General features: G+C 39.8%; 3 protein-coding genes and 2 long non-coding RNA genes across 5 annotated transcripts; 3 read left to right on the top strand and 2 right to left on the bottom strand.

The window, feature by feature from the left end:
- Positions 1–18,346: 18,346 nt before the first annotated feature.
- LOC131680566 (uncharacterized) lies at positions 18,347–33,998 on the bottom strand. The gene is made up of 3 exons (XM_058961281.1): positions 33,665–33,998; positions 31,719–33,529; positions 18,347–18,397 (listed from the first exon to the last, which is right to left on the bottom strand). Exons 1-3 carry the CDS (start codon positions 33,996–33,998, stop codon positions 18,347–18,349), a joined length of 2,196 nt encoding a protein of 731 aa, XP_058817264.1.
- A 177-nt stretch (positions 33,999–34,175) lies between these two features.
- LOC131680565 (uncharacterized) lies at positions 34,176–34,709 on the bottom strand. The gene has a single exon (XM_058961280.1). The coding sequence runs from the start codon at positions 34,707–34,709 to the stop codon at positions 34,176–34,178; it is 534 nt and encodes a 177-aa protein (XP_058817263.1).
- Positions 34,710–49,024: 14,315 nt separating this feature from the next.
- Positions 49,025–49,416, top strand: LOC131683749 (uncharacterized). The gene is made up of 3 exons (XR_009304558.1): positions 49,025–49,108; positions 49,169–49,241; positions 49,302–49,416. It is a non-coding gene; the product is annotated as an uncharacterized LOC131683749 (long non-coding RNA).
- Positions 49,417–53,759: 4,343 nt separating this feature from the next.
- LOC131680564 (uncharacterized) lies at positions 53,760–56,138 on the top strand. Its single transcript, XM_058961279.1, has 2 exons — positions 53,760–54,131; positions 55,059–56,138. Exons 1-2 carry the CDS (start codon positions 53,760–53,762, stop codon positions 56,136–56,138), a joined length of 1,452 nt encoding a protein of 483 aa, XP_058817262.1.
- Positions 56,139–56,322: 184 nt separating this feature from the next.
- On the top strand, positions 56,323–56,845 carry LOC131683748 (uncharacterized). The gene is made up of 3 exons (XR_009304557.1): positions 56,323–56,537; positions 56,598–56,670; positions 56,731–56,845. It is a non-coding gene; the product is annotated as an uncharacterized LOC131683748 (long non-coding RNA).
- Positions 56,846–72,089: the final 15,244 nt, after the last annotated feature.

Raw genomic sequence — 72,089 nt, 5'->3', positions numbered from 1 at the left:
TTGGTTTTAAAAAGTCGCAATCTAATATTTGAAATATCGTGATTTTAATTTTAAATGGTCAGACCAGACTAAATGACAAAATATTAATTTTGAGATAAACGAGTTTAAAAAAATCGCAGCATCCTTTACATTATCATTGGAAATTAATTTTTGCCATAATTCTTGTTTATTGCTACATATTTCAAATCTGGCAAAAATCGAATGTAGCTGACGAAATTCTTTATCCAGTGCTATCATTATCTCATTTTTTTATGTTTTGCGACTTAGTCCGGTCTGACTTATTGCCTGTTTCGTTTATAGATAGACTTTCGTGCGCATTTTGAAAGCAGAAAAATAAATATTCGCGCGTTAAACTGCACGGAGAATACCAAATAAACAAACCGATTATCTTTTGCACAATCCTACAGAGGGCGTTAAACATTGTTTTTGTTAGCCACTGCAAGGACCAAACTATGGTAGATACGGTGTGAGCATATTTTCATGTGACAAAATTATTTTGCTGTGAGTCTATTCGGGGGTAAAATTCGCAATAACACCTACCAAATTAGACTCTCAGATACATTTTAGCAATGAAAATGTTTTACTCGACTCGACGGGACTGGGGCTAGGAGTAAAACAAAAATTTGAAATTCGATCCGAATCACGAAAATGCGGCATAGTTTTGAACAACTGTAGAGCCAATTATTGCTGAATTTCGTACGAATCTACACTGAATTCTACTGGAAATCACTCTACGGACTAATGGAACGTTACATTATAAACTCGCAGGTGTTTTTTGCTGGAATCTTCGGGTGTAAGTGCAGGGCACGTGGCTGAATGTGTTCATTGCTCAGAACTGTGAACGTATCAAGGACAGAACCGTACGTATCAATTCTTTAATCAGGTGACACGCCACATAAGGAATTGCGATTGTACCAGACGAGGATTTACCAAAATTTCAACTTTGGGTATAGAAGATTTGAGATGGGTACTTGAGGCCTCTTTTGTTCCCTGAGTCCCAGTGTGTTCACCGAGTCCCAGGGCGTCGAAGAGGCGTAGATGATTTCGGACATGTATATTGCTAAGCTACACTTAGTACGAAAAAACACCTTCAAGTTTTATTGATTGAATATTATGGTAGCTATATGGTGGCAGTGTAGATCAGCAGCGTCGGCGATGGAGATGGTGAATGTGAAGCAATTTAGGGAAGCAACTCACTTAAAATCTTTTTATACAATAAATAATGTTTGTTCTTTTGCAACCTCTCCCTGCCAGTAAGAACGTTAGTTTTTCTACAAAAGTATTTTCCAGAATAAGCTTACAACGATAAGATATACTGATAATTACTAAAGGGTGTACGGAATCAAATTGCATCACATTCAAATTGCTGTAACTTTTTTTCCATTAGGGATCATTTGGGAACAGCGGATATCTCACGCCGTACCATTAGCAAGAAGCCGGGCATGGTATAAATCTACGGTAAGTCGTACATGGAAACGGTATACCGAATGTTTCACCACGGAAAAAATAGTCTAAATTGATCTCCATACAGCGAGAAGGATATCAAGTGAGCTTTCAAGAGGAATCAGAATAGTCCAGTGCGGTTGTGATGCAAAAACTGCATTTATCTAAATCGGTGGTGCAAGATGCAAAAAAACAACACACCAGAGTGTTCCAAAATGACATCATTTTAAAAAAGTCATCGAGCTCACTTTTTAAATGAAAGGTTAGGGTATCAGTACAACTTCCTTCTTCGGAGTTTGCTCAAACGATCCCCAGGCGAATTTTGATTTTTTTTTAAATGGGCCGATTTTGGGTAAAATTTCAAATTAATACCTGCTGCAATGTTCTTGAACTGTCTTAGGTTTTTTTCCAGAATTTTTTTAATTTTCTGGAGATCTAAATGGAAAAGTTTGGTGAGTTGGTTTGTACAAATTTTTGATTATAAGAGCGGCAGAGTAATTAAAACTTAAACTTAAAAACGTATAATTTTTTATGTTTTTTATTAGTTTTTATTAAAAACTGGGTATCTACAAAATTTTAAAAGTATAGGAAAAACTTCAAATAGTTTAGCCGAATACAGAGGCGTAATTTTGTCAAACAAAGTGTATAGCTACGGTCAATGGGGTATGAGTTATTTATGTTTTTGTTAGATAACCTATGACATTTTTAGCAATTCATCAAAAGTAACACTTTTCCAAAAAATAAAACAATTCAAATATGCTTAGACCACATACAATTTTTTGGAAAATAGAAGGAAAATAATGAAGAATTGCGATTTCCGTTTGTCTTTTGTACGTCAGGATCGAGTTTAATAAGCATTTGATGATTTTTTGTTCTATCAATTATAAAAATAATGGTATCTTTACTAATGTCGCCAAGTCTCCAATTATTTTTTGAAGAGTTAATTCTCCATAATTACATCTAGGAGGCTTATTTACCAAAATTATTGTATCAGAAGATGCACTGTTTTCTGTTACAAAACTTTTTCGGAAATACAAAGCCTTCAAAATTGACTATTTTGGAATTGCATGATCTACACCGTAAAGATCAGTTTTTCAACATTCACCTCACTCTTTTGCATTTTGCATCACTCTAAGATACCTAATATGGAAATGAGACCTTATATGCAAAATCTGAATACACCAATCAATTCAGCATTAAAATTTGCGCAATAACTTGCCACTAACTCGGCGTATTTGTTTAATTTTCGTAATTTGCAACCCCACTAGGTGGTTATTATTAATATGAATAATTTTAAAACAATCGTCAAATGCTCAATAAAACCGATTCTAATCTACTAGACACAAACGGAAAACGCCATTTCCATTATTTTCCTTCTATTTTTCCAAAGCAAAAAGTGGACTAAGCACACTTAAGTTGTATTATTTTGTAGAACAATATAATTTTAAGCATTAAATGTCAATAGGTAAACAAACAAAAACTCAAATAACTCATACCAAATCAGCCGTAGCTACGCACTTTCTTTAGCGAAATGCTCCTCCGTATTCGGCTGAACTATTTGAAGTGTTTTCTATACTTTTAAAATTTTGAATACACCCAACTTTGAAGAAAAACTAATGAAAAATACCAAAAATTACAAAATTTGTACAAACCAACTCAACAAACTTCTCCATTTGAATCTACAGAAAAATAAAAAAATATTGAGAAAAATCTAAGACAGTTTGCAGACATGAATTTGAAATTTTACTCAGCCCATTTTTCAAAAAATCAAAATACGCCACCGGGTGGGCGTAGCGTAGTTGGTAAATCGATTGCCTTGTACGCAGCACACCTGGGTTCGAATCCCGACCCCGCACATAGGGTTAGAAATTTTTCATAAGAGATTTGAAGTATCCTTTACGAAAATAACTTTTTGGTGGTGACAGCATCGGGTGTTTGAAATTTTTGATGTTGCAGAATTACTCTGGAAGCTGATAGAACTCGATCAACATTTTATTCTATTACAAATACCTCAAAAAAGCTTAACTCAAATAAAGGATGTAGAACGAATGCACATCGAATGAACGAATAAACAAATTGCACATCTTTAAAACAGACTAATACTCTTGTTTAAAATCGGTCTATTTTGTATTAAGGTTTGAATAGCGCACATCAACTCCTTCATGCCTTTTTGTACACAACATTTTTAAATTGCTAAAACTTTTGATTTAGGCAGAATTTACTCAAAAAACAAGTAAGACCAGTAACTGGTACTGTTAGAACTTAGAACTGAAGTTATTTCTATTAGTCTGATATAACTCTGCTGGAGCAGTACTACCGGAGATATTTACAGTTAGCGTTGATAAATAAAATTTTGATATATTGTTGCGGGTTCCCCGCAGCGGGTAGAGCAGAACTACCAAAAGCGAATCCGAATGCAAACACTAAGGACAAAATGCACCAACTCAAATCAAAACAAAAATTGCTTAGTAACTTACATAACCATGTATTGCTCCCTTCATTTCCTTCTCCTTATTTCTACGTTCTTCTTACTAAGTCTTGCTCTTCCGCTTCTCATATCTTCATCTCCTCCCTATCGTAGATTCTTAAATCCTGCTAGCCACGCTTCCTTTATTTCCTATCGTACATTCTTAAGTCTTACTACTCACTGTTCCTTCACTGTAGTTCCATACCGCAGCCACCTGTGCTCAAATCAAACTCCGCTGTTCTCCGTACCGTGCTAATTAACAACCGGGAAGTGTCATTGTACCTGCTCCGTAAGCTTGTCGACCGTGAGTCGAATTTATACCACCGGCCTTCGCCTAGGTCCCAGACGATCTCCACAGATTCATCTCCGTCGTTTCGGTTCGGTGATCCGGCCTGATCAGTGGAACGTATGATGCTGCAAAAATAGGCCAAGATAAAAGACCCTATTGGGCACCTGACATTGGTCTCCCGCGGTCTCATATGACTGGCAACCAACTCACCCTCCGGAAAAGGTCTTTGTTCTTGCTGCGGGTGGAATGCAAGACGCTCTGCCTGGGACGGAATCTCACAGGTTGCTTCTATCCGGTCGTCGCTTGAGTACTGGAAGAAAAGCATGTTAGACGTGCTTCACTGTTGGCTGATATTATCCCTACCGATAGTAGCACTTTGTGGTTGTTCGAGGACAATGATACAGGTTGTCGGTGCCCTTCTTCGATCGGCTGTCGCAGGAAGTCTAAAAGTGGGCGACGTTAACCGAAATCCACAATGTGACGTACTTGCTTACCGCTTCGATATCGGCGAAACCGTCCGACGGCTGCTATTGACTGTGGGCTGCAATGTCGAATGCCGTCGTCCTGAGAATCTTCACGAGTCCTTCCACTCTGACGTCGTCTCAGTGCTAGAAATGCAAATGCAGCATTAGATGGACTTTACTGTCGCTTGCCCTTTTCTTACCTCTTCGATGTCGAATACTAGCCGCCTTCCGGATCTTTGCAGGCTCTTGCTATTTGGCATCATTTCAGCGCTTCGATGTTGCCTTCTGTGACCTCTTTGCGGGAACTAATTCACTTTCGGCTGATCTGAGTGCAGCAAATTTTCCTACGGCTGCTAATGGCCGTGAACTTTTCGAGATCGAGCCTAAAAAATCACTAGCCGAGCTTTTCTTCGGTCGAGCAACGTGCCCAGCAACCTACTTCTGCGGCGTCGGTTTAACTTTTGGCGTTAATTGTCAATGCCGAGGCAGTTTCTAGCAGGCCGTTTCTAGCACTACCGTTGTGTTTGGTTGTGTTGTGAGAGTGCGTTTCGATCACACAGTGATGTGTCTTTGCGTTCATTCCAAGCGTCGCTTTGCGAAAGGCCTTTCGCCTTCGGTGTAAGGTGTTTGATTTGACGGTTTTTTGGCAAACATTACAATTGCTATTTTTAGCTTTTTCTCTATTTTGCGTGACTTATAACTAGTTAGGGTACATACTGCATGACATTTTATTCTTAACGTAACAATATCTTCATTATTTTCCATTATTATTGAAAACTGATAAAACGCATCAATTTGAACCGTCTTCGACTATCTTTTCCTAGCATATAGAATATTGAAAATTTTCTAGGAAAATCGTGTTGAGCACCGGAAGGTAAATATTGTGCAGCTTTCAGCACTGCAAAAGAAGCATCTTTCAAAGCGGGTTTTTCGTGTTTCTTGAACTCTATGAACACTACAAAAAGTTGAGCATGTAGGGGTTAACTTAGATTAGTTTTTCATGCATGCAAGATGACATTGCCCACGAAGAAAAAATATAAACTTAAAGAACAGCTCATGAAAGAAAGAATGATGCATTTTATTATTCATTCAACGAATATACGAATATTGCTGGTTCTATATTGATTGTCTCCCATATTCTTAAGCACAATGATTGTATTCTCGAGGCCGTTACAAATAGAACTACGGAATCTCTTTGATATAAGAGAAAGTTTAATCATGTACAGTGACGAGTTACCGAAACGAAAAAGGTATCGTCACAAACGTAGAATCCGTAGCCTAATGTTGATCCTGTACATGACACTGCCAGTTTCCATAGGATCCAAAACTTAATGTCTGTTCATTAATTTTTTTTTATTTTGGATGCAACTGTATTAGTAATAAATCTAAGAGGTTTGAAATGTGCTTGTACCAAAACTTTTCACTTAAATGAAGGGATATTTTCTTCATCTCGTCAACAGAAAAAATAGTAAAAATAACTACACTTGCAAAGGATAAGTATCTCGCATGGTATTTTTCATTTTGGAGTCTCTCGCTAAAGTTATGCGAAGGTATGGTATATCAAAGCGTCCTTTTTTTTCTAATTTGAAAAAAATCTCTATAAAAACGAAAGCCTTGCGATTATTTTTTTATTTTTGTGAATTATGCCTATCGTCCATTATGCCTAACGTACATTGTGCCAATTGTTCATTATGCCTAACGCCCATTATGTCTTACGTACTTATGCCTAACGTACTTATGAGGAATTCCACGAAGATCCGTCCGAAAATCTTTAAAATCGTGACCGACCATCTCAGATTCCAATGAAACTTTACACGTTTCACCGTCATGCAAGACTAAATATTTTCCACAGGTAATAAGATTATTTTGACTCAAGAGCAACTTTTCAAAAGGGCGTAAACGTTTCTACGTGTATGAATTTCAAATTTTTTTGTTCGATTACTGTATTTTATACAGCAAAACTATCTGAAAACGAGTTACAGGGAATGAATACTTCTGTTTGAAAAAATATACACTTAAAAAAATGTTGTGTCATTTTTCAAAAAAACAAAAATTTATGATAAAAATTTAAATTGCAAAAAACTCATTTTTTTAAATTTTTTATATTTTGTTACCAAAAACCTAAACAGAAAAGAAACATTTTGAATGTGATTGCATGATGGAGATAAAATCGTTAAAAAAGTTTTCCTAACAATAACTTCGTACATGTTTTTAAATTTCATACTAATAGACATACAAAATTGTAATTCTATTACAGAATATAATTCTAAGCACCATTCAAAATCAAAATGCATTTAACAAAAATATTCCAAAATGCGATAGTTTTCGAGATATTTGAAATTTTGCTCCATCAAAAACAATTAATTCGTGTAATTATGCTCTTTTTAAAAGTTATTCGCGTAACCCCATCAAAAAATCTCAAAAATTTAATGTTTATCGTTTTAAAGACGTAAAAGCAACTTTTTAGTGTATTTGGATCCTGGAGAAGCTTTCAATAAAAAAGTTTTGACATTTTTTTATACTTCTTACTATTTGCAGTCAAAAATACAATTTTCTTTTTGAATATGATTCTAAACGCCATTTTAAATCGAAATGCTCTTAACAAAAAATTTCTAAAATGTAGTAGTTCTCGAGATATTTCAACTTTTGTTTTAACAACACGATTATTGTTTTATTACGACCTTTTCATAAGTTAGTCGCGTTTCTATGTCAACAATAATAAGTTTTTCAAAAGGCCCGTAAACTTTCCTGCAACTTTCTCTTTGACATCAAGGCGATATTGTGAAACATTTTAAAGTTACATGAAAACAACCAACATATGATTCAGCTACATAGTTTAATCAACAGACCCTGGTTGAAATATATTTTGGTTGCCCTCATGTAACTTTCAAATGGTTTACAATATCGCCTTGATGTCAAAGAGAAAGTTGCACGAAAGTTTACGGGCCTTTTGAAAAACCTATTATTGTTGATGAAGAAACACGACTAACTTATGAAAAGGTCGTAATAAAACAAAATAATCGTGTTGTTAAAACAAAAGTTAAAATATCTCGAGAACTACTATATTTAAAAAAAATTTGTTAAGGGAATTTCGATTTAAAATGGCGTTTAGAATCATATTCAAAAAGAAAATTGTATTTTTGACTGCAAATAGTAAGAATTATAAAAATGTCAAAACTTGTTGTTAGGAAAACGTTTTTATTGAAAGCTTCTTCATGATCCAAATACAATAAAAAGGTTACTTTTACGTCTTTAAAACGATAAACATTAAATTTTTGACATTTTTTGATGGCGTAACGCGAATAACTTTTAAAAAGAGCATAATTACACGAATTGTTTTTGAAGTAGCAAAATTTCAAATATCTCGAAAACTATTGCATTTTGGATGATTTTTGTTAAATGCATTTTGATTTTAAATGGTGGTTAGAATTATATTCTGTAATAAAATTACAATTTTGTATGTCAATTAGTATGAAATTTAAAAACATGTACGAAGTTATTGTTAGAAAAACTTTTTTACCGATTTTTTCTCCATCATGCAATCACATTCAAAATATTTCTTATCTCTTTAGGTTTTTGTTAACAAAATATAAAAAATTAAAAAAAATGGGTTTTTTCGAAATTTAAATTTTTATCATAAATTTTAGTTTTTTTGAAAAATGACACAACATTTTTTTCAGTGTATATTTTTTTCGGACAGAAGTATTCATTCCCTGTAACTTGTTCTCAGGTAGTTTTGCTGTATAAAATACATTAATCGAACAAAAAATTTTGAAATTCATACACGTAGAAACGTTTACGCCCTTTTGAAAAATTACTCTTGTATCAAAATATTCCAATTGCCAGAGAATATCATGGAGATTCATACAGCGAACACACCTGCAAAGTTTCGTTCGAATCGACGATGGTCATATTTTGCGGTCGGCCGGTTTCTCATGGAATCCCTCGCCTAACGTATTTATGCCAAACGTCGCGCACCCGAATGACCTTAAGGTTAAAACTTTTATAATTGAAATAAAATAATGCGTCACCTGTAGGGAGCGTTTTAGTGTTCACTCCGAAGAAGAAAGTGGTCCTAATACCCTACCCTTTCATTTAAAAGGTGAGCCCGATGACTTTTTTAACATCATATCAATTTGTGACAGTCTACTACACACGTACAATAATCAAAAGGCGCCAAATCGCGATAAGCGACAGAATATTGTGGGGAAATCAAATGCGCGGAAGCTCTATACTCAACTGCTTGTGGAATTGTATCATCTCGTCATGGATGACGAGAGTTATGTAAAAGCAGATTTCTGGCAACTTCCTTTTCTTTACAGCTCGTCACAAGTGCGACATTTCTGAAGAAGCTAGAAAGCAGAAGATATTTAGGATTGCTAAAGAACGCATGATGGGGCAGGTAACTTGTTCGTGTGGAAAGCGGAGCACATCGTTCGCCATAACTGGAGCAGTCGATGGGCAGGTATCCTTGAAAAATACCTCCAAAAGCGTCTACTTCCACTTTTAAGATTTAACGACAGCTCTACGCTTTTCTGGTCTTATTTAACCTCGTGCCATTGCTCGAAAGGTGTACTGAAGTGGTACAAAGCTAAGGAAGTCAATTTCATACTAAAAGAATCCCAAACAGGAATTGCTGGAAATGGAAAAATGGATTTTCACACAATAACAAGTTAGCCCAAACGTTGTACCTTATAAGTAGTGTTAAGAGGAAAGCACGTGCATTTGGATATTGTTATGAAATTAAATTAAACAAGCACGGAAAACATCAGTAATATGCTTTATTTTATTCCCTGAAAGATTGAAAACGATGATCAATTTTATCGAACGTTTTCTTGTGATGCCATTTGATTCCATACACCCTTTAATACGAACTTTGAAATTCTCTGTGTATGAAGTTTTCATTTGCACAAACACAATGGTTTTAAGCGGTTGTTTTGTAAACTTACGAAAAGGAGGCAAATCTCTAGTAATATACCCCCACTCTATGCTTATCTCACTACCCACTTGGGCTAAAAGTGTAACGCCGGCCCTGGCGATCTCTTATGCTATGCTAATATGATTATCCTATAAGGCCGAATATGTGACCACGGCAAGTGTTGGCAACTACGTCGTTGACTGCATCGTGACACAGAATAGTTATCCTCGTGATTGGCAAAAGACTCTCGACGGATTTTTAATGGCCAAACCGATGACATTTTCTGCTCTTCATTATCGGTAGCGGCGTACAGAAGTTGCACATCCTGGCCATCGAATGCTCTGTTTATTGGATTGAAAAGCAATAGAGATATGGCAGCAATTGGAATTTGAGTGCCATACCATACGTCGAATGCTTTTCGCTTGAAGGCTTTTTGTAGATCTATAAACAATATTGCCAAGGGAAGTGATTCTTATGGTAACAATGCTGTGGGAATGCACTGCCATTCTCTTGGTTTTTTACAACTACTCGGAGTCAATTGGGCGAATCAAGAACAACGTAGTTTCTGACCAATGATACTAATAGAATTTGCATAGTTTTTTTCCACGAATGATAACGTGCTTAGGGTTCATTGGTGCAGTAGAGAGGCAAATTCCAATCCTTAGTGACTATTTTATTCTACATTTCCTATGGGAAATTGATAGGCACGTATTACCTCAGCCTTTACTGTTGTGTTTTTAGCTTTTCCCACAGTGTGCTATTTATGTTTGATCAGGGGTCACACTACGGACGTTTCGAGATGCAGTCACCCTACTATACGAATTCAACTACCCAAAGCGATTCTGAGCGTTTGATTACCGGCTTCATGTTCTTCTATTTGCCTTTGCTTAACTAACGGATCATTAAAAGGACGAGCGAAATCGCATTACCAAACCTGACAATCAAAGGTCGGTTCTGGGTGCATCGAATGATGATAGATAAAATTAGGAACATGTTATAAGAAGGAATAAATTTAAAGTAAGAATGAAAAAACTCGATACTAAACAGTATCGATTGCTGGTTGTGCTACGGTTTAATTGTTGAGCTTATGACGAATCTTAAATGTGCCAAATAACCGAAATAGTTATTGTAATATGATTACCTAAAGAACTAAATAAAAAAAGTTTTCAACTAGATCACGATGAAAGAAAATAATACATATACTGTGACACCAGTGTTTTTACTTGATTTATCGTCCAATGACATTTCATATTAATTTATTTGGATACTAATTCATAAAAGTAAAATGTGAAGTATTCCCACTGGGTTAAAAATTGCATCAAATGTTTGTCCCACGCAGGAATTGCCTATAAAATGTCTCGAAACGTATGTTTCACTAGACTTACCATAACTGCATATTAAATCGTAATGGCACCCGAGCGCTAAGCCCCGTTTCCGGTATGCATCTCATTCACTTCTCATCGCACAAATCTTAAAACAAGGACCACTGCGGTTCTCATGCTAAAAACAGAAAAGATCCCAGAACCCGTTACAGCCTGGCGTAACCTAGTTTCTCTATTCAACGATGAAAATCCATTTCCTCCGATTGCACTCTCGTTTCGTTTGCCTTCTTCCGAAGACAAGAACTAACTGAATGGGAGAGCGTGGAGAAGGGGGGGAAACTGTGCTGTGCAAGCAAATATCATCATTCATTTCTTGTTCACTTTGAAATTGAAATATTAAGTGTTCAGAGCGCAGTCAACTCCTGGCTGGTTGCTGTGGGCTTCAAGTATGCATGAGCGGTAGCTGGCCCAGCAGGGAATTCACCCCGTCTTGTGGGAAACGAAAATGTGTGCTGCAGACCCATCGCCCGCCTGCCTGGGGGAGGTGTCGGGGGGCAAAAGTAATGCATGCAGCTGGCAGGAAGGAACGCTAGAATGCAAGCAATTATAAATTCAACGTGGGGTTAGAACAGCAGACTGCATCATCCATTTTGTCGGGACGTTTGTGTGCCTTCCCTGTGCGGAATACCGTTTCAGGAGTGGGTCAGTTGTACCGGTGTGCTGTGGATTAGATTGCTCGATCTCCGATGTAGCATAAACACTGAAGCATATCTGCATTGAGACTGTTTTTTTTGCAGACTATGTGTAAACCAAACACGTTCACTTCAAGGAGCTACTTGGAGAGTGGTTGGATGTGGGTTCTACAGGTATTCGATACGTATGATATTCGTGCCGACGTAAACGCTGATTGTGCTAAACATTCACATTTTATGTATAGTTAAGTGATCAAATAAAATCTGTGATCAATGCATGTAATACGAGTTGACAATGAAGCTACATAGTTTAAAGAAAAATGTTCACAAATACTCTGAGCAGCAAAAAATATACTAAAACCAACAACTCAGAGAACGGGTTTGGTCAGCCACCCGACTTGCTAAAACAACTACTCTAGCATGGAACCTGATTCCTCCCCGGCACTAACTTGCAACATTACCTTGGGGGAGAGGTTTTTACGTGCATAGCACACACTTTAAACCAACTACTTAGTAGTTAGTTCCTTCAGTAGGGTTTCAGTACCCCTGTTCGACGAACAATCAATTTTTGACCATCCACACAACGTGGCAACTTGTATATGACAATAAGGAAGTTATCTGTGGTTGAAGAAATAGTGCTCTTCCTCTACGAGACGAATCTGGGTGGAAAACGCGAAATTTGTCTAATTTACTGAGCCTTTCGGCTCTCTCGTGCCATTCAGCACCTGGCCTGTAATGTATCAGCACTGTATCGGCATCACGATTCACTTTCGTGCCTAACCACTAAAAAAACTCCATATTCCTTTTACGCCCTTCTTCCCCACGGAACTACATCAAGATATTAATTCATGGGGATGGCATGTTGTGATTTCTTTGAATCTCTTTTTTGCACACGAATTTTTCGCAGTTATCCATGAAATCGCTCAACATTTGAGCCCTTCTGCTCTCGACTCTTCTCTTGTTTTTCGTCTCCATCCATTATGTCGCCATTTGGATCTCGTCTCAGTGAACCGATTAGCTGCTGTTTTCTTTAGCCATTTAGCTTCTGTTACCATGAGTAATTCAGCTCTTAGCTTTATTACTATCTACTGTGATAGTCCCGGTGAACTCGCCCTACTCTGACTGAGAGCTTCGCGACAGAGGAATTTCTCCCGACACCAATATTCGCTGTCTTGAGCCATTTAGCTCCCATCTTTATCGTGATCTACTCGGATATTATCCGATGGAAAAATTACCCTACTTAGACAAAGAATTCCCCGGTGCTGGATTGATCCCAAAACCGATGCTTGTTTTCCTGAGCCATTTAGCTCCCCGCTTAGTCCCGATCCACTCAACCTAGTCCCCGGCGATGGATGTTGCCAACCCACGAGCTACCCGGTAAGATGCAGAAGTCGGTCCAGCGATTCCAGTGAAGCCTGGTGTCCGGTTCGCTGACGTCCTAATGACCCGAACCCGGTGCTGCGTCGTGTACTACTCAAACGGTCCCTAGTTCCCTCCGGTAGAAAGTTCCACTGTGGCGAAGCTTTTACCGAACCCTATTTGTTGTTTCACGGCAGTTTTCTAGTCAGCTTTGTTGGTCACTTTGCCACTTTCTCCGCTGCTCAGAGGATATATTCGTTATTAGTCTGTTGACCGCACCCCAGATATGCTCATCGTGGCACATCTCTTCGACGATATTGTCGACTGTCACTCCGGGCATACCCCTTTGAACTTTTTCGTACCTAGGGCGTTTGACTTACTTACCGTTCAGCCTAGAGCCTTGTTGTCTTTTGCTGTATGCAGAAGCCGTCTCCACTACACTCAGTCCATTGCTGCTTGCGGCCAGCCTCGCAGTCTTCAAGGGGTCCGAAAGTCCGTCCTCTATCTGGTCGATCCACCGTGCTTGCTGTGCGCCCCGTCTTCTTCCTGTAGGGTCGCCCTCAAGAACCATCTTCATCGGGTCGTCATCCGACATTCTTACGACGAACAAATGATGTGTGGGCACGTTGTATTCGCGGCACTTCTGCAGAATCGCGAATATTTGGTCCGTGGTGGCGCGGGAACACATGAATGCCGCTTGGTAGTGCCCCACGAACTCCCTTGTAAATAGTGTCAATCAGCGGCAAAAATACGGAAGAGGGCCTTGTAGGCGGTGCTAAGTAGTGTGATTGTGCCGAAATTTTGGCAATTCACCACCGTAGTTTAATAGCTCGCTGGGTAGTTGATCTACACCGGCAGCTTTGTTGTTTTTCAGCTGACCGATCTCCTCCTTGACTTCTTGGAGATTAGAAGCAGGGCCCTCTATAGTCTTCTGCGCGTGCTCCAAGATCCGTTGCCACACCGCCTTCGTCCTTTGCGGCTTCACCGTTGAGGTGCTCGTCACAGTACTGCTTCCACTTCTCAATCACCTCATACTCGTTCGTAAAAAGGTTGCCATCTATGTCCCTGCACATATCGGCTTGCGGAACGTAGCCTAGGGTGTTTGAAAACCACGTGTTCTGGCGTCTCTTGCACGTTCACACACTCCGGGCAAAGGGATGACGAAGCATATCGATGTAGGTATTTCCAGAAGCATCCGTGCCCGGACAAAAACAGCGTCAAATAGAATTCTCTCCATGCTTCGTATGCACTCTCCATGCTTCCTATGCTACTTCGCCAACGAGTCTGTTCTTACCAGTTTCCTTGCATTTCGTGTATTGCTCCGCTGGTAGCATTCCACATCCTCAGCCAGAGGGATGCAGATGGGAATCATCCCGGCTATGACGCATACCACCTCTGACGATATCGCTATGTACGCGCACGCGACACGAACATTCATTAGACGTGCTTATCAATTTCGTCCGGTTCCGTTCTTTGAGTTCAGCGCTGCTTCCCGATACGTCATACCTCAGTATAGAGTATGAGACACTCGCCACGAGACGTCTCGTGCTGCATCTTGCTACTCCGATATTCGGCATGATCCTTGTCAATACGTTAGTTGTCCTCGCACATACATAGTCGACATGGCTGTTGTCATCTAACCGATCCTCGACTATTACACCCAGATACTACCCTGATAATGTCCGGAAGCGCCAGGATCGCGGTCTTTAGTGCCACGTTGAAGATACCGTTCGGACCGGGAGATTTCATTGCTGTCAGCCCATTCACCACTATAAAAACTTTGTATCAACATACGGTGTAGGCGCCCTTGCGGCTAGGCTGTGCTTAGGGAAAAATCCTCCACGATAATTTTCAGTTTGTCAGCGCACATTTCAGCTGATGTCATTGGATCCTGGATCTTGGCCATCACGACACGGTAAGCGTTACCCCAGGGGTTGCGTCTATTTCTTTGCACAGCTCCTTGTAGCAGGTGGACTTACTAAGCACTATCTCGCGTTTAAAAGCAACCCTTTCCGCCTGGATTGTCACCTTCAACTGTTCTCTGACTGCCTCAGATCTTGTTCTCCAAAAGCGTCTTCTGGATTTTAGGCAAGTAACACGAAGGATGCTTAGCCTTTCGTTCCACCTATACGCCGGACGCCGGTAGTTCCTCAACTCCATTTTCCCCGGCGTTGTTACATCACATACCCTCAGTACTCTTCCGACAACTCATTGGCATTCGGAATTGGGGCGAGGCTGTCAGCAAGAAATGCTTCCACAAAAAGGTTCTTGTTGAAGTCCTTTATTTTCCACTTCCACTCGCCAGTTCCCACTCTCCGTGTTACAGTGCAATTCCACTGACCACTGGTGTAGTGGATTGCTTGGTAGACGCTGTGTGTGTGCTACTCACTAGTCCATGTTATCCATCAGCGACTACACTACATTGCTACGTCGAATTCCCGGTCGTCTTTATGCGAATGTGCTAGCGGAACCTTCGTTACACAGCCTTACATCCAGCTTCACTAGAGCTTCCAACAGACTGTAACCTCTTACGTTGGTCAGCCTGCTACACCACTCCACGGCCCACGCGTTGAAATCTCTTCCTATAACAACCGGCGTTCATCCGACAAACTAGTCGGTTGGTGCGTCCATCATCCGATTGTACTGTTCTGGTCCTGTGTCCACTGTGCGCGAGCATTGATTCGTTGATCCTGGCGATCACGAAATCTTTGCGTGTCCACCACCCCTTGGAAACCGCGCATCACTTGGGTTGTCGCCATCTCTGCACTATCCACCGCCCAGTCACCGTTATGGAGAGGAACACGATTCATCTCTGCAATAAATTGCAATGTCGCACTTTATTTCTGTAGTTGATTGCCACCACTGTTGCCATCTTGGATTGCAAAATGGCTTCAGACATCATTTTCCGTCATGTACTCGTCCACCCCATTCCGAAAATTCTCAACTTTTATTTGTAGTAATTAATTAAGAATTTATTGGAGTCTATGTATACGACTTCATACGGTTCTCCTTTTGGTTCATAAAAAAAGAGTTCGTAAAAAAAGTTACTGAAATCGAATAACGTAAAAATAAGTTCGGTTCAGTGTATCAGTTCTGGGTCTATCTGAGCCGTCTCGACCCGAGACATACAGTGGAGGAGATTGTTGCTATGACCCAAAAATCCCTGGGTATAAGCGACACACCCAAAGCAATTATGTTAGGCAAAAAAGATACCGATCTCACGAAGCTCAATTTCGTCTCGTTCCGAGTTGAGCTTCCGAGCCAACTAAAGGACACTGCATTCACAGCATCTACTTTGCCAACTGGAATGCTCGTTCGAGAATTTAATTTGGACCAACCAAAGCAGGTTAGATTTTGATAATAAGATATCGGGACGGGATGCCGCATGTTTTATGGAAGCCCTCGATCCCTCCGTCACAGTCCAGCTACTGCAGCCAGCGTCCAGTCTTGTGTGCGGGAGTGGAGAAAGGGTCTTCCAAACTTCCTACCGCGGAACCTTTATAGCCATTTCGAGTAGTTTAAGCGCTGAAATGTTCCCAGATTCCATTTCACCGTTAGTTGTTTCGTATCAGCACCAGATTCCGTCTTTCCTGCCAGCAACCTACAGCTGTACCTAGTCCAGCTGCATTGCATACATCCCACGAAATCTCGTCTCTTCGGTCACCGGGACGCATATTTGCCACCAGTTTTGAGGAAGCCCTCAGTACCTCCACCATAGTTGAGCCCATCCAACAAACGACCAGCAGCCATCCCGGTCCTGTGATGGAGTTGGGACGAAGGGTCTTCCGGAAACCTGCAGCAGCCAAGTATAATGCATCTGTGAGCTTTTCCTTGCCTCAAAGCCCTTCGATTTCGAGCCTTGCTCAACGACGGGAAAAGCTGATATTATACTACCTAAACGTTGGTGGTGGTATCAATTCAACCGTTGAAGAATATCGCCTTGCAGTCTCCGATAAGGGCTTTGACATCATCGTCTTCGTCAAAACGTGGTTAAACGATGACACGCTTCCTAGTCAGGTGTTCGGTACTGGATATGAGGTTTTTGGTTACGACCGGGACTATAAAAATAGCCGAAAACCTACTGGAGTTGGTGTATTAGTAGCAGTTAATCGCAGTTTGAAGGCAAGAGTTGTCGTTGGCAAGAGAAAGCTTGCTGGGATTTTCTCGAGCAGGTTTGGACGATTATCGAGCTTGGTGACCGTAAGTTATACTTGTGTGCGTTGTACGTCCCACCCGATCGAGCCCGTGACATCGATTATGTTGATGCACACTGCAGCTCAGGTTTTACTATTCTCAAAGAGTCTGAATCGGTTGACGAGATCATCGTACTAGGAGATATCAATCTTCCCAGTATTTTGTGGAGATCTTCCTGCAACGGATTCCTTTACCCGGATTCCGATCACTCCGTTCTTCACTCAGGGGCGGTGAGGCTTCTTGATAGCTACAGCTCAGCAACGTTACTGCAAATTAATACTATTACCAACGAGAATAACCGTCAACTTGATCTTTGTTTTGTCAGCGATCAGGCTACATCTGTAGTGATGGCTCCCTCTCCACTATCGAAACCAGTTGCACATCATCCTCCATTGATCGCCACGATAGATCGCACCCTAGCGCATGACTTCGATGTTTCTCCGGTACACGTTTCCTACGACTTCCATAAAGCTGATCATTGCAGTATCGCTAACTTTTTCTTCACCCTCGATTGGATAAATATTCAGGACTCAGAAGATGTTGATAGCGCAGTTCAAATATTGTCCAACGTTTTGAATTATGTAATTGACTGGCACGTCTCAAATAAAGTTCATAATCAACAAACCAGTCCTCTTTGGCAAACAAGCACGATTCGACAGGAGAGCTGCTCTGTGGAGGTTTACTAAGTATCGCCCAATCCCACTTAGAAACTATTACGCCAGTCTCAACCATGCTTATAAAAGACCTAGTCAAGATTGTTTCTTTCGATATCAGCAAAACATTCAGCGCAATCTCAAGTCACACCCTAAACGTTTCTGGAAATATGTGAATGAACTGCGCAAAGAATCTGGATTGCAGTCATCTATGATTTTCAATGGCCGCACAGCTACCACATCCTAAGATATCTGCAGACTATTTTCGGAGAAATTTGCGAATATGTTTACAGACGGTTAACCTTAACGGTTGATCAAATTGAACTCGCTGTTAGTCCAGTTCCAGCCGTAAGCCAAACTCTGAGTGCTTTCGATGTCAACGAAACCAGAGCTTGTTCTCGGCCTAAATCGTCCTTCAATCCGGGACCCGACGGTTTCCCTTCAGTACTTTTGAAAAGGCACATCGACGTCTATTACCAGTGGCATTTTTCCATCTTGCTGGAAGTCCTTCGTAGACGATCTCAAGATGTTTCTTCTCATCCGCTCTACTGAAGATTGTAGATTATTCCAACGACAGTGATGTCGGTGATATCGTTCTTACGAAAAAAAAAGACCCGGTTTGTTTCAACTACCGTTTACTGGATACTGAAATTTAACGCGTTAGTCAGGTGAAGGATCTAGGAGTGATACTAGATTCGCAATTTACATTTAAACAGCACTTCTCTTATGCAGCTAGCAAAGCATTTCGAATGCAGGGATGCATCCTCAGGATAGCCAAAAACTTTACAGATATCTATTGTCTCGAATCGCTGCACTGCTCTTTGTCGCGGTCAATCCTGGAGTACTGTTGCGAAGTTTGGAGCCCAAACTATAACAGCGGTATTGAGAGAATCGAGTCCGTGCAACGACGCTTTTTACGTTTTCCGCTTCGTAGGTTGCCGTGGAGAGATCCTATCCGTCTGCCAAGTTACGAAAGCCAGTGCCAGTTGATAAGTTTGGAACCCCTGCTTGTTTGAAGGAATACAGCAAGGGCTCTGATCGTTGCCGACACTTTGCAAGGTCATCTGGATTGCCCAGCCATCTTGGAACAAATTAACATAAATGTCGCACCTCGAACAACGCGTAACAACTTCGATTGCCATTTTGACGCATTAATATTATAGCATACATGGAGCCATTACAGGTCTACAAAGGATCTGTAACCGGGTCGCATCTGTTTTCGACTTTAATTTGTCTCACCCAACTCTGCGTCAACGATAATGATGGTTGGGTTTGATTGAGCTGAAAGCTGGCATTTGAAAATAAAAGTTTGCACCACTGATTGGGGCTTTGAATTTCCTGTTGCTGTATATATGACAAATACAAATACAAATCTGAAAAAAATCATTGTCGTGAACATCATCTTTCTATTTCGTTCCATTAGAAAGTACATTACAGTGCCACCCTAGCGACTGAATTTCGAACTAATAATAAATGTACAAATAAAGCGCAAGATGGCATGCAACAACTTCACCAAAGGCACCATAACTCTTAAACGAAAGATAAGGAAAGGACGTGTGAATTATGAGTTACCCCCGTTTTGGACGCTAGGTACCCCCGAAGTTAGACCCCCTCCTCTTAATTACGAAAATGCTCGTGAATTGATAAGTAGTACATGTAATGATCTTTTGCCTTTCTCATATAGAAAGGTTATGCATTCGCTCTAAAAATCGTCAACCCAATCCCGGCCAATCATATGCCATTCGACTCAGTTTGTCTGTGTTTTTTTCATAGTAAGGTTAAAAAAGCTTCAAAAGTCTGGCCTGTAGTGTATTGGCACTGTATGGGACTCACGACTGACGTTCGTGCCTAACCACTAAAAACATTCCTTACTTTTTACGCCCTTCTTCCCCAAGGAACTACGTCATCGTATTACTTCGTGGGGGGGGGGGGTTCGTTGCGCTTTCGTCGCACCTCTTTCTGCTGCTCTATCTCGGAGCCTCGCTTGGTTCATGGAGTGGCACGACCTATGAGCTTTGTTTTAACTCTCGATTTCTCTCCTGCTTCTTGTATCCACCCATTACGTCGCCGTTTATTTCTCGTCCCTGTGGTGAACCGTTTAGGTGTTGATTCCCTGAGCCATGCAGCTCATGTTTCCGTGAATCATTCAGCTCCCGGCCTTATCACGATCCGCTTGGATAGTGTTCAACGGTGAACTCATCCTACTCCGACCGATAGGTCCACGACGGAGGAATTTCCCCCGAAACCGATACCCATTAAGCTCCCCGCCTCGTCTACTCGGTCCAGTCCCCGGCGGTGGACCTAGCCTATTCAACGGCCAGCCAGCAGATGCTGAGGTCCATCCAGCGATTCCGAGTGGAGCGTAGCTTCCGGTTCACTGGCGCCCCAACGACCCACTTCTGACTATTCGACGCGGTCTACTCGGTCTAATCCCCGACGGTAAATCTAGCCTACTCACGAGCTACCCGGTAGAGTGTCGAGGTCGGTCCGGCGATTCCGGTGAAGCCTGACGTCCGGTTCGCTGGCGCCCCGACGACTCGAGCCCGGTGCTACACCGCGTACTACTCAACTGGTCCCCGGCGGTAGACCCAGTCTACACCGTCGGTGAGTTTCCCGGCGGCGGAATTTCTCCCGAAACCCTATTTGTGGTTCCACTGCGGCGTTCTAACCAATGTCGTTACTTTGTTGGTCCCTTCGCCACTTCCTTTGCAGCTCGGACAGTATACTCATAACAACTCTGTTGACAGCGTCCCAGATATGCTCGTCGCAGCACATCTCTTCGACGATATTGTCCACTGTTATATCAGGCATACCCCTTCGGACTTCTTCGAATCTGGGGCAGTCGAAAACCACGTGTTCCGGTGTCTCTTGCACGTTCACACACTCCGGGCAAAGGGGTGACGAAGCGTGTCCAAACCGATGTAGGTATTTCCGGAAGCATCCATGCCCGTACAAAAACTGCGTCAGATGGAAGTTCACCTCTCCATGCTTCCTATGCACCCAAGTAGACACATTTGGGATGAGTCGGTGGGTCCACCTTCCTTTTACCGGATTATCCCACTCTTACTGCCATTTAGCCAACGAGTCCACTCGAACCAGTCTCCTTGCATTACGTTCATTTCTCCGCTGGTAGCATTCTACATCCTCATCCAGAGTAATGCAGATGGGAATCATCCCGGCAATTATGCATACCGCCTCCGACGATATCGTTCTGTACGCACTCGCGACACGAACAGCCATGAAGTGAAAAGTGCTTGTCAACTTCGTCCGGGTTTGCTTTGAGTTCAGCGCAGGCCGTTACGCCATATCTCAGTATTGAGGATGAGACACCCGCCAGGAGACGTCTCGTGCTGCCTCTTGCCCCTCCGTGATTCGGCATGATCCTTGCCAATGCGCTAGTTGTCCTCGCAGCCTTCTCACATTCATTGTCGACATGGCAGCTGTAATTCAACCATCACACCCAGGTGCTTCAGCGCGCGCATCGATGGAATGGATTATCCCCCGACGCTGATCGCGACACGCTGGATTTGCTTACGGTTGCTGACCAGCACTATCTCAGTCTTGTAGTGAGCCAGCTGCAACTTGACGCTAGCCATCCAGGTTTCCACGATGCCTATTGTCTCTGCCTTCAGCATCTCCACCTCCTCAAGGGTCTCGCCCGTTATTGTCAGGACAACATCATCTGCAAAGCCGACGATCTCCACTCCCCTGGGCAGTTCCAGTGTTAAGACTCCGTTGTACATAATATTCCAGAGCGTTGGGCCGAGTATGGAGCCCTGAGGTACTCCCGCCGTTACCCTAATCGACCTCTGCCCTGTGTTCGTTTCGTAGACCAGTACTCGGTTCTGAATGTAACTTTTCAGAACCTTGAACAGATAGTCCGTATGCAGCGCTTCGGCGATGGCTCTCCAGCTAGCACTGTTGAACGCATTCTTCAAGTCTATCGTTACCACGGCGCAGTAACGATTACCCCTTCTCTTTTGCTTCAATGCAGTCTCCGCGTTCGCGATGACTATGCGGATGGTGTACACCGTCGATATTCCTTTTCGGAACCCGAACTATCTCTGCGATAGTCCGTTCTCACTTTCAGCGTAGGTCATCAGCCTGTTGATGATGACTCTTTCCAGGAGTTTACCGAGAGTATCCAGCAGGCATATAGGCCGATACGATGCTGGATCTCTTGGTGGTTTCCCTGGGTTTGGCAGCAACACCACCTTCTGGATCTTCCATCTATCCGGAAAGTAGCTATCGTCCAGGCATTTCTGTAGGACTATCCTGAACATGTCCAGAAACACCAGGATCGCAGTCTTCAGTGCCACGTTGGGGATACCATCCGACCCGGGAGCTTTCTTCGCTTTCAGCCCTTTTGCCACTATAAGGAGCTCGTCGTTGGAAACCCGATTGTCACCTGCATTTCCACCGTCTGCATCAGCGTACGGTGTAAGCGGCCATGCGGTTGGGTCGTGCTTCGGGAAAAGGCGCTCCACGATAATTTTCAGCTTGTCGCCGCACATTTAGACTGGCGTCATTGGACCCTTGATCCTGGCCATAACGACATGGTAAGCATTGCCCCAGGTGTTAGCGTCTACTTCTCTGCACAGCTCCTTGTAGCAGGCTGACTTGCTTAGCACTATTTCACGTTTAAAAGCGGCCCTGGCCGCCCGGAATGTTACCTTACACTCTACTCTGACTGTTTCAGATCTTGCTCTCTGAACGCGTCTTCTGGCTTTTAGGCAAGTAGCCCGGAGGATGCTTAGCCTTTCGTTCCACCAGTACGCCGGACGCCGGAAGTTCCTCGGCTCCATTTTCCTCGGCATTGTTATATCGCATGCCCTAGCTATTGTTTCCGACAGCTCATCGGCACTCGGAATTGGAGTGACGCTGTCAGCATGAAGTGCTTCCACAAAAAGATCCTTGTCGAATTCCTTTATTTTCCACTTCCGCTCGCCAGTCCTCACTCTCGGCGTCACCGTACGATTTCGCCGAGCAATGGTGTAGTGGATGGCTTGGTGATCACTATGTGTATACTGCTCACTAACTCGCCAATTCATGTCATCCATCAGCGACGCGCTGCTGAATGTTACGTCGATGATGGATTCCCAACCGTCTTTACGGAATGTGCTAGCGAAACCTTCGTTACACAGCTTCGCCAGTGCTTCCAATAGGCTGTAACCTCGTGCGTTGGTCAGCCTGCTACCCCACTCCACGGCCCACGCGTTGAAATCTTCTCCTATAGCAACCGGCGTTCACCCGACTAACGTGTCGGTTAATGCGTCCAGCATCCGGTTGTATTGCTCTGATGTCCACCGTGGAGGAGCATACCAGCTACACACGAATACGCCGTTTATCCTGGCGATCACGAAACCTTCGTGTGTGCTATCTACCACTTCTTAAACAGGGAAACCACCCATCACTTGGATTGCCACCATCCCTGCACTATCCACCACCCGTTACCGTTATCGGGAGGGATACGAAAGGGCTCTGCAATAATTGCAACGTCGCACTTCATTTCTGTTGACTTCCACAACAGTTGCTGTGCAATGTCACAATGATTGAGATTAAGCTGGGTAACCTCCATCATTATTGGCCTGCCTTCGCATTTTTGTACTCTGGGCATAAGAAGCCTACCGTCATGTGGTCTTTTCCGCCCTCATTTGTGCAGAGCAAGCACTTCGGTTGCTTTGTACAGTCTCTAGCAATGTGTCCCTTCTCCCCACATTTTCTGCACAGATCAGATCTGTCCGGGCTTCTACAGTTTCTTGGCTGATGGCCGAAACCCAGCCACCTGAAACACCTCTCCATTTGTTTAGTGGCTCTAGTGACCAATCGCAACGAGCACACCGACCAACCGATTTTGATCTTACCGGTCGACATAAGCTTGTTGGCTGCGGTTGGCGATAAGCGTATGTTGGTATGTGTGTGTATATGTGTATGTGGAAATAAAATGTCACCTCTGTTTCTCAGAGACGGCTGGACCGATTTGCACAAACTTAGTCTCAAATGAAAGGTACAACATTCCCATTGGCTGCTATTGAATTTTGTTGTTGATTGGACTTCTGGTTCCGGAAATACGGGTTGAAGAGTGCGACCACACAGCAAATTCCCATATGAATTGAAATGAAAAATTCTCGAAGGGGGGAGTAAGGGAAAATTTCAAAATCGAATTTGTATTTTGGATGCCAAATGACTTTAAAATGTATGAAACGTTGAGATTTGATGTAATCTCGAAATTTTTTTTTACGAGAATTGACTTTTTTGACTTTGGCACATTTTTGCCTTTCTCATATAGAAAGGTTATGCAATCGCACTAAAATTCGTCAACCTAATCCCGGCCTAGGCTTAGGTAGGAGTATGCAGTAAGGGGTTGCTACTTTAAAATTTCTTAACGGATCTTCCTCCTTGATTCGCCGCTGGTTTCAAGCGATGTTTCAGTGTCGACACATAGTATCTCAAAATCGTGGCAGTCGATCCATTGTATGTACTATGTGCAAATCGTACTGAATATGTAATATACATTTCCACCATTGTACTGAACATAACCAGCTCCATAGCTCGTAGTTTGGACAAAGGCACAATTGCACCACTAGGTGGATTAAAACAGGTTTTTTTTCGTAAACAACATGAGTCAATGGACTACTAATAAAATAATGTATTTTTGAAATAAAACCGATGTTAATTTGGAAATGCGGAAGTTTTTTCCATGTCCTGTAAAAAAAGCAAAATGAGGGTTAGCCCCTTTTGGACACCAGCCATTCATATAGCGAAATACATTTTTGGTGATGTAGGAATGCACAAATCTCACTGATGTTTTTATAGAATTAAATGTTTGGGACCATCCATAAATGACGTAGCATTTTTTGAGTGATTTTAAACACCCCCCTCCACCATTGTAACATTTCGTCACAAACTTCTAAATACCTCCCCTGGTAATTACGTAGCTTGACGGTAACTCTACCCCCCCTTGTCACCGCAATTTAAAAAAAAAATGAAAAGCTATGTTAGTTATTCCCCTTTAAAAAAGCTACGACATGATCCCCTACCCCCCTGTCGTCACACATCATCACAATATGCAAAACTCCCCCATATAATGCTACGTCATTTATGGGTGGCCCCTTTCTCGATTTGTCATACAATTTTTCCTTGAACTTGACAATTCCTGTGAGTGCACGAGAAGCAAGGAAATGTGCATACAGTTTTCGGAGCTAATATGCAGTTTAATGATTGAGGTTAGGAATTTGAACTTCTTAGACAAAATTCTAATGTATTACCTTTCAATTACACATACTGAAATATGCACTGCCTTCAGTGGAAACTAATATTACATTTTATAGCATATAAAATCACCATAAAAATAAAATCCATTAGAGCAATTCGAAGGACTGATGTATTAAGGAATTACATCGCCAGCCTAGTTGTTTAGTTATTCAATGAGGTTGCGAGAATCGTACTGTTTGTAAACTCTGCCATGACCAAATTTCTTGTTTATTGTTTGTGCTCTCATCTGAACTCGGATTATGTAGTAATTCTTCTGAAATATAGCGACGGAAACAATCGTGAATCAATTCTTCATAACGTATTTTCATAATATGAAAGTACAGCATGTTCAAGAAATCATGAACCATTTCTTCCTATATTGAAGATCGGATGTGTGCCCGTGCATGCAGGATAAACGCTTCCGAATAGAGACGGTGCGGTAGCACTCACTCTAATTCACATTTTCATCCAACTAAGTTTTACGCCTTTGCCTTGCCATCAGCTGCCAATCATTGCAATTCAATCGTTAGCCAAGCATGGAGGGCTGTTTCCTTTCATATTTCCCGTGCTAGAAACATCATCTTCGAAGTGAAATTGAATCATGTTTTACCATCTTCTCGCGCAACTCAACTTCTGCTTAAGATCGAAACCGCATACACTGCACAGGTCGAGTACCATTTTGTTCCAGAGCATATTCAAGTGCATTTGGTATTTTTTCTAAGTTGACCTTTTCTAGTATTACCGCTATTCGGAATTGAGGCAATTAAGAGCCGTGTTGTTTAATTCACTACACTCAAAATATATCTGTTGTTAAAACTACGAAAGAAACCGGACTGGTTTCGGGCAGCTCAAGGACAGCTATAGATAGCCAGCCAGTCGTCAGCGACTGTTGAATCCTCCCGGGAATCCGGCGAAACAACTATACCTTTATTTTCCGACTAGCTGTCAACTACTTCCAGCGCGGAAAAGTTTCGCTCAAGGCTAGGACCTCTCAAGCTGTAGGTAGATAGGATATCCGTATACCGAGACTCAATAAAAGTTAGCACTCTTCTATCGCTGGAACCATTTCCTATAGTATGGTTTGGACTGACTGCATGCTATGAATATGGTAATGGATTTTATGGCAAAATGGAGTTCCGCTGAATATAGATGAGAGGAATCAGTCGGGCCCATCGTCGTTCTCGCCACCGCGGCCGCCTTCGGTGGATAGATATGTGCACTTAGGAAACATAAATTTCACTTACCGTTCCACGCGCAAAGCCAGGCAGAAGGAAAGGAAAACAGATACCAATTGAAATCTGCTGCCATGTGCCCTACCGTGTCCATTCACACCGTGCTCCTTCGGGTCACAGCTTTGTTGGAAGCGGGAATTCTCACGATAAAGTGGTATGCAGGGAAAGTAGCACAATACTTTACGGGTTCACTGCCAGATTTATTCGCGGCATGAGTTTCCACGTAGCATACAATTACTTATTGTGTTTGCTGGATTAGTCTACTGAACGAAAACCTACGGTTGGTGGCTGGGTGTTAATGCGGGGTGAAAAAATTTCGGTTGAAAAGTGTTAAGGCTCAAGTTACCTCAAGGCTTGGTAGTATGCGTAAGAAAAATTGTGTTCAGCTTTGCCACCAGATTATCCATTTAAACCTTTTCAAAACTCTAAAAGAAGAATATCAGTCGATTTATTAGGTCATCACGATTCAATTCATGCAAAATACCTGCTGGAAAAACCATCGGCTTAGCTGGATGGTGCTTTTGAAAAAGTGGCTGTGATTTTTTATCACACTACCACACCGAGCTGGGGTACGCTACACAACTGCGCAATGAAAAAACCAGTATCTAGTCATTGAAATAGCATCCTTAGCCATGTTTCCATTCTATATATTTATAGAGTGTATAGATTTGGATTGGGGGGAATTCCTATATACTTCGATTGTATATAATTCCAGGCAGTTTAGGAAGTTCAACCCATTCTCATGGACGTTGACGTCATTATTCCGGTACAGCTATCGCGCAATGGCTACTCTTCAAATCTGGCAAAAACTTGGAAGGGTCCCGGTGAGACCTAATTAGCCACTAGACGCGTTTCAGACCATCCTTGATGTATAACTCGGGTCATATTGTGATGGAAATCGGAGTTTTTCGGTCATAACTGCAAATTAACTATCAGATCACACACTTTTTCCAGCAAATATGTCCGCAACAAACAGTTTAAAGTCAAATTTGATATACGTTTTATCAGCCTGTAACGGACTTACTTTCTAGCATCACAAATTATTCCCACAAAACCAATCCCTACATGCACCAATGTGAATCCTTCTCAGGTCACAGGTCATAAAAACCAAATTTAACATACCCTTTAGTCAGGCCACTTGAAACGAGGCCACACTCATATTTTCCCACAGATCGTAAATTACTTGAACGATCGTTTTCAAATCCAACTTGCATAACCAGATGGGCGCATTCCAGTTAAACCATTCTGGGTCGCACCACTTGTTATAGCAACATTCTCACTAGGTCATTATTATGCAGAGGCGACAAATAAACAGCGTAACCAAACAAAAGCACCGATAGCAACCAAGGCACCCATACTTATTCATTGATTTGTTTTCCCTTTTTTACGCTACCCGTACATAATTATGTACTTTGAAATTGTAACTGACTCCTCCCATTTTGATGAACATAGAATAGTTTAAGTCAGGTTAGCTAGGTTAGCTCGTAAGATTTTTAAATGGAATAAAGCAGACTATGAAAAACTACCAACAAGGGGACAGCCTTGCGTTTAAATTATCAAAAAGCCGTTTATTGCATTTATTGATTTTGATCAGATCTGTCTTTCAGACCCGCGATTTTGGCCGTAATGCTTTGCTTTACGGTACAGTTCGATTGCTTGGTGGATCTATACTTGAAGAAAAATTCCCACACCCAAGTCCGAAACTCCTGGATTAACTTTGTAAGCCGTCATGAAGTCCTGATGCAGTTTCCGGAACCGCTTCGATGACACGATGGCACCTTCTGGACAGCAGACAAACATTACTTGTAATCTGTTTGTACTGCACACATAGTTTTGGCCATCGTGATCATCATACTCGGCTTTTCATTTCTTTTGGGCAGAATTAATTCTCTCTTTTTTCCATCCAGTGATGAAAACCTTAACTTTTCGCAAAATTTTTGCACGAGGTCTCAAGAGAAAGACATTGTAAACAAAGTGCAATGAAAAGCCGGAAAAGCGGAACCAACCACAAAGAGCACTGTAGGGGAGACTGAGGAGACTTGATCCCCTTTTTATTTTTCAGTCCAACTCCGTGGAATGATAAAAAACTATCTATTTTTTTTGTAGTTTTATATTGTTTCTAGGGATGACTAATAATCATAAAAAAATTACATGGAAATATTATATTGGACATGAGCTATGAGCATTTCTGGAAAACAACAAAAAAATGTAAAATTATTAGATTAGTAGAGACTCGATCCCTAATTTGTGGACACTTGATTCCTTTATGAAAACGTGTTTAAAAGAGCATGTAGGGTAATAAGCTTATTTTTGCCCTGTTTCTACTATCATCCTACCCATCTGAAGCCTTTGGTTAGAGCAGCGTGTGCCATCTTTGCTCAACGCATTGACTCAAATGGTATTGCGATAATGGGGGTACTCGATTAGAGATTTTGCTGCGCTCAAACAGAAGATTTTCACCATTCTCAAGACAATTTTGTTATTATATTGGCTCTTAATAAGAGGCGAATGACCTTAACGTTAAAACCTCTATAATCGAAATAAAAAAATGGACCCAATAACAAATCAAAGAAGCTGAAATAATAAAATTATTGTAGTAATAATGTGGTACCCTTCTTAATAGGACAAAAACTGGTACATTACCCCATTCAATTTTATAAATGGATTGTAGTATTGATTAAATTGTTATGATTAGATATTGTTATTTTTGTTACTACATATTACGCATCTCTCACCTGATTTTTTTACGAATTCTACAAATTCTACAAATGGTTGAGGAACGTCAAATGTGGGATGAATGGTTGCTGCGTATACTGTAGTAAACAATTACAGTTATGTTTCTTTACGATGAAGCGTTCATTTTTGACATTTTTTATGACAACAATGACTTCAATTGTTCTGGTGTGAATTTGGTTATTTTCAGTGGTGTGTATGAAGTATAGCGAAGGGGATCAAATCTCCACGAATTTGAAGGGATCAAGTGAACCCATAGCATCTATTTCAGCAAACTTTAGTAAAAATATAGTTGAACAAAAGAATCAGCTCAATCATAACGTATTCATATAATTGACATTCTCCTGTAATTCTGTATGCAAAAGTAGAGTATCAATTTTATAAAAGTTTGAAAATTTGAAAAATAAATCTTCTTCAGTTCTTCTGAGACTTTTTTTTAAATCGGTAAAAATTCGGTTACACAAAAGTCCAATTTCTTTTTTCTGTGTTAATGAAATTTATGTTTAGATAAAACTACGCAACTTTATAGTATATTCGATTAATGTATTCTGATCCGCCTTTGAGTTACAATGATGGGATCAAGTCTCCCCGGGGATCAAGTCTCCTCAGTCTCCCCTACCGGATGAGAAGAATCATAACGATTCTACTTTCGCAGAGCTTCAAATGTTTCTAACTTGGACTTTTTTGCCGATTTTAAGAATTATGTTGGGGAAATTTTGTTAAAAATGAGAATAGATCTTATCAGAAGAATCTACGTAGGCGTTGATTAAATCTTACGCAAATTTAAGTGCTCTTGAAAATTCATACATTTTTCGTACACCAATAACGGAATGGGAAAATAATAGTGTCTTAGAAATTATTTGTAAAATAAATGTGCGCGTGTGAGAGGAATATTTCTATCTCTGATTGGCTTATTCTGCGTAGAATAAGATCGGTTCCTGACAAGGTGTGTTTACAGAAAGTGGAAGAAAACAAACACCATCCAGGCAGCTGAAAAATAGGATTACACTGAGAGGAGTTCTGCAATAGGGTGAGAGCTATCTAATTTATTTTGTGATTATCTAACAGCATGGTTTTGCATTGTACCCATAGTTTTGTATTAGGTTCTTAACTGATACTGTAACCTAAGTTTGTCACCAGTTCACTAGTACTGTTTGCATGGACTTATAGAATTTTTGCGCATGACCCTATTCGCTCTAAGCAGATCGCAAAGAAATTTAGGTCCTTGTATACTGTAGCAGCCGAACTGCCAAAGGTCAACATTCAAGAATTGTTTGGATATTCGTCTGTTCTGGTTGGAAAACCGGATTCACCAGTCGTTCTTCTAGTGCGAACCTCTTATTATGGCTTTCTGTGAACCTTTCTTTTAATATTCTTTCCCCAATTCCGAATTTAGTTTACCTAATGTTTCAATTGCGGATTCTCGTTGTTTCGGAGCATGTGGTGTTGTCCCGTTTATATTATAGAATTGGCAACATTCGAATGAAAGTGACGTCCAGTCCATTACGTTCCTGGCAGCAACGCAAAAATGTGTTGCCAACATTAGTTTTTTGCTTTATTTTTCATTTCAGAGTTTGAGAGCGAGTAAAGGCGCTTTATCATAGGCTTATTAGCCAGGGTAAGGTGTAAATACCTCTGTCCCATCCCAAAGGACCAAAGGAGTGACATTACCCTTCTTAGCCAAGTCACTCCCATCGATTTATTATATCCCCTTTAAACTGAAATGGTCGGTACGGTTGTCCTCGTTTCTTCCTCGCTCAAGATACAAAACGATTCGTTAATTAAATTATTCACTAAATGAATAATTCAATTGCCGTCTAATTTTGAAACATATTCGAACCCAACTCTGCACAGTAGGCCTGGCCATTTTAATATTTACGACATATGAAAATATGCCTCAAATATTAATGTTGACAAGAAAAACACTTCAGAATAACTGCAGTGTTTTTCAGGATGCTTTTCAAAGCTGGCTGTGTAAGAATTGGAATAGAATAGAACAAATCAGAATGGATCTTAACATACGAGCTGTTTCAATTTAACAGGCCGCCTGCTATAAAGTTGCCTTGCTTCAGTTGTTATAAGACCAACAAAATTTTTCTTGGAGATCCAAAACTCAAGAATGTTTCAATGAAAAAATAAAAAATAAATAAACCAATAAAAAAGTGCCGGTGGAAAAAATCTATAAAAATTTCATTGTGAGATATATAAAAAACAAAAATTATTTCTTTTTCTATCTTGCAAGGATTTGGTAATGGATTATGCCCCACTAATGACGTAAATTTTAATGCATTAAAAATCTGGATGGCCTTGCTACCGGTCAATGCATTTGTAGTATTTGTGATGTATTTTTTCCACTGTAGGCTTTAGGTTTCAAAAATATTTTTTCACCTTTATTTTTTTAAATTATTTTATGATATCTACTTTTTCAGGACAATGAATTCTCACCTAGATTTTTACCAAAAAAATACTTTCTCAATTTATAAAAAAATCTCTATCAATAGTAGATATCAAGTTGATCTCTGGGGCAAAAGCAAAAACTTCTGAACAACTTCTGAGCAACGTCGAGAATCAAGTATAAAATAGAAAATCGACTTTCTGTAGGAAAAAAATTATTAACACTTTTCGGGGTGTTCATGCAAGTTCTTTGATGTGTCCGTGGTCCGACTGTCTTCTTCAATGCAGTTTTGAAGCTCTTTACGGCAGCTTCCCATAGCCCACCAAAATTGGGCGTTCTAGCAGGGATGAACTTAAATTCAATCCGTTCGACGGCTGTTTCTCTCGTTATCACGTGTTGAAACTGTTGACCTTCAAAGAGCCTTCGGAGTTCATCTAGCTCTCGATTGGCTCCCACAAAATTTTTCGCGTTGTCACACATCATGACTGTTGGATGCCCTCGCCGGGCTACAAAGCGCTTAAGCGCAGCTAAGAACGCTTCTGTAGTCAAATCTTGCACCAGTTCCAGATGTACCGCTTTTGTGACGAGGCAGACGAATATGGACACGAAACACTTCTTAGGGCTGCTCCGACGATTCGCATAGGTGAATAAAAACGGTCCACAGTAGTCCACGCCGACATGTAGAAAAGGTGGTGCTGGTGTTACTCTTTCTGCTGGTAGGTCCGCCATTAACTGATCTAGAGGTCGTGGTCTTGCGCGAAAGCACGAGATGCAGCCATGTATCAATTTCCGAGCTAAATCCCGAATTCGCGTTGGCCAGTATCGTTCTCTAACGCGCGCAATGAGTAGCTGTTGTCCAGCATGGTATAGCTTCGTGTGATAGTGGGCGAGTATCAACATTGCAAGAGGATGATTGTGGTGAATTATCATCGGATGTTTTCTACTATCTGACACAGGCGCATCCCTCAGCCGGCCGCCAACATGCATGATGCCGTCCACTAACCTTGGACGTAGCGAACAGATTTTTGATGACTCTCGAACCTCATCATTTCTTGCCAAATCGAGCAGTTCCTGGCTGAAGCTTTCTCGCTGGGACAGTTGGACTAAATGAATAACAGCCTTATCATACTCCTCTGTACTAATCAGCCCAATCATTCTACTGCCTCTGTTGATTTCTGTCGCATTATAGCGGAACCGACGAATGAGTGCAACTATGCGAATGAGTTTTGGGAACGATGAATATAAGGAAAATAATTCGCTTGGAGGTTGTGCTTGCAGAGCTAATGACACTACACTACGTTCTTCTAAAACGGCTGATTCGAACTGTTCGAAGTTGACATCATCGTTCACAGGCCACGTAGGGGTTTCTTGACGCATCCATAGCGGACCATCGAACCAGATTGCCTGATACTGGAGCTGCACCGGAGTCATTCCACGGGATAAAATATCTGCTGGGTTTTCAGTACCAGGTACATGATGCCAAACGCCGCATCTTGTGATATGCTGTATTTCAGACACCCTGTTCCCAACGAAGGCTTGCCATCGTGATGGCGACGAAGCTAACCAGCACTGGACAATTTTGGAATCTGTCCAGAAATGTGGCATCGTAGTAGTTGGGATGTTGCTTCTGAACTTTTGGAATAGATGACTGAGTAACAGCGCCGATGACAGTTCCAGTCGAGGTATTGATTCCTTACGTTTGTTTCGCTTTGGTTCATCAAGTGGAGCGACTCTTGACTTTGACATTAGCAGGCGTACTGCAACAGATCCGTCGGATGAGACGCAACGAAGGTAAAAGCATGCTCCATACGCCCTTTCCGAGGCATCACAAAAGCCGTGCAGTTCGACACTTACACAATCTTGGCGTGGTCCAACCCATCGCGGCACAGTCAGAGAATCGAGAGCGATCAGGTTTCGCCTATATTCTTGCCAAAAGTCTTGGAATTCCTTCATAAGTGGTTCATCCCATTTGCAATTTAGCTTCCACAGCGTTTGGATAAATATTTTGGCTTGAACTATAACAGGACCGACAAGTCCAAGCGGATCGAAGAGTTTAGATGCGTCGGACAAAATAACTCGTTTGGTAACGATGGCCGATGTGTTCCACCTCGGAACTTCGAAGCGGAAACAGTCTGTGCATGGTTCTCACGCAAGCCCCAAAGTTTTTACAGTGGATGTGGATGAATCTAATTCGAGAATATCTCTATGATCTCGGAGGCCTGCTGGAAGATCTGCCAAGATCTCTTTACAATTCGAATTCCATTTTCGAAGAATAAATCCTGCGCTGTCTAGCAAGTTGTTCATTTCCCTTATCAAGCTCCTTCCTTCCTTCACGCTACTATCACCGGTGATCATGTTATCCACATAAAAATCCTTTTTAAGAACCTTAGCAGCTACAGGATGCGATTTGTCTCCGTCCTCTGCCAGCCTTTGCAAACAGCGAGTGGCAAGGTATGGTGCTGCTGAGGTCCCGTACGTAACGGTTGTCAATTCAAATGTTTGAATTGGATCATTTTCTGATTCTCTCCAGATGATGCGTTGCAATCCTTGATCAGATTGTTGTACATTAATCATGCGATACATCTTGGCTATGTCAGCTACGAGTGCCAAACGATGCATCCGGAAACGAATTATGATAGACATAAGGTCATCTTGGACAACGGGACCAACCATTAAACCGTCGTTGAGTGCGATTCCAGTGGATGTCCGAGAAGAGGCGTCGAAAACGACATGTAATTTAGTCGTCGTGCTGTCCGGTTTTTATACGGCATGGTGTGGCAGATAATAAACTGGTCCGGGTGCCACGGCTTGATCGTCAACCTTTCGCATGTGACCCATGTACTGGTACTCCCGAATAAACTCACAGTACAAGGTCTTCATTTCAGGATTCGTTGCGAACCGCCTCTCTAAACTTATGAAGCGTCGAAGTGCTGAAGCTTTAGAGTCACCCAGCTTTTGGATGACATAATCTTTTTTCGGCAGGGTCACTACGAAACGCCCTGTATCGTCTCTTGTAGTCGTTTGTTCAAAGATTTCCTCACACCGTGTTTCTTCGATCGAATATGTACTTTTCACTTGACAGGATTCCAATTCCCAAAATTTGGTCACTTGGTCCTGGAGAGCTGTAGTCGAACACAGATATACAGCTGCTGTTGACAAAGCAGATGTCGAATCGGTAAGTCGACCGGAAACGATCCATCCGAAAACAGTATTTTGTAGCGTAGGTCCTTGTTCGCAGAGTTTCCTTTTTCCGTCCACTAACAGATCGAGATAGTACTCTGCACCGATTATCATGTCGATTTCTGCTGCTTTGTTGAAATCCGGATCAGCTAAAATGATTTCGTTCGGTACATTCCACTGATAGATTTCGAAATCTTCGCATGGCAAACCCAGCAGAATGTAAGACCGACGACTTCTTTTAACCCACAGAGACCATCTACAGTTGTCAACAAATAGAAATTCGCATGCAACTTAACTTTATTATTCCTCCTTGTAACATCGCATCTATTTCTCAACCCAAACCACCGGTCTTCCCCACATGCAATTGAGAAGCCACAGACCATACAATTACCGTACTTTCCTCAAATTTCCGTGGTAACAGCTCACATACACGCCGTCCGATATTCGTCGACCCAGTCCTCGGTTCTCCACATGTGGCAGCAACAGCACTAATTGGGCAGCAACTCAGCGTCAAAAATGGCGATTATTCCGCATGCACTTCGCTTCGACAATGCAGTATTGTTCGCGTTCAATCGGCCACGAGGAATATTCACGAGACTTGTTCCGAATACCAGTACACGACACATCCGGCTGGAAGGACCACTTTGTTCATGCAAGTTCTTTGATGTGTCCACGTACCGGGAATTTTCTAGCACACGCGGCGGGAGGTGATATCGGCGAAACAAATCACATGCGGCACGATTTAGTGGATATCAAAACTCTTTAATTGTCGAGAAAGAATGTAACGAATATAAATCGGTTAAGAAAGACTCGACTGCTTTCGATAACGTTTTATTACTGACTAACTGCTCTGGTATTTTCTACATCTGTAGGTAGTAAGTTTCAGTGGCACGATCATACGATCGGCAATCAAAAGGCCTTTTTGCTTATCATCTACATGTGTAACGATAGATAGGTAAAGCGCAATGAGAAAGGTATCTTCTTATCATACGGCTGAGCGAGAAGACAACTGATACTGTGTTGTGGAACATATGATGGTTCTAAAACTACTAATAATTATTTTTGCCGCAACACGGGGTTTGTGACTGGACCAAAATACATATTGAAAACATAATTAGGAAAGAAACCATTTTTTTCGTAAAACAGTACTATTTATAGCAACCGAACAATCCGGTTATTTGATGCAAACCGTGGTCGAATGCACTATAGATTTTCTGGAAGCCACTTTTTAGTCACGCTCCGCACACATATTTTCCTCGATTGCATACCTCCAGCGAGAGCAACGCTTTCCCCAAAGTAGACGACGCCTTGCAGGTTGTCTACTGATCATTCTAGCGAGTCTTTCTCATACGTGATACATGTCCAAAAACTTCCCGACGTAAGCATGCGTGGGGTTATTTTCCATTTTCTTTTCTTCATCATAGTATTTAATAGTAAAGCATTAGTAGTATTTTGTTAGAACTTATTACTCTTTCACTAATCTGTGATCGACGCCAATTCCGAAGTCTTTCATGAAACCAGTAAACATGTGGTTATGGTTCTATTTCTTCGTATTTTCGAGTACATACTTCAATTTATTTTTTAATTTGATCACCAGCCCGCTAGTAGTATTGTTATAAAGCAATGGTCCGTCGTATCCCACTGTGGTAATCACAAAAAAAAATCTGTCAATGGGTGTTGTTTGCTAAACAGAACACGGAAGAGTGGCTTATAAGCGATATCGAGACGCATTATGTCCCGCCGTCTTTTTCAGCTCACTACACTGTTCCAACATTTGACCAGTGTGAACAATAAGCTCCTAGTCTGTTTTTTCTCATCTGTTGCTCGTTAGCACCCCACATCAAACCAGTTTCCTCGTGTGATATCCTACAGTCATGTAACTGCAAAACAACTGATCACCTTATGAACTTGCTGCTATGTTGTGATCAGGCAATCTATTGTTGGTCGTTCCTCAAAGCTTTTTGTCCTAAAGGCGGAGTTATATATCCCTGCTTTCCATGAAATATGAAATTTAAACATATTGTTTGGTATTCACTATTAAACTATGTTTATTAAGGCCATCACAAATATTTTTTAAAAATTATGTCACCCCCCCCCCTTCAAAATCGCTGAAAAAAATCAGGGGGCAAATAATTTTTTTAAAATAACCAAAATTCAAAAAATTGTCACGTTTTATAGAACAACAATAGCTTCCAGATTTTGCTTTACGTAACTGAAAACTATTATGGTAGTTTTAGAAATTACCATCCCATGATAATTTTTTTTTTGACCATTCTCGGGTAAATGTGAAGTTTAAATGAGATCATCGATCCAGTCCAACATCGAATGAAACGTTTGCTGGTCGTGGAAGGAAGGACCCATCTGTGTATTATCAAACAAACATCTCATGGAAAGGCTAATACAGACCGACTTCTGAATCGATTCCATTTTAAACGCAACAGTCGATAGAGACATAATCGATCGTTGCATTCGAAAATAATTTCGATAAGGAAACAATCTGAATTCAAATCAGACTCCTGGAGATTTATATATGATTCAATATTCAATATATATGAACTTTACCGAAAGGTTTTTGACATTTAAAGATTTCATATGGGATCTTAGTATTCATACCGTATTTCCGCAGCCATATGTGCGATTCTTATGAATCTGCTACCAAACCTTCCATTTAAGGCTAAGCTTGTGAAAATTGAATAAGCCGTTTTCCAAGAAGCCGAAGAGACATTAATTCTGAAATATTCCAAGAACCAGAAACATGCGAAATTTTCGAGATAGACGCTGGAATCAAAAAAAAACTTTGTCTGGCCATCAGCGATCATTAATGCTCTAGCAAAGCTAAATATAGATCTTACAAATAATGGTATCATCGGCACTTACCGCAGGAAGAACCGGGAATCCATTATCGATGTCAATTTTTGTAGCCTTGGAGTAACCGGAAAGATGGACTGAAAAGTGTGTGTATATCCACAGCGACCACCAAGCGATTTGGTACAGCATTGATAACAGGACTATGAACTACACATGAATATGAATATGTAGGAGATAAATAAACGAGTGAAGATGGAAAACAGCGATTTATCACAGGAACGTGTCCGTCGAAGAACTTGAATTTCAGGGTATCCTCTTCAACCTAAATGCGAACGAGTTCACGGCACTACTAACAAAGGCGTGTAATGCGACCATACCAAGGGATGGGAAACTGAGAAACGGTCGCCGGGTGCAATACGACGATTATCGATCTACGTATAAGTTGCCTCCGAGCTTGAGAAGAAGTCGGAGATCACTTCGGTTTCTCATCTCGCTCAGTTCAGAAGCTAGAAATCGTACCGCTGCAATAGCAGGGCAAGTAATCAAATTTACCCGCGCGACGCTTGGCAAAAATTGATTCCTTCTGCCTAGTGTGTGATACGTGAACAAACAATGAGTGACAATGCCAAGCAAAAGTATATCACGATGCGGGCAAACTGTGTTGCTGTTGACTACACGAAATATCCGGTAATACCATCAATTCATGAAGGGGAGCAAATGTTGAAGGTGAACTTGAAGTTCAACGTAGCTTGCGGTACTTTATGCGGTGCAATTCCACCATTTACGTCATGCGGTACTGAATATGTTAAAAAATATTAGTCAAGTAGAATCATTCGCTTCCCAGAACAACATGAAACACGTCATCGAATGTAATGACATTTTATACAGTATCCCAACATATATAAATGTTGACATGACCTGGCACCACGTACTAGTTCCTTCGCTATCAAACAAATCCTGTCAAAATACGGAGAGGTGAATAGTGTTAAGGAAGATAGTTGGAGGAACTTCTTCCCAAGACTCCGCCACGGAGTTCGTGTGGTGAGAATGCGTCCGACAAAACCTATTCCCTCTTACTTGACTTTCACATGCAAATCACCTCATGGTGTTGAATATTCTCAACGAACACTAGTCACGCACCCAGGACAGATTCCTACCTGTCAATATTGTGATCATCCGCTACACCACGGGAAACCTTGCGCAGAGACTGCTAAAGAAATTCCACCTGATACGACCAAAGCCGGTATACAATCATCGTATGTTAAGCCACAACCAGTTGGTAAACCAACGACTGCAGACCGGACATTCACAAACACCAGCTCAACAACGATCGGCCCCAGTACCACTAAACCAACTGCCATTATCAACATCGAAGTAACAACGATTACAGCAAATGTTTCCAAACCAACAACCAACACCACCAATAAGGAATCTAATACCGATGAAGAAGAATTTACAATAGCGACCCGTAAGCACAAACAACAAATAAGAACATCCGACGATGAGCAAGATGAATGCAGTACCGATGATAACATGGACGTAAACTAAAACGCGAGAGAAGACGGACCAAATGACCCCCAAGGTGCGCTCCACGGCTCAGTTGTGCTAACGCATTGAGCCGTGTCGAATATATGTAAAATTAAAAAGAAGTCAGAAGGCTCCAGGTAAGCGAGCTGCAAGAACCGCTCTCAACAAAGCAGTCAAGCTGTACAAGAAAGCCTTACCACAAAGCCAACGCGAATTTCCTTAGGAGAGACCTACAAAGTTGGCATAACAAAGATAAAAGGCTCAGCTGCACCACCTGAAAGGTGCCCGGAATAGATGGAGGTCACCATCGAAAGGTTTTCCCCACAACATGAATCTATTATTAGGTATGATCACAAAGATGAAGATCGGTTTACCAACAAACAGGTTATCGAGATGGCGAAAGCCATAAAAGTGAAGCGATACATGAGAGCCCGGATATGTTCAAAACGATCCGATAATTGGAAGCGACAAAAGCTGATGTTGCTTCCGATACCGGGACAACATGGAAATCTTTCAGCGTAGTCAATATATCCCTTGGTAATGTTAGAGAGAAGGAGTAATCCTGAACAAGCTAACGAAGTACGCGGACCGTGAGAACGGCATCTCATGTAATTCGGCTTCCTTATAGGCAGGTCTACAGTGAAATCCATCCAAACGGTTGTGGGAGCTGTGGAGACAGCAGAGATACAACTGACGTTCCTAGACTCGACGCTGTGGAACGCAGTGTACGATGGAATATTGAAGCTGAACCTTCCCAGAGATATAACGATTTTCGGCTTCACGGATGATGTGGTGTTCCAAGTAATCGGACAATCACTAGAAAAGGAGACACTCGACACGGAGACGATTGCCCATCATAAAACAGAGTTGGTGATGACTAGCAGCCGAAAGACAGCGCGGTCGGAAAATATATCATCGACTTGAACTTTTAAAGTCACGACGATTATGTTAAGGGGAAGGTTGTGAGAGCAACCACAGCTTTGCTTGAGGCGCCAGTGTACTGAGCACCACGAACAAGCGGAAATCGCTGGACCGAAGCATGTGAGCAGACTAGTTTCACCGTCAGGGACAAGATCGAGTAGGTCGAGTGAAGCACCAGCGGTGGGTCGTCGAGTTTTCAACGAACCGGAAGCAGCGAACCAGAAGCTACGCTCTATCCGGTATCGCCGAACCGTCCTCGCCAAGTACTGGTTGGCCCTTTGAGTAGGATTTATTGACTATGCGAGTAGATTGCGACAAAACTGGGAGCTAAATGATTCGCGCAACAGGCATCGGTATCGGGAGAACTTCCGACGGGAAATTGAGATGGCTCGCGAAAACAGGAACTAAATGGTTCACAGAAACTGGAGCCAAATGGCTAAAGGAAGTTCATCACTGCGATTAGCCGGATATGTGTTCGGAGCTAAACCGCTCTAATGTATCATTTTGTCTTGAGACTGAATCAGCCTCCCCACGATATAACGCTTCGATGCAGTCTCGTGCTTTTGTTCCACGAGAACCTCACTTTTTTGAAAGAAGAAAAGTGAGGACTGTTAGTAGTGGTTAGGCACAAAAGTGAGTCCCACCTAGGGGCAATGCAGTTTTGAAGCTTTTTTAACCATACTATAAAACATACAGACATTTTCAGATATCCAGAATGTTTTCCAAAAGTCCATAAGTGAAATGTTGCAATCCTGTTTCTGTACATTGTTATCAAGCAGGTTCACCGTTGACCGATTTTCATGCCTTGTGTGTACAGTCGGTCCATGTGCCGCCACAACGAAATGAAAACTGTTCAAGCAACCAAAAGTTAATACCTTAATGTACTCTTAAATGTTTACATTAAGTTCTAGAGAACTTTCAAGCTTTTTTGGGAATTTAGAAATTGCACTGTTCGGAAAATTATTTAAAACGAAAACTTTAGCATCCCTTTCCTATGTAAACTTTTGATTGATTCAGTAATGTTTGCTTGAATTTTTCTAGTAAAACAAATAGCTCAACCCCGCTATACGAAATCACCCTGTGGAAACGTCCACCATTGTTCAATCGAAAGAAAATGTAAAAAGAAAAAAAAATTGTGTTTATTAAAATAAATATTTATTTTTTGTTTGCCCCCCCCTTCAGAAAAAAATTTGTACTTGGACATAATTTTTAAAAAAGATTTGTAATGGCCTAATATAGGTTGCTTTTCAGTTTCCTAAATGAATGTTCTTAGATGTTTCAGAAACATTTTTTTTCTATAAATGAAACTTCTAACTTCAGTATATGGGTTATATGCTAGGGCAAATAACCCAACAGTAATGGTAGCAGATACCATCATGATGTATTGCTTTTACAGTAAGTCACACTCAAATAAAAATATAAGAAATTAACATAAACACCATAACATTTTTTAATATTGCATTTTTCATATTATTATTCGTATAATGAAGAGTGCTTGCATAGTTTTTCCCCCTTTTAATGACATTAAATTAGCTAGAGATTACTTAGTATGGAAAGATATGACAATTTAGAGACATAGTACTCATGTGAAAGCAAGGATTTAAAATACACTGATCGGAAAACTAGAAATAACAGGGCATTAAGAACAGGTCTAAAATCTTCCGGAATAATCATTTATCTTCTGCTGGTAGAAGTCGAGCTTAGGCAGAGTTACTACGAATTGCTAAAATCTACCAACTTTCTCACGTCAACAGCAGAGTTGCCCTTCTTTACATTGAGAACCGACCTATTTGTATTTTCCAAATCCTTTCATAACTAGAATTTTTATAACTTTTGCTACCTAATCTCTAGCTAATTTACTGTCATTAAAAGGAAGAAAGATAGGACAAATAACATCTATATAATTCCAAAAATTCTTCTAAGAATATATAACTGTTAAGTTTTAGAAAAGATGAAAGTTTCTCTTGTTATCGCTTCCCATGAGATACCTTCTTTAATCGCCATACATACCTTTACAATAAAAAGTTTATAACTTTTAGTCAAAGCAAAAACTTGTATTTTTAAATCGGTAACCGAATATTTGCTGCGATTACCGCTTTCTCTTATCAATCATATCTTGTTATCGATGGAGATTCCTAATTTCAACGAACTTGCGCCAGCTGTTGATTTTATCGAAGCAGTTATGTAGTAAGTTTCTCATGTTACTCGTATGTCTTCAATATTATAATCATACTGAAAAGTTAAAAAAATCCAGAACATTAGAGGTGGCTATAGCCCCCTAGCCCCCTCCGTGCGCACGCCAATGGAAAAAAAGTATTACATTTCAACATAGTATTACATCAAAACGTGCACTCATCTGTTTCCTTCTGTTTGGTGTCGCTGCTTCTTCACTATTTCTTTTGAATATCTATAATTCAGGAACTAATGACGGTTTTCGAAATTACTTTAAAGATTGGCTGCATTGCTATAAAGAATAGCGTTACGAAGAGCACTGACCCTTAAGGGACGCCGTTCCTCAGTGACATTTCCCGTGATAGATGTCCTCCCACGTTAACTAGGAATTTTCTGTCGGCCAGGAAGCTATATAGAATATTGCACATCACGCACATCCACGAATCTTCCTTTTCAGGAGACTACGCAATATACCAAATCTTCACGTGGTGTCGTAAGCTTTAGAAAGATTGAGCGATGCCATCATGCAGTGTTCGTCGTTGTTGGGCAACTACCTATCCAACTTTGCAAAGTACGTGTCGATGCCGCGGCCAGTTCTGAAGACATGTTGTCTTTTGTCGAGGTGTCTTTTTGCTTCTAACTCATTGGTTAGTCTCCTGTTCACGATACTCTCAAACACCTTCGCTATGCAGTTAACTAGTGTGATGGGGCGAAATGTGGCACAACCGGACTTCGATGTATACGGGAATGGCACTTTTATCCTGGTTCGCCAACTAGATGAAAAGAAACTATTGCATCATACTCTATTAAGCAGTCTCAGTACCGTAGTCTTAATGGATAGGGGTAGTTGTCGTAGCATCGTATACCCTACGCAATCTGTACCCGTAGAGACGTTGCGTCCTTTATCGTGAACCCAGAGAAGCTCGTTTAAAGTGATGTCTGAGTTATAAACCCCGTCAGTATCTAGTAGAATATCCGCGCCAGCTCGTCAGATCGTTTTATTACAGCCATGTGGTGCCGTCGCTTTCCCCTCAGGGCATTTATTGTCCGCCACATTTCTGTCATCGTGCTGTTTATATATATTTTTCCCGGCGAATTCCTCCCACGACATTTGACTTCCTTCAAAGTTATCTTTGTTAATGCTCTTGCTTCATGATTTTTTTAGTGCGTCAGATGTCTCTAATCATGCTGCTTTGCTTCGTTTCAGTGATCTGAGCAATTTTCAACGCTGCTTGACCGCCGTTTCTACTTCCGGACACCACCATGGTACCGATTTGGGACCAACTCGGCCAGATGTTCGAGGGATGCTGGATGCTGGTCATAAGGCCATCTTCTCTGTTTGGTTGTAACCTGAGAAGGTCCAGGTGGGGAGACAGTGATCTGAAAGTGATCACTATTGTGGGTATCCGGAAATATTCTCTAAGTAAATCTTGGTGCTAGCGTCTCGGAACATATCGTTAGGTCCATCGCTGAGGTGGATCCAGTTGCTGGGGCAATCCGAGTGTGCGATCCGTCGTTCAGAATAATCATTTGTTTGGCCAACGCTTGCTCGACGATGAAGCAACCGAGCGTGTTTCATTTTGTAGAACCCCAGACAAGATGGTGCGCGTTTAAGTCACCAAGTAATAACAATGGTGCTGGCAATTGCTCGAGTAAGTCGTCTAGTTCTAATTGATACTGCTGAACACTTGGGGGGGATGGTATATCAATTCAAGAGTCACTAGAGTCGTACTTCGGCGTCATTAGTCGTACGTCGGCACTCCGTTTCGGATTGCAAGACCTACTGCCGGCGGCTAGCGGATTCTAGAGTCAAAGTGTAGTTCTTGCCAACGAAGTTTGCTGGAATTGCTCGGTGGTTAAAGATTAAACAGCAAAGCGAAACCAGACGTGATGCCAAAAACTAATTATGTCGGCATACAGTAAATAATGGAAACCAATAGCAACGTTATTAATGTAACATTCTCAAAAAATCATGTTTTCTATTCCTTGTAAATACTTTGAATTTCATTCAGTACGACGAAAATTATATTTAACTATTAAACATGTAATACCAAATTGCTGATCGATATTTTGCATTATATTGATAGGTTTGATCAAAGGTCAAAAAATGGCCCTATCAAAGAGTAAAGCTCAGGAGTTTCCAGTTTGTTAAGTAGGAGTTTTCAACTACAATCTACAAGGGCATATATTGAAAGCCTTACATCATACCTAACTGAACAAACATTTTTTTCTCTGCACAAATTACCACAGTTTCCCAAAGATGAAGTTGTATTTACATTTACTGTACGTGAGTTCGATATCATTTCAAATTTGCGCTCGTGTCACAATATAGCCCATATAAACTGCATGTGGCTTCTGCTTACCAATACTTCTGACTGTCCAGTAAGGATTGAAGAACTGAGACAAATAACAATTTCACGGTCGCGATTTGTGGTTACGTAATTGCGTAATTCTACTGTTGAGTGCGTAATTTGATTCCCACTTTCATCAGAGAGATTTCTGGAGACGATGGCATTTCGATTTTCTTCATCTAGTCGAGTTAGTTTTAGGTAAGATATATCAAATAGATATATCAATTTATATTTCGGTATTAAAAATAGGTAGGTATTCCTTGGGTTTTCGATATCGATAAGATAACCCTAATAAAACGGTACTTTGCGTATTGCTAACAAAAATTCAAAATTGCTTTTGATGCCAAATTTAGTTAATTAGTTTTTACTTCGTTAAATAAGGTGTTACAAAGAGAAACATAAACTTATCACTAAAATGTTAGCATATTGAAGTAGACAAATGCAATGTACCCCTCCCTTGGGCCACCAGCGAGCATCATTGTATTTAGTTTTGAAAACGATGAATACAACTCACACCATTGGTTTTTGTGATCGTCCACCTAGTTGGTGGACCATACCAACACATAGAATTTCATTATTTTTAAAATATCATATTATTTCTTTTTCTAATATAAAATGTTTGAAATATTGTAAAATAAAAAGTCGGCAAATTCAGCAATTTTATGAAAAATGTTTATTTTTTTGCGTCTTCTGTCATTTCCTGAAACTAAAATTCGCACGATAAACCGTAACGAGATGCAACAGTACATCTCCTGCTGGAAAATCATTCAATATCGGTGTTAAATTTCCGGCATACGCTCTGAAAATCAAGCGAAAGTGTTCACCCAACTTCGGGAAAGCAACTTCTAAACGAGTGGTTACGAACAAACGGTTTCATCACTATTTCGAAGGTAAAATTCAGCTCGATCAGAGAAATGCATTATGCAATTATAATTTAGCTCGTAGTCAAGTTAAAAGAGTTTAAAAACAGCGGAAAATAAATACGAAATCTATCAACTCTTCTCGAACACGTCACAGCGATTTTGTCTCTTCGGTAAGATTGTTTATTTTGTCATGATTAGAAATGTTTCTGAACAATGCAATCGTAATAATTCAAGAAAGAACAAAAATGTTAAACGGGAAAATTTAAATTTAAGGAGTTTGCCAAAGAAAACGTCCCATAAACTGACAGCTATAAGAGAAAAGATATTTGGAGAAGAGTTTATGGAAAAGCTCTCCTCTATAACTTTTTCGAAAACAGCCATGCGCCATTTCTTTCCGTTTAAAAGATGGATTTTCTATAGTCTGCTATAAGCAATTCACTCTTCTTGGAGTTTTGGTTCCATATAACTAAGTTCCTCAAAGTTTTGATTGTTTGCTCACATTCTATCATGCGCCTCCTTCGTTGAGTGATAAATGAAAAATGATGGAGACCAATGGTAGGTTGTGTAAAAAATGAGACAAAATAGTTGGGAACAATGCAACTCAAAAACTGGTTTGATCGATATTGCTAATTTTGTATACGTTGTGCAAGAAAGTATAAGCTATCAAGTAGAATATAAATAATTATATGAGGTGCAAACCCCGAATAACAAAAAAAGGATCTTTCACATTCACGCATTTACAGTATCACACAATTTCAGCTTTTGTATTTTCCACACCAACAACAGAAAAACCCTTTCTTTTGGGCTCTCGAACTCTCAACATCAGCATGGTTTTATTTTGTATGTGATCATATAACTGAAAATGCTGATTTTTCTGAACGTCCCAACGGGTAATTTTTTTCAATAAGGAATCATCTTTTTCTGTAGAATACATCTACATAATTCAACTGTATGTTTGCATTATACACGTGAGATGTTATTCACACCTATCGGTTCAAATTCCGACATCGAAAACCGGCGTGGTTCTGGCACATATCCGAACTCATGGAAAACGCGAAGGCAATTTGTATAATATTTCCTATCTGATTTAATAAATGATAACGAATTGAGGTATACGTATTTGCAGCAAATAAAAAAAAGCAAACTGTTTTTCTTTCTCGATTTCTATACTCACAACATTGTTATGGTTCCAGAATATGTATGCCGGCGGCTCTGGGGAGTCCTTTACCACGCACGTTAAATTTATCGTTGAACCGCTTTCGATGTACAGATCCGGGGCTCCAATTATTTCCGTCGAAGGCTCTGCAAGGATACAAGGAAAAGCCGCATTTAAACAACCTGGCAGTGCGATAAAATCATTCTTATAACACTACATGTAGTCTTCATTTGAAATTTACATTTTTATTTTGTTTAATTTATTGGATATTTGAAATTATTTTGCAGCTTGTAAAATAAAACATAGACCATTCAAAATTGTTAACCCAGTTTTCTCCAAAATTCACAAAAATCATGTCACTTTTTTGATGACCACCGCGGCCAAATAAATCAAAATTTTCATAGAATTATATGTATTGATACAATCTTATAAATTAGATTTATTAAAATATAATGTTACTCGTAAATTCTTAGCGTTTTCTTTGTTTTCGCATTTATACCTTCTTAATAATGGCTGCTGGAATCCACGGATTCTTTATAATGAACAACATTTATAAAAATATAATAATGCAATCTTTCATAAGCTATCATCAGGATCTAAAGTAATCTATACATCAGATACTAAAATAATTTAAGCTTGAACAGAGAATGGGGAAAAAATCAGTTTTTTTAACACCGTGTGTTAGATCATCCTAAAAATCAATCAGCAGCACTGTATTCTACATAAACTGATTGATTTTTATGAAGAACTAACACACGGTGCGGCAAAAAAACTGCTTTTTTCGTTTTCGAGTTTTGCCCCATTCTCTGTTTAACCTTAAGACCATTTTGTGCAGATGTTTTGCCTTTAATTTGGATCTAATTTGGTTACGATTGGTCTATCCATCCCTGTGAAACAAGAATGGAAATCTAGTACACACATACGGAAATTTACCCAATTCGTGAAACTGATTGAATAGATATATATGATGAAGGCCACGGAGAAATCTTCAAATTACGAGTGTTTTCTTTTATAAGAAAGGTTAAACCAAAGAAATAATATATACTCAGGCAGCAGCAAAAAACAAACGTTTCGTTTTTTTTTGCGACTACAGCCACCAACGGGACCTAGCAGCCGAAAGGCCTAAGCGAGAAAATTAAATTTTACGTATACCTGGTAGAGGCCAGGTGGAATAAGCGCAAATTTGTGAAATGTTTTTATGTTTACCAACTTGCGCGTAAATTGATTTTGTTTGCGGTTTCGCAGGTACTGTCGAGGCCCGTGCTGTTTTAAGATTGAGGGTAAAATCCAGAAAAAGTTCGGTGGAGGTGCCATTTGGGTGGTTTTAATTTAGTTATTTGTTTAATGTGATCACTTAGATTACACATTTTACGCTTGCACTGAATTAGGTTAAAGTTTTTCACCAATCGTAAACCTTATGCAGCTTTGATTAATTTGTCGCATTCAAACATAATTGGTTCGAATAACGATGCAGTTGGAAGCATCGTGGATTTAGGAAGGCGACTTCTGTGACTGCCGTACTGTCGTTAAGCTCTAGCAGAGATTAGATAATGAATGTGTCAATTAATCGTGGAATAAATAGACAGGCGTCGCCTTTTATAGACATGCAGCGAATCGATTCTACTGATATGTCACTCTGCTCGACAAAGGCTAACTCACATAAGGAAATACTCACCTTTTCTGTACCACTTGCGAAATTTTTTTGAAAACGTGTTTTTTTCTTAGGTATTTTAGCAAATTATACATACTTCGAAGTGTTATACAACACTAGTGTGACATGTGCATCTTACATGTCATAAAATCCTCAACACATTTCCATCTTAAATTCTGAAAATCAATACTAGTGGCACACTATAGATATTTTCTTTGAGGCCATAATTCATCTTTTTTTCTTCATACTTTCGTATGCATGAAGAGGTTCGATGACTCCAGCTGTACGTAAAAACGCTTTTAATCCACCTAACAGTGTGATGAGACATTTCTTATAACTCTTATCACTCTCTTCGGATATTATATCGTTTGAGAACATTTAGAACTTGATGCTTCGCGATGTTTTCTGATAACACATACTACATGGGATAGTGGCAGGACTCAGAGAATCACTCAAATCAGCATAGGACAACATCAGTGCTAGAAATCTCAAACCAAATCAATGGGAAGGCGAAAAAATGGCCCATAAAATAGACATACAAACGAATTATTGCTAATGCTCTGTTAATAAAATATCTAAATTCCTCAATCAATGCATTGTGGTGGGAAAACTGATTTTTCTAAAGGGGTTATGTATATTGTACTGAGCCAAAAAAAATCGATTTTTTTTAATCGATTTGAAGTTTATTGTCGCAACTGCTCGTTGCACCGCACCATACATCCAAATAAAATAATAGTCTGCACCTATATGTAAACATCTTTGCCATGCGATCGCCCCTATAAATCGGGCGCCGCTGGCGTTCGGAGATGATCGAGGGAGAAACGTCAAAAAGAATTGCAAGTGAGCGAGGAAAAGTTGTACTCTACTAAAGTTTATTTGCCATTTGTAATTCACGATTAAATACTACAAGTACAGTTCAGTAGATTAATTATTCTAGTTGAAATCAAGTACAGTGCAGTAAATCTAAAATTATAGTTCAAAAAACAAGTGCAGTACGATAAATTGAAAAATTCTAATTAAAAGCAGTTAAATCCTACAGCTATTAGTACGGCTGATTGAAATTGGTTAGTTTAGTGCTATATATTGTTCCTAACTAAATTAAATTAAACCATAAAAATCCTTAGGTACTACATAGCTGCTATCCTTTCATCTACGGTATCGTAAAAACTAAATTAATCATACAACACACAATAAGAGGTAAAATATTCAGCATGAAAGCATGGTGAAACTTAACCTAACCTACAAACCTTATTTTAGCATTACCACCACCAACTGAACTACTGTAAAAGACATAAAAGGGACACTAAACGTAAGTTTTCTTAAATCTATTAACTAAAAATATGCAAACGTTATATCGAACCACTAACTAAAATATGTACCACACTGAAAAATTATATATCCCTCCGGCAGGTATTTTTTAACGCTGTCATATACTGTAAAATACAACGTTCAGAAAATCGGAAAAACTGTCTCTTTTTCGTTGCAATCGCAACATTTTAAAAAATACGTTTATTTCGCGATCGGGGAGGCTTCAACAATGCCCAAGAACGGGCGAGAAAATGTGCCGAAACCGGGTGTGAGTTGTGGTGTGTGCGATGATCCGGACGACAGTCGGATGGTATGCTGCGACGACTGCGGTAGATGGTTCCATTTTAGGTGCGTGGGCGTTGACGAAGGGATCGAGGAAGTCGACTGGAATTGTTCATCGTGCGAAAAAAGGCGGACAGCTCAGGTCACCCCAGGAGGAACAAATCAACAGACGGAAGACACCCAAGAGCAGCAAAAGAAGTTAGTCTTTGAATTTCAGAAGCAAATGGCAGATATGGAACGTAGGTTCGACGAACAGCAGCAGACATATGAGAAAATGCTTCAGGAGAAGGATCGCGAGTTGAAGAATGCGGTTGATGATTTGCAGCACCAGTTCCAACGCCGCCTGGAGAAGAAAGAGCAACAAATTCGAGATGAGTTGCTTGCCCCGCCGGCTGTGCCGCCACCTAGTGCGAATTCCACTACGCTAGGAAATGAGAACCGCGTGGCGACGGATATGTGTCAGGTGCTCGAGCGAATGGACAAACGGCTTCAGGAGATGGCGAAAAAGCAGAGTCTAGACACGAAGCGTCTTGAAGGAAGATTAAGAGCGATGGAAATCAGCACTCGTGACCAAATGCAGAGAAATAGCAGTGGTTTGAACGTCGATGCGGATCCATTCGAGCAGAATCATCATTCTGACGTTCCATCAGAAGCACCGTCTCACGAACTAAGTAGAAGTCAGCTTGCAGCGAGGCATGCAGTGGCAAAGGAACTGCCCATCTTCACTGGCAATCCTGAGGAGTGGCCTCTGTTTATCGCCACTTATGAAAGCACCACCAAGATGTGCGGTTTTAGTGACGAAGAAAATCTGCTCAGGCTTCAGCGATCTTTAAAAGATAAAGCTCTTGAGGTGGTAAGAAGCCGATTGCTATATCCAGCTGGGCTTGAAGGTGTTATTCATACGCTACGTACGCTATTCGGTCGTCCAGAGATTATCGTACACTCGCTAGTGTGCAAGATTCGGGAGATGCCTACACCGAAGACGGAGAAATTGGAAACTCTGATTGATTTCGGTGTCGCAGTCCAGAACATATGTGCAACGATAGTGGCTTGTGGATTGAGCGAGCATCTGTGCAATGTAGCACTTCTCCAAGAGCTTGTTGAAAGATTACCACCGACCATTAAGCTCGATTGGGCGAAACATCGACAATCTTTACAAGGAATCACACTGTCAGACTTCAGTACCTGGTTGGGTACGCTTGTGGAAGCAGTATGTGTAGTTACGGTTCCGTCGTCAATTAGTATATACGCTGCCAAGCCAGAGAAGCGTAGTCGAAAGGAAGAGGTCCACGTTCATCTCGAAACCAGTGCTGGTCAGGAATCGAGCTCAATAGAGTCTCCGAAATCATACAACAAGCAGTGTGTAATTTGTCTAGGGGGATGCAGCAATGTAGCCTCGTGTAAGAAGTTCCAAGAACTAGGTGTAGGGGCACGATGGACGGCACTAAAGCAGAACAAACTCTGCAGGAAGTGCCTGGTTAAGCATTTCGGAGCCTGTTCAGTAAAAGAAGCTTGTGGAAGAAACGGTTGTTCGTACATGCATCACAAACTGCTACACGATGATTTCAGATACCAGCGAAATGAGAGCATACAAATATCGATTCCTCGAGCTGGTGCAGAGACGCCTAACGAAACTTGCAACACTCACGTCAACAAAGTTAGCAAGGTTCTTTTTCGATACATCCCAGTGCTTCTTCATGGGCGAGGAAAGACTGTGCGCATCTTTGCCTTTTTGGATGAGGGTTCATCAGTAACGCTGATGGAACATAGCTTACTGAAGGAACTTAATCTTGAAGGCGAACCGCATCCCTTGTGCCTTGGTTGGACGGCAGATCATCAGCGCCAGGAAACGAACTCCGTGGTGCTGCCGTTGCAGATTTCTGGAACAAACGATTCGAGCAGATACCGGATTTCTAAAGTGCACACAGTACAGAGTCTCGCTTTACCTCGTCAAACTCTCGCGATGAAGGAACTAGAGCAACATTATCAACACTTGTAAAATTTGCCGGCTGACTCCTACCGCAATATTCGACCGCAGATACTGATAGGAATGGACAACTGCCGGTTGGGTCACGCGCTAGATAGCAGAGAAGGAGGATTCAACGAACCAATCGCCACCAGAACGCTTTTGGGCTGGACAGTATTCGGCCCGTGCTCTATGGCACCACAATCAGAGACGGACTTTACAGCACACCACAGCTTTCATGTGTGCCCGTGTTGCGAGCGGAACGATGCTGAACTACATGGTGCGATGAAAGCATACTTCTCATTAGACAGCGTTGGAGTAATGAATCCTATCAAACCACCTTTGTCGAGAGACGATGAACGAGCGAAACATCTGCTAGATTCTCTGACACACGTGAAGGAAAAACGATACGAAACAGGACTGCTTTGGCGGTATGACGATGTCCGACTACCGGACAGTAAAATGATGGCCATGCGACGACTGATATGTTTGGAGAAGCGAATGCAGCGCGAACCGGAACTAGCTGTGGTATTGAAGCAGAAAATCAGAGATTACGAGTGCAGCGGATATATTGAGAAACTGAATAAAAGCCACCTGTCGAAAGAGTTTCCACGAGTCTGGTATCTTCCCATATTCCCCGTCGTGAATCCTAACAAACCAGGGAAACTTCGCATAGTATGGGACGCAGCTGCAAAGGTTGCAGGAACATCTCTAAACACTTTCCTGCTAACTGGTCCAGATCAACTTAGTTCTCTTCCCTCTGTCCTACACCGTTTCCGAGAATATCGAGTTGCCGTTACAGGTGATATGCGGGAAATGTTCCACCAAATTTCGGTGAACAGGAACGACCAACAATGTCAGAGGTTCCTGTGGCGTGATGGTGAGCAGGATCGTAGTCCAGACGTCTACGCAATGAAAGTGATGACATTCGGGGCTAGCTGTTCACCGAGCTGCGCGCAGTATGTGAAAAATCATAATGCGCAACGATTCCAGAAACAGTTTCCGAGGGCGGCTGAGGCGATTGTCAAAGAACATTATGTCGACGACATGCTGTCCAGTGAGGAGTTGGAAGAAGATGCGGTGCAACTTGCGAAGAATGTTCGCTACGTTCATGCAGAGGCCGGGTTTGAAATACGCAACTGGCTATCAAACTCACAAAGAGTGCTGCGAGAGCTAGAAGCCAGGCCGGGTGAGAAAAGCTTAAACCTATCGAATGAGATGGGAACAGAGAAAGTTCTCGGCATGTGGTGGTGCACTGCAACGGATACGTTTACATTCAAAGTATCGCCGCGAATCAGCTCCGACTTACTCCAAGCTCGTATAATACCAACCAAGAGGCAGGTCTTGAGTACTCTGATGATGATCTACGACCCCCTGGGATTATTGGCACACTTCCTAATGTTCCTCAAAATACTACTTCAGGAAATCTGGCGAAGTGGCGTTAATTGGGATGATCAGATTAAGTCCGAGCAGTACGAGAAGTGGAAAACCTGGTTGCGAGTCCTCCCGCAGGTGGAAAATGTCAAGGTACCGAGGTGCTATCGAATCAAGACCGGCGTAGGAGAGCAGAATGTGATGCAACTTCATGTGTTCGTAGATGCGTCGGAGAATGGGTATGCTGCTGTTGCGTATCTGCGGTTTGAGGAGAATGGTGAAGTGGAGTGTGCGCTTATCGGAGCGAAGACACGGGTAGCCCCATTGCGGTTCGTGTCAATTCCAAGATTGGAACTTCAAGCGGCGATAATTGGAGCGCGTTTGGCGAACGATGTCATGGAGACACACAAGCTTAAACCCACGCAAAGATTCTTCTGGTCGGACTCACGTGATGTTCTCTGCTGGATTAACTCCGATCACCGAAAATACAGCCAGTTCGTAGCAGTGCGAGTCAGTGAATTATTGGAGATGACTGAACCGAACGAGTGGAACTGGATTCCATCAAAACTAAACGTAGCGGATGACGCCACAAAGTGGCAGAAACTCCCAGATTTGTCACCTGAAAGTCGATGGTTCCGCGGCCTGGAATTTTTGTGGATGTCGAGAATTCAGTGGCCTGTCACAATGTCTGACAAACTGCAGAAGAAAAGCGTCTACATGTGCTCCATCACTCTATACGATGTTCTCTGTTTCGGTGGGAAGATTTCTCGAAGTGGAATAAGTTGATGCGTGTCGTAGCGTTTGTTAAAAGATATCCAGCGAATCTCATCAGGAAACTGGCAGGAAAGCCCATTGCCACCGGTCCACTGACTCAATTGGAGCTTAAGGAGGCAGAGCTGTTTATTCTGAAGCAAGTGCAAGATGCTGAGTTTGCTGCAGACATAGAGCGACTGAAGAAACCGAACCCTGTGCCGTGGAAAAGGGTGATACCAAAGAGTAGCACTCTATACGGTCTTAGTCCCACGCTGGATGAAGATGGACTGCTGCGAATGAAAGGTCGTATAGACGCTTGCGAATTTGCAGAGGAGTGTACCAAGCGCCCGATACTGCTGCCGAAACGTCACCCAATAACAGATCTCATCATCATGAGCATTAGGGTGGGACAAAAATTAGATTCCAGCTCCGAGCAACTTTTTAGGTACCATTTGTGTCCAAGAATAACTGTGCAAATTCTTAGCTCGATCGGTGAAACTATATTTTCGCGCCCACTGTTTAAAGTTTACATGGGATTTTGCATGGGAAAATTAACTTCTACAAAATAATTCCTCCAGGAGTCGCCCATTGCTTCCTAAAAATAAATCGTTATGTGACTTTTAAAGGAAATTTAACAAAGAAACAAAGTCTCGAAAACAACAAAACGATCTGACGCATGAGAAAAAAGTTATTAAGCAGAAACCGATTGATGCTCTGACGATTGATGAAATATTCATTTTTTCTAGCACCACTGCTGTTGGTTGTTCAATTATACACAATTTTGTATTAATGCCCTCTTTATGCGTCTAAATCGTTTATCTACACTATTTGGCCACTTCGCAAGGTTTTGAGGGATGAATAAAGGCTTCTTTCGTACATAATAAGAGAAAGTTAAAAATTTTTGTATATAATTAGACCGCCAGAAGCAGTGATGCTATGAAAAGTGAAATTTTCATCAATCTTCAAGACATCAATCGGTTTTTGCTTAATAACTTTCTCCACAAGCATCAGATCGTTTTGCAGTCTTCTAGACTTTGTTTCCTGGACAAATTTCCTATAAAAATCAGATATCTATTTATTTTTAGGAGGTAAAGGGCGACTATTGGAAGAATTAATTTGCAAAAGACAATTTCCCCATACGAAATCCCATGTAAACTTTAAATCGCGGGCGCGAAAATATAGTTTCACCGATCGAGCTGAAAATTTGCAGAGTTGTTCTGGGAACTAAATGGGACTCAAAAAGTTACTCGGAGCCAAATTTTATTTTTTTCATATAACCATGTCCCACTCTAATGAGCATCCATCAGAAATATTGCCACATGAATCACCAGACCGTGCTCAACGAAATTCGCCGTAGATTCTACGTACCTCAGCTCCGTTCTGTATACCGCCATGTGCGAGGTCGCTGTCAACTCTGCAAGAACCGACAGGCAATGCCGGTTACACCAGAAATGTCCGCTCTTCCGCCTACGCGATTGAAAGCCTTCAGTCGCCCATTCTCCTACGTTGGTATCGATTACTTTGGGCCAATGTCGGTGGTTGTCGGCCGGAGGATTGAGAAACGCTGGGGTGTGTTGATCACTTGCCTCACCGTGCGAGCAATACATATAGAGGTAGCCCACAGCCTCACAACATACTCGTGTATTCTCGCCATCAGAAACTTCGTCGCAAGAAGAGGTGCACCGATAGAAATCGTCAGTGATCGCGGAACCAATTTTATCGGCGCCAGTCGCGAACTGAAGGAAGCGTTGCTGCAAGTGAATCAGGAACAGATTATGAAACACTTCATCACCACCGAGACCAAATGGTCGTTTAATCCACCCGCATCCCCGCATTTTGGCGGAGCTTGGGAACGCTTGGTTCAGACTATAAAGAAGGCCCTTAAACACACACAACTCACACGCACACCTACCGACGAGCTGCTGAGAAACATGCTAACCGAGGTCGAACTAATCATCAACTCTCGACCGCTCACAGAATTGCCGCAAGAGGACGATCTGTCCACTGCGTTAACCCCGAATCACTTTCTGCTCGGATCATCCGACGGTTCTAAGCCCCCGATCGCGTTCGATGATAGCAGCTATGCACTGAGACACACCTGGAAGATGTCGCAAGTTTACGCTAATAGATTCTGGCGACGCTGGGTTTCTGACTACCTGCCATCCCTGACCCGAAGGACAAAATGGTTTAAGCAGGTTAAGCCTCTAGCTGATGGAGATATCGTAGTTATTGTGGACGAAACGTTGCCGAGAAATTGCTGGCCAAAAGGTCGGGTGGTTCGTGCAATCCAGTCAAAGGATGGACAAGTTCGTCGCGCTCTTGTGCAGACTGCCACAGGAGTCCTGGAGAGACCAGCAGTGAAGCTTGTAGTATTGGACGTTGGTGCGACTGTAAGTACATCGGACCAGTGATCTCGAAGTACTGGGGGGGGAGTGTCGCAACTGCTCGTTGCACCGCACCATACATCCAAATAAAATAATAGTCTGCACCTATATGTAAACATCTTTGCCATGCGATCGCCCCTATAAATCGGGCGCCGCTGGCGTTCGGAGATGATCGAGGGAGAAACGTCAAAAAGAATTGCAAGTGAGCGAGGAAAAGTTGTACTCTACTAAAGTTTATTTGCCATTTGTAATTCACGATTAAATACTACAAGTACAGTTCAGTAGATTAATTATTCTAGTTGAAATCAAGTACAGTGCAGTAAATCTAAAATTATAGTTCTAAAAACAAGTGCAGTACGATAAATTGAAAAATTCTAATTAAAAGCAGTTAAATCCTACAGCTATTAGTACGGCTGATTGAAATTGGTTAGTTTAGTGCTATATATTGTTCCTAACTAAATTAAATTAAACCATAAAAATCCTTAGGTACTACATAGCTGCTATCCTTTCATCTACGGTATCGTAAAAACTAAATTAATCATACAACACACAATAAGAGGTAAAATATTCAGCATGAAAGCATGGTGAAACTTAACCTAACCTACAAACCTTATTTTAGCATTACCACCACCAACTGAACTACTGTAAAAGACATAAAAGGGACACTAAACGTAAGTTTTCTTAAATCTATTAACTAAAAATATGCAAACGTTATATCGAACCACTAACTAAAATATGTACCACACTGAAAAATTATATATCCCTCCGGCAGGTATTTTTTAACGCTGTCATATACTGTAAAATACAACGTTCAGAAAATCGGAAAAACTGTCTCTTTTTCGTTGCAATCGCAACTTTACTCAAATTTCCAACGCGACTGAGAATTAAGAAATCAACGCTTTTTCTTGAAAAAACCCACCATTCCACTATGGGTCACAAGGGCGGTTTTTCGGTACAAAAATCAATAACTTCCAAACCGTTCATTTTAGGGAAATTATGTCTGAGAGAATATTTTTGGAAATTAAATTTTCTTACTTTTAAAGCAAAATGTAGCTATGGTGGTCCTCTCAAACATTCTTTTCGAAAAATTATGTTTAGAACTAAATGGTGTAGCAAGGTACTTACTTCAGCAAAGTTGTAGAAAAATATTTTTCAAGTAACATTTTCAAATGCATCAAAGTTATAGCATTATAGCATTATCGGTTTTCATGTTATAATTATTTTTCTTCTTTATCTTAGGGTGTCATTTTAGTGTTTCTGAAAAAGTCAGTTTTTTAACTATAACTTTTTAAATAGTTAGTCTATCTTCATACTCTCTATGAAGCAATTTTAGTACTTTTCATTGCGCATATTTCTGCTGAAGAATGTGAATCGATATCATTTTTCGTTATCGAATTACGATCATTTTTTTAAATAAAAATGATAGTTTTCAATGACCTCTAACTCAGAAGGTTGCAAAAACCAGCAGCTAAATTTGCACTCTTTCGAAAGTGCATCAAAAATACTGTAAAATATCTCAAAATCAACTTTTGCTTTTTTGTCATTCAGCGAAAAATGTTGACATCAACATTATGATTAAATGACATCAGCATACGGCTGTTTTTAAGGGTCTGGTCATTGCCATTTAGAACCTGCTTTACTAGATCGAAAAGTCGAGTTGTTAAATGATTTTTTGAGCTTGTCAAATATATGTACACAAATATTGAAAACGTTAGGCTCAGACAGATATTTATTTTACTATTCTACGTAACTACTTTATTATCATCGTCATCCTCATAATTATTATAATCACAATCATCAACATCATCAGCATCGTCGTCGTTATAGTTATCTGAATCGTGTCTCTTTTCTCAATGTGCTAACTCATTTAATATTGAACTTATTTCAGTGCGTTTACTGTATCGGGATCTTCTAACTGCAAGAACCGGATTAGACGAGTCCATTGCTCTAAAGAAAACATCTTCCATGTTCGCGACTCTTGAACAATTTCTACCGTGACTCAGTCGATCGTTCCGAGCCTCAGCTCCTTGTTCGCTCATGAAACTTGTTGGTAATGGAAGTGTTGACATAATATAAAATGTAGCGCATTTTGCCTTAAAAAGCAAATGAATTAAGGATTACCCTTCATTCTGTTCTAAGTAAGCGACGAATTTCTGTGAATGCTGGTTTGGGAGGAAGTGCAGTTTGAATCTTCTGTAGGAACTGTTAACGGCTTCTCAAAATATTTCTAATTTTTATCGAGTACTTTCGTCTCAATTCGATTACTGTCTTTCCAAAATTGATCAAACCTTTTACATGTTTTAATTGTTACAGCTTTTGCATTCTGAGTGAACTTATTTTTTTCATTTTGTCCCACATCAAATTATCTCATTATTTCCTCAAACACAACTTTTATTTTATTTTTATTTTCACCTTTGGCCACTTTCCAGAGATCGAACAACTTTATTTTATGCATTTTAACAGCACTAATAATACAAAGCACTACACGCGTTGATCAAAGCAGTCGTCGGCTACTGCGATTCGATTCATGAATGAGATTGATACCAATTAAACTGTCACGACTCGTGGTGTTGTTGTTTATATTTGACATCGAAGGGCAAAAATGCTGACTTTGATTTTGAAATATTTTATAGTATTTTTGATGCACTTTCAAAAGAGTACAAATTTAGCTGCTAGTTTTTGCAACCTTCTGAGTTAGAGGGCATTGAAAACTATCATTTTGATTTAAAAAAATGATCGTAACTCGATAACGAAAAATGATATCGATTCACATTCTTCAGCAGAAATATGCGCAATGAAAAGTACTAAAATTGCTTCATAGAGAGTATGAAGATAGACTAACTATTTAAAAAGTTATAGTTAAAAAACTGACTTTTTCAGAAACACCCTAAGTTAAAGAATAAAAATAATTATAACATAAAAACCGATAGTGCTATAACTTTAATTCATTTGAAAATGTTAACTGAAAAACATTTTTCTACAACTTTGCTGAAGTAAGTACCTTGCTATACCATTTTGTTCGAAAAATAATTTTTCGAAAAGAATGTTTGAGAGGACCACCCTAGCTACATTTTACTTTAAAAGAAAGCGAATTTAATCCCCAAAAATATTCTCTTAGACATAATTTCTCTAAAATGAACGGTTTGGGAGTTATTGATTTTTGTACCGAAAAATCGCCCTTGTGACTCATAGTGCATTCAAAGAAAATGAACAAGTGCATATTTCCAGACATGGTTTTATTTCCAATTTAGAACTATTGTGTTTTTTACATCCTAGATTGCATGATTCAGTGATCGAAACCCAAAACTTCATGAAGTATTTGAAATTATTAAATTAAAATTTGTGTTTGCTATTGAAATTGACAAAATGATTGTATATATAGTATATAGTCCCTTTGGCGATTGTTTACTTTTTCGGTCCCACCTATCAGCATTGAAGTATCGCCCTTACGTTTTTTTACAATACCAATTTTACAATTGGTGGGGGTTTGGTGAAAATCGATCTTAATGTCTAAACGGCATAATTCCGAAACCGTAATTTTTGAAGTTTTAAAATTATGCAGAATTAATTTTTCAGAAAATAGTAACAGAGCAAATAAGTACCAAAGTCCAAAAAAATCAATTTTTGTCAAACGTTATTTTTTCGAGTTTACATCAAATCTCAATGTTTCATGCATTATAATGTCATTTGGCATCAAAAATACAAATTTGATTTTGAAAATTTTTCATTTCAGTTATATGGGAATTTGTTGTGTGATTGCACTCTTCAACTCGTAACTCCGGAACCGGAAGTCCAATCAATAAAAAATTCAATAGCAGCATATGGGAAGATTGTACCTTTCATTTGAGACTAACTTTGTGCAAATCGATCCAGCCATCTCTGATTAACAGAGGTCACATTTTTTCCACATACACACATACACACACATACACACACATACATACAGACATACATACACACACAGACATTTTCCGATCTCGACGAACTGAGTCGATTAGCATATGACACTCGGTCCTCCCGGTCGGGATTAGATCGACGAATTTTAGAGTGAATGAGAAAGGCAAAAACATTTTAAGCAATTGTTGAAATTTATGCATTTTTCGTTGAGCAGTTCTATGTTTCATAGAATTAAATCAATTTTAACTTCGCTTCCTATTAAATAAAGACCCTTATTACAGTACATCTCTACAAAAACGAGATCAATTTGAAAATAAATCTGAGGATTATGATTGATTACAGAACTCTGGAATTTTCTATTGGAATGTTTTCAGACAGGAATTTGATATTGATGCTATTAGACAACTGTGAAATCAAGACCAAGAGATCAGTTACATATCAGGACCCCATTCCGACAATTTATCAAAAGTCCTCATGATGTTTACAATAACAGGTTATCAATCTACGGATCAGATAATTGTTATTGTAATATTGAATTAAATCAGTCTGCATCAATAAATTTTCAACTTCAATCCAATTTTTTTTTGGGTTTTGTGGGGGGGGGGGGGGTTGTATGGTGTTAAACCCCAAAACCTTCTCTTGGCTACGCCGTTGCTTGGAGTTATTTATTTTGCTTTTCATTTTCCGATATGTTTCAGATCGATCCGATGGTTATAAGTTAGCAAAATTGCAGTCAGAAAGTTCGCACAAATGAACATTTTTGTACTGATAAGTTATCAAGTTCCTTCCAGATAACTTGGAAGTGTTCGGTGATTATTTCTAGCGGTTGTAGATAGTAAAATGAAATACAAAATTCGTTTTATCGAAATAATGTTTGGCTTATTTCAATGGATTATTACTATATGTAACAATAAATAGGCGACAAAGAGTAATCAACAAACAACAAGCCATAACTTTTAAAGTATTCATAATAGATATTTGAAGTCTTCAGTAACGTTATTCACAAAAGTAAGAGCTACAAATTTGCTGAAGGCATCATTTCGATATACTCACTTCCAAAAAAATTTGTGAAAATATCTCACTCATAGGGGGATTAATCAGCAAAAGCACAATACCAAAAGAAAGGGCATATTGCCTCCATTAAATTCTCCGAAGATACTATTGACCTAAAATAAGCCGTTTTGGCGTTAATAATAGATTACATGTTTTTGGTCATATTTCTGGCTATGGGAAATGATAAAAATCTTTCGTCCGCATTTAATGTTAAATATCTCTTTTGATAATAGTCCGATTTCAACAATCTATAGCCTATTCGAAAGGTATTCATTAAAGCTGTCTAAAAACATATAAATTGTTAATCTACAATGTCAATTTCGTAATAATGTAAAAAAACTGCAAAAAACGCAATTTTTGCGCATTCAAACATTCATATCTTGGAAACTAAACATCAGAATCAAAAACAAATTAATAGCGTTCATACTGTTTTTTAGTTCTTTCATTTAAAATTGGTTTGGATAAGATCGGTTCAGCCATTGCTGAGAAACACGAATGAGAATTTGTCCGTTACATACACACACACACAGACACACACAGACATTGTCCCAAATCGTCGAGCTGAGTCGATTGGTATATAAGACTCGGCCCTCCGAGCCTCGGAAAAAATCTTGAAAGTTTGAGCGAATTCTATACATTTCTTTTATAAGAAATGTAAAAAGATTATATTTAATTGGTAGTGTAACCAGGGCGCTGCACAGTGGCACGACTTAGAACAAAAGATGGACTAAAGTCAAAACTTTGCCATATTGGTTCTAATAGGACTGTTTTATGTAATGTTTGTACAGTGAATTCGTTTTTGATATTAAAACATATTAAAAATAAACATTTACTATTCATTAGGGTGTCTCAAAAATATATATTTTATCGAAATAGCTCTTAACATTTTTGTGAATTAATTTTCGCGTGCCAAATCGTTTTTGATATCAACACTTGTAAAAAAAATCTTCATTAAACATTAGGGTGCCTCAAAAGAATAATTTTGTCATGAAGGTTCAAAAAACTTTTTAAAAAAATTTTTGAGCCCAGAATTTCTATTGTAGCTATAAAAATAGAACTCAACTTTACTACTTATTAAAGTGGTTCAAAAGTAAGCACATATTTTCTCTTATATTGATTACTAGCTGGCCCGACAGACGTTGTCCTGCCTATAATTATTCACTGAAAAATACAACAAAAATAGCAATGCTTGTGGATTAAATTTCTATTAATTTCAAATCCGGTGAGGTGACTCCAATTGTAGAACCTATGTCCTATAATATACGTTATGATCAACAATGCTTTGTGCCTATCTCTATAAACAGTTACAATGTTAATGCTTTACCAATATCTGAATAGGACCATGGGAGAATCGCCAGTACTTTGAATTTATTCCGGTGCATTTCAATGACTTATTCTCATTTTCAAAGTCAAATCGGAATTTGAATCCGTTTGAATCATGGGAATTCGTGGAAACAAAGCATCGCTGCATTCATACACTCCTTTGTGAATAGTGCCTTCATACACGTTACCTATCAACTCTCTCGCTGCTCTTGCTTTTAAATGCTTCATTTAAGCAAGGTTTGTCATAAAATAGAACTTTTTAACAAAAAAGCACCGTCGCGGAAAAACGGGACCCAAAAGCACACCAATGACATTTTATTACGTAACTACATATAATGACAAACTATGCAAACAATCCTAAAGTAAAAATGTCCCAATTGCAATAGGTCGATTAAGAAAATGTTAATATTTTGTGATCCTGCTAAAGAACCTTTCACAGAAAATAATGCAAAAATCATAGAAATCCGTCATCTCGTTCTTGAGTTATGCGATGACACACGAAAACCATTTCAATTTTATATATAGAGATTTAAATAGTAATTATAGTAAGTTAAATTAATTTCCATATTGAAACGAATTGATTTACATCTCATTATGGTGCTTCAGAAATTACTATTTAGTTTTTACGGACCAAATAAGATGTGTTCAACTAATTTTGGAACGTTTAATTCATTGGTGGGTTACTTGATACGAAAACTACATTTTCTTTCATTTTCAAAACAAACATTTTGAGCGTCTTAAAGGAATGGTTACATTCACTAATTAACAAGATGATCAACGATTTTTTTTTCGCAGGTGTGTTTCAAGTTACTTAGATTGATAATTTCATATCTTAAATAAAAATAAATCAAAAATCCTTTTTCGCGGCACTCGCGCGAATTGCTCCCCGAATGAGCAACCGCTGGTACTGGAAGAAGATTTCGCTATTGTTTCGGAAGGTGTTGCACAAAATAGAACGACGCGAGTGCCGGAAGGTTAAAAATGGTCTTATTTAAATTGGATAATATCGTTTACCCTTAAAATACTCCAGTGCTATACAAATGCTGATCAAAATAGTCTTACTAAATAACTAGAACTCAACTGTGTTCACTCATTTTAACAGTTACTGATTAAGTTAGCAAGAAATAGTTACAGAAACATTTAATGACATATTTAAATTGGTTGGAAATATTTATTGATTTTCAAACATTCAGAATACCTTTACCATTTAAAAAAAACCACACTTCCCACTCGGCTTCTCACTCTTAATCATTAATAAAACCTTGTAGATGATGCTCTCAATACTATTTGAAAGTTGTCCATGCATTTGTGTCATTATTCTAGCTATAAAGTGGTTATTCAAATTCAATATCAGTAATAACCATGCGTCTCCATTCGCAGTTTGTTTTTTAAATTTTGACTGCTTATCGCAAGTTTTCGCAAAACTAGCATAGACCTATTTTAAAGAGAAAATTAAAAGCTTTCGAATGAGCATAGTGTGATCGTGGGCATTTACGGGCGTCGTCGTTGTTATCGCATTAGAAGCTCGAATTCAATAAAAAATCATGACAAACTGTTATCTAAACACTAGCTAAACCAACTAGTGACTGATTTTTGGCGATTTTACGATGTGATTTCATCACACGGATAATTTTGGTAAAGTAATGCAATGCATAAAATCAACCGTTTCTTTGAAAAACGAAAATAACCGGATGTAGTTCCTATGGCGAAACAATGCAAAAATACTTGAGTTATGCCCTTAAAAAAACTGTCTAAAATTCATTTTACGTCCAAATCACGTAGAATCTCGCAAAAATGTCTCTGATGGCTCATCTGATATGAGCAAAATACTAGCCATACTATCGCATAATCTTCATATTTGGACTCCGGGCTCGTCCCACTGCACAGTGGCCGGAAGCTGGCCAAAACCTCAAAAATTTATTTTTGAAATAATGATATTTTATATTTTTCCTAAAATGAATTCCTAAACGAATGATGTATATTCGAAATTTTATGATCATTGGATAAGAACACGATTTTTAACACGAGTTTAAACGTACCAAAGTCCGGATTTTTTAATGATTTTCATTTCCGAAACCATCATTGCTCTGTTCACTTCAAATGCATGTTGCTCTTTTGATTTTGGTCCGATTCTAGCACAACTAGTTTCATTGTGTAGAGGAACTAAAGAGCTTGGTTAGTAAGTAAACTACATTTGGTAAATTTGCTTGGAACTATGACTTTTTAGTTTAAATATGTTTAAGGTGGTCAGATCAAAAATACTTTGTTCACTAATGTATTCTGTACAAATTTCGGAATCATTTCGGAACGGTCACATAGTATACATTCTATGTGAAATTACCTCTACTTTTCGAATATCATGGTCTCGTTCTGCGCCTAGGTGCGCAAAAAGGTTTAAGGAGATTTCAAAGCTTTGTTGCTGATATGGAGACACATGGTGTTTTGTGTAAAATAGTTAGACAATCTACAGTAAACCAACACGTTCAACAATGGTTTTAAAGTAGTGTTCTTCATTTTTTATGATATTGTTAACATTGGTGAACAGTAACGGAAAATCTATCATGAAAACTGGATCATAGTTATAAGAAAGGTTCAATGACACTGTATGGAAAAATGCATTGAATATTTTACGACTTTTGACATCAAAAATGAGCTCAGCACCTCAAAATTAGCTTAAATTGTGATTTTCAGCCAAATTAGGTAACATTTGAGGTTTTGTCCGACTTTTGTTTGAAGAGCCGCCACTGTGCACTGTGGCGCGCTGTCACCGCTATTCATTAAGCCTTGTCCATTAGACAGTGCATTCTCTCTCTCTCTCCTCTCTCTCTCTCTCTCTCTCTCTCTCTCTCTCTTTCTCTCTTTCTAGTCTTTCTCATAGTATCGATCAACGATCGGTCGATGATTGTACAACACATAAACAGCAATGTGCTTGATTCCATAGGTGTGGCTTTGCTACTGCTCTTTTGCTCGACTTCTGCATATTTATTGCGTAAAAAATTTCGACTTTTATATACTTTCCATATACTTTTTGTCCACGTGCTTTACAGAAATCGAGCGAGAGAGAGAGGGGAAGAGAGAGAGACAGATAGAGAGACAGAGAGCAATAGCAGCGCTACACCTAGAATCCAGTACATTGCATAAACAGTACATAAAATGATATATTACTCCCTATGGAGTCCGGTGCATTGGTCAAGCGTAGAAAAACTCTAGAAAGAGAACTGCGGAGACTCCATTTTGGATCGATTGAATTCGCGTTTAGCTGTCTAAACTCCTTATAACATTGGACGTGTTGCCATACAATGCCGGGGCATACGTTGCCGAAAATGCTGTTTTTCTCTCCGCCGTTCTCTTTCTAGAGTTTTTCTAGTCAAGCGCCGTGGTCCTTAAAGGGGCCTCTATTCGCGAGGCCTAAAATTGAGCACTTTTTTGGGAAAAAAATTCAAAGCATCTACTCAATAGATTTTGAAACTTTTTTTTATATTTTGAAGATAGATGTTTTGACTTTTCTATTTTACATTTGAAGACGAAAACGAAAAATCTCTCGCGACCTTCAAAATTCATTGATGACATTGATGTTGAAACTGCATGAGTCCCGCTTAAGTAAAAATTTGGTAATCTGTAATCAGAAAACTCATATTTTTATAGTAATAGTCACGTTGGCTATGTTTAGACGAGAGGGATTTTCTTTTATTTTATAATTTGTAAAAGTTATGTAACGATTTGTGAAAATTTCCAATATTTACGTTATTTTTTGGCCTATTAAGGGCCATACAAATGGAACAAATTGACATTTTGCAAATCCCTTTCGAGCAAACATAGCGGTATATTTCCTGAACAGTTGGAGAAAAAATTATTGAAATCGGACCAGTACTTCTATGAAAAGTCTTGCTTGACCGCTTAAAAAACACTACTTTCGGGAAAACGCGTTTAAAGATAAATTACGGTGTATAACTGGATTGTAGTACCTTACTAGATAATCTATTATACCGGTTCCGCAGAGCTCACCTTCCTAATCATGAAAATGTTCTTGGCTTTGCACATTTTGCTCTCTCTGTTGAATTCGGGCCTGTTTTGCCGCGACACCCACTTTGCGTTCAGAACGAGTTATACGTTCACTGTCGAGTCGAGTAGCACATCTTTCAGCTTCATTCCCCAAGGTAATTCCCATCAACTCCATAGCTTGTAAGATCGATGAAAATCTTTGATTGAAGATGCTGACTCCAAGTAAGTCACAACATTGACCATCTGCCTGCCAAAATTTGTGCGTTTTTGCGCTAATGAACAGATTCCACTAGTCAGAGACTCATGGATGTTTTGGGAGTAAGCCCATAAGCTTCTTTCTAATAAATTATTAGATGGTAGACTTTCGTAGATCCTGACATGTTCGAAAGTTTATAAAGTTCCTTTTACTTCAGCCTGACGCCACTTGCACCAACTGTCCTCGCCGGGTGAACACTTGGAGTATTGGGGATTTTCGTTCGATGACGAGCAGTGTTCGAGGGAATCCCAGATTGCATTTCGCATATGTTCTAAAGAATTTGAGTTTCTCCGAATCGCCAGCCCATAAAATATTGTTAGCTCGTCGATTGATTTGTCCGTAAACTTTCCCTTTTCTTTCTCACCGATACCTTTGCTTTTTTCTTCAATTTTTGTAATGTCGTTCCCATATGCTTCTCAACATATCCGACGCCTTCTTTCTTCCATACGATTTTTTCGTCCCAAAAGAAACCATTCACAGACGCTCACATATACATAAACCGTCAAGAATGGACCAATGAATTCTTTAAACAATGATTTTTTCATAGAAAAGCGCTATCGTGGTGCGCTACGCTTACTATCTCAGAAACAGCCGGAGATGGGTACCTTTCGGTTCCCAGAAACATGCCGAGGAATATGATTTTCACCAAATCCTTTCTGTGGCGTATTCTTGGATACATATAGATTGTAATTAGATCACTATTTGAACTGTAATAGTATAGTTAAGTAAGGTTAAGTTCTCTATCAAACTGGTAATCAGTTATAAAACAACAAACAGATTACCAAAAACCATAACCGATAAAATAGAAAGAACATCAAAGATGAAAAGTAATACTGTATCATTTAAACTGAATCAAAATGTACAGAAATGTAACAAAACAAAGAACAAGAAAAATTTTATGCAAAAAATGATGTTCGAATTATATAATTCATATTCAAGAGGATTCAACATTAGTTGGATTTGCGAGTTTAGATCACTAATGATCAATCAAAGATGTTATGTTATTATTATTGGCGCTCGTTATTATACTAAAAACGGAATAAAATAAACACCACAGAAGTATTTGAAACGACCGACTTTGTATGTCCAACATACAACCGCGCGCGCTCATTTTTTATGCCAATTAGTAGGAAAGGGACTTCTGGTTTTGTAGACTTTTACGACAAAAACCAAACTGTTTTATTAGTATGCTTATGATGAAATATGGTTGTCCACTCAACTACTCAAAAGTATATGAAAACACCTAACATGAACATGATTTATTGTACTAGAACCAAATCAAAGAATATTATAAGAAAACATTTGGTCTTCGTGTTGATATGACTTCTGAAATTGGTAACTGGTTTTGAACTTTCGCTTGAATTGTGAACCCTTATACATAATTCAACAATCATCATTTCACTCAGACAGGACTATGCGTATTTCCAACGCACGACTTGTACCCGGCGGATTAGTTCCCTTGTTGAACAAATAAACACTATCCAAACAAACAAATTGGTTTGTTCATTTTAAAATAATGTCAACTCGATTGGCATCACCCAGCGGATACGTGTTCCCTTGCAATGCCATTAAATCAATGAACAATTAAAATTACATGCGACATGATTTTGAAATTAATGAAATGATGACTACTTCTCATTTGCAACAAAATAAGATCGGAAAGAAAATGGTTGCATAACGAAAGTGGCTCATTTTCAAAAAGAGCACTGTTGATGGATCACTTTATGCAAATAAGAAGACGGACGCAGGCAAAAATAGCTAATAGAATAGGTAAACATAAACAAAGAGACACCGCCTTGCCATACCTGTTTTTTGGCTCCTGGTCCAAAAAAGCATATCAAAAATTCCATTTGATAGTCTCTTCCAAACAAACCAAGTCAATGTCAAGCTTTTTTTTCTTAGGTGCACATTTTCCTTATCTGAAAAATGCAATAGAGGGGAACGGGCGTAGCGTAGTTGGTGAATCGATTGCCTTGGGTTTGATTAACAACCCCGCACATAGGGTTAGAGATTTTTCCAAAAGAGATTTTTCTAACCCGAAAAGAGACGAATGACCCCAAGGTTAAATCCTCTATAAAAATAAGATGGATGGGTAATATCAAGGACATAACCGGAGTGTCGTGACTACTCGTTTGACTTGTAATTCAAATCGAATGATACTCAATGAAATATGTGGGAATGTGTCAAGTTATTCTTTATAATAATTATGGTGGTTCTGAAAAGAACCGTTGTTGTTGGCGTCTGCGTTTATAGGGGATGCGCTGGATTCTAAGCTCGTTGAGACATTCATTCATGAAATGAACAAATTTCATATTTTGCTTTGAAATATCAATGTTAAAATCTCTCGAAACAACCATCGGAATCTTTTTCCTAGCGTACAGAAATGAACACGCTTAGCGAAAAACTAGGAGCGGGTAATATCCAGGACATAACCGCGATGATCATATTATTAAAATTCTGCTTGAATCTCTTTCAAATAGCTAAGTTTTACGCATTAAGTTCGATTCACCGGGCTCAGCGAAATTTTCCTGGGGATCCCGTTCGTTAGTATATTCAGTAAAACAATTTTATTACCGAGCTCTCCGCATTGAATACAGGTCAATAATTTCATACAATGATTTCAACAAGCAGACAATGTGCATGTATGACAGGTGGGAGTGTTCTGAAGTGGTTTTAGTGGAGGTAACAACATAAAATCGTGTATTGGACATTTTACAATGATTCTCCTTAACCCTGCAAAACCACTGGGTTGGCAGCAGAGGGTCAAGTTGTTTGGAAGAGATGACAGTTAATATACGATAACCTGAAAATTTGTCATTTCATTCATATATGAACAATCATTGAAATTATGTCAATTTATGCTTTGCAAGATTTGAAATAACTTCGAAGTGTGGTCACGACACCCCTGTTATGTCATATACATTACCAACCCTTCTTTTTCCATTTTTCATTCGTCCTAATAAAGACGGTTTTTAGATAAGTATGTTGATATAAGACGAGAATTTTTTGAAACGATTCAAACCTTGCCGAGGATTGTTTGACTGCGTACACACAAATGTTCATTCTCCTTTCGCAGCTCACACCGAATGAGCACGCTTTGCATCAAGGCGTTCTTATTTATTAACTTTTCGATGCAGATGGAAGGCCCTCCTTTTGTGCGCTCAATGAAAATATTTTCGTCATTCGTGTTGGTGTAGCTTTCGCCTAGTTGTAGAGTTGCCACATTCACTGATTTATTTTGAAAGATTTGCAAAAACCTGTTATTAAGGTTCAAAATGTACGTAACGCTTTCGCTAATATGCACTACTATCGCTTTCTCGCTCGTTCTCGTGCCGTGCATGGGCCTTTCCTTTCCACCAACTACTCTCATCAAGCAACCTAATACGAATAATCATAGGAACAAACATGTAGTGGACCTATATTTAAAACTTTTCATCATTTTATTGTTCGGTTGGTGCACCATATTGACGGCTCTGTGCGGGATGGGCTGAAAATTTTCACTTTTCCGAGTCGTTTTCGAAAGATTTTTCAAAACACTATTTTTCCGTTGATAATGAATGTCCTACATATTCCAAAAATTTAATACAACATTGGTACAAAAATTTTCGACAAAACTCCGAAGAAATTGATTAAATCCATTCAGTACAACAAAAGATATAAGCGTTCAAAATCTTACATCATTTTGCTTCCGAAATTTTGAAAAGAGGCCCCTATATTGAAAGGTAAGTCGTTAGTCACGACAAAAAGCCTCATAATGCAACAATTCAAATGTCATCTTTTCTAAATTTTCCGTTGGATAAATCCCTTAAGGGGATACTCTGGTGTAAAGTGCTCAAACCGAAAGTTATTTTGTTTTACGATTTTGCAGGCAAGGCAACAATGGATCTTTTGTGTACTGTTAGGATTTATTTATACATTCAATGTGTACAAAAACAAAATCCACGCAGAGCCACACACACGAGCGTTTCGTTACACGATAACGATAACTCTTGATAAAATTGTCTGATCAGGAAATTCAATAAGATTCGAAAAGCTTAGACTTGTAGTTACTTGATGGACCAAAAAAATTTACATAAAAGTTCGAGTTTTGGAAAATGGTTTTATAAAAGCTGAAAAATCTCATATTTTACCGTCAAATTCACTCACTTTTCTTCAAAACAATAGGTAGAATTCTTGAAATAAATCCATTTTGAATACCATGAAAAATTGCTGAACAGTAAATGTCGTGAAACATTTTGCACACCTGAATAATTAAGTCGTCATGGGCATGCAATAATCACGATAACGAATAGCATTGTGCCTAATTTATATATCCCAACGAGCTTCGATTTAACGCTAACAAATTACAGCTACCAACCATGGATGCTTCCACTTATCGCTCTCTGATAAACTGGAAAAGTGTTAGGGGAGCTAAGGGTATGATTGTTCACTTAATAATTTTATAATTTTTTTATTTAAATTTTTTTTCCACCATTTGAACTATGCCAAATGGTTTCAGTAAATTATAAAGCTTTTTATTCTATCATGTATATATTTCTAATTATGAGATGATGAGCCTATTATTTAGTGCCTTTGATTCGTTCGCTAGAATCAGAATAACAACAAAAATAACGTACAATTTACGAAATAAAAGGGTTTGAGCAAAAATTTAGATCGAACGTTCCAATTTTCACATTTGAGTATACGCGTTGAACAAAGATGATCGTAATGGCGTATATGTAATAAAGTAATTTAGGGGTTGAATAAGTTCACCTGTTCTAAGGTAGTTTGAACTCCTAAAATCGCCTATAAAGGCTTATTCATACTCAACCAACAATATTATCGTGACAAAACCATGGTAGCTTTTTAGCGTTAATTTGCAATCGACCTATATTACCCAAAGTTCCACTACATTAAAATGAGCACTCGCCTATATTAAACCTATCGATAGTAATACCGAAATTTTGGTCATATTTCACTGTGTCATAAGTGCGGCCCCGATAACGATGGCGAGAGCACATTAAACGGCCATAAATCGATTACCACTTCTTTCATGTTTGTGCATTTTGAATTTCTGTTCGATCAAGTGTGAAGCACACACAAGGGCTGCCACCAGTTTAGCGCTCCCTTCGTCTGCTGCCTAAATGGTTAGCCAGCCCATTCCGCGAACTATAGCTACTGGTTCGCTTGTGGTCTTTGACATGCTACTCTTCTCTCAGTAATAGAACGGTTCAGTGGCCTACAGAGAACACTTCTGTCGATAAATTCCGTGACCGTTTGAAATCTATTGACGTCTTGGAGAATATCAGCAGATCTGGGATTTCTACTTTTATTTACATCAAATTACGCTTCGAGGGAAGTATGCTAAATGCAGAGGCACCACTTTCCTTTGAACATGAAGGTCTTTGGAAAACTAGTAATGTATTGTTCGTGGATGTGAATGGACTGTAACGAAGTTTATTTCAGCT

Source organism: Topomyia yanbarensis, chromosome 2 (assembly GCF_030247195.1).
Source record: "Topomyia yanbarensis strain Yona2022 chromosome 2, ASM3024719v1, whole genome shotgun sequence".
Taxonomy (NCBI): Eukaryota; Metazoa; Arthropoda; class Insecta; order Diptera; family Culicidae; genus Topomyia; species Topomyia yanbarensis.
The sequence above is the reverse complement of the archived record's forward strand: the minus strand, read 5'-3'. Positions and strand labels throughout refer to the sequence as shown.

Excerpts from the sequence above, each read along its gene's own strand:
- LOC131680566 (XM_058961281.1), bottom strand. The coding sequence starts at position 33,998 with ATGTATCGCATGATTAATGTACAACAATCTGATCAAGGATTGCAACGC. Across the intron at positions 33,530-33,664 it reads TCGAAAATGGAATTCGAATT|TTCCGAGGTGGAACACATCG; the intron begins GTAAAGAGATCT and ends TCCGCTTCGAAG. Across the intron at positions 18,398-31,718 it reads GTGGGCTATGGGAAGCTGCC|AACGATATCACCGACATCAC; the intron begins GTAAAGAGCTTC and ends TTTTTTCGTAAG.
- LOC131680565 (XM_058961280.1), bottom strand. The coding sequence starts at position 34,709 with ATGATAATCGGTGCAGAGTACTATCTCGATCTGTTAGTGGACGGAAAA.
- LOC131680564 (XM_058961279.1), top strand. The coding sequence starts at position 53,760 with ATGCGTGTCGTAGCGTTTGTTAAAAGATATCCAGCGAATCTCATCAGG. Across the intron at positions 54,132-55,058 it reads TCATCATCATGAGCATTAGG|ACCGTGCTCAACGAAATTCG; the intron begins GTGGGACAAAAA and ends ATGAATCACCAG.